The sequence below is a fragment of the Ostrinia furnacalis genome, unplaced genomic scaffold, assembly GCF_004193835.3.
Source record: "Ostrinia furnacalis isolate ACB-3 unplaced genomic scaffold, ASM419383v2 OfSCF4659, whole genome shotgun sequence".
Taxonomy (NCBI): Eukaryota; Metazoa; Arthropoda; class Insecta; order Lepidoptera; family Crambidae; genus Ostrinia; species Ostrinia furnacalis.
This window is the reverse complement of record NW_021134898.1, coordinates 7,407-79,495: the sequence shown is the minus strand read 5'-3', so window position 1 is coordinate 79,495 and position 72,089 is coordinate 7,407. Positions and strand designations below refer to the sequence as shown.

Below are 72,089 nucleotides of genomic sequence, written 5' to 3'. Positions count from 1 at the left end.
AGATAATAAAATTCTGTAATGTGCTGTAATAATATTCTTGTATCTTACAAATTAATGGCAAACTTTATTTCATTAGAAAGTTTGTAAGGTTTGCTTTTTCAGCGACATAAAAATAAGCTTCTTTATAAGTGTTCTATTTTTGCCAGTCTTACAGAAATAATTGTAGTGGGATTGTAAAAACATCAATGCGTGTGGCAGAATGCAGTATAATCGTTCATATTATCGTTCTTTCTAAATTAACTAATTTAATAAAACAAATTAAAAAAAAACGTTATCTTGGATTGAGATTTAACAAGACTTACTTACAAGAAAATTTGGTCCATCAAACAGTCATATGAAAGTCAATCAAATACAACCAGTGAGTTAACCACAAGCGAAGTACTTAACTGCTACTGTTTTATGGTCCATTTTACTTCGATTTTCTTTGATAGCACTCTCCGGCCTTGCAGCGCACGTTTGCATAGCAATTGTGCTGGTGATTTCATAGCTATCAAAGTTCCGTTGCGTACGCGCTGTTTTGCCGGCGAGGGCACTAGGGATGCCACTGCCAGATGCAAAATCATTCCAATTCATAATACTTTTAGATAACTAACATTAATATTTGAGGTACATTTTTGAATGATTTTAGCATGCAAAATATGTATTAACTGCAGAATATTCTAACCCAATTAAACCTCCGTACTTAGGCATCTACAGACGTTCAACAGTTTATTTTCTTAAAGACATCTTTTGCACCGATATGCCATGAAATATTCCAGTTTATGTAATAATAAATATTATTCATATGCACTGAGAACCCTCAATGTCCAGCTGGGCCGTGGTGTGACACCATAGGCGACCGTTACCGAGAAGCTGGCCTCACCAGCGCGGGCGCAGAGCGATTACTGAAACTTGTAAAATGCATAAAATTAATGCAACAAGTAGCCAGGGCTGCCAAAATGTATAAGAATTGTAAAATGCATATTTAACTACCATATTTCAATAAGTATTTGCTACTTTTTTGTTAGTTCTTACATGATAAGCTTAACTCTCATCTAGAAGTCTTGCAGTAACATAATATTATATTTCACGTTTCTGTATTTTTAATATCTCAGTTTAGTCCCTTTGTGGCAACCTTACGAGAGATGAATTTAATTGTTAATTTAAGCGTAATTTAACGACAATCGCATTAAATGAGCTGCAAAAGTAACGTTACCTTAACGGTCCAGCTGTTAATGTTATGACGCAGGATGTGCCGAAGAATATATTTAATGAAATTGAAAGTAACAGTACATCCACATTTTCTACCACGCACCCTGCAGCTGTTGTAGAATCTTTAACTGTACTTGTGTTTATTAATAACTAGCGGCCGCCCGCGACTTCGTACGCGTGGATCCCGTTTTACCCCCTTTTCCCGAATTTTCTTTGCTATAAACCTCACGGAGCCCGAGACCTTTCCAACGAATGCAAAACCGTGGAAATCGATTCGTGCGTTCTGGAGTTATAGCGTCAGGGAGGAAAACCCGACTTATTTTTATATAGTAGATTTTATTGTTTCATTATGGTGTATTTGCATGCCAATGTTATTATTACGCATAAAGATGGTAGCTATCATATAGAATAGTATAGAAGACTGGACTTTATTGAACACAGTGAGCACAAAATAACAATAACAACATAACACGAAAAGAAAAAAGAAAATTTGTGGGCCCTTGCGCCAATAGGCTCAGCATTTATCTTGACATGCTCGTAAGGGCATGTCAAACTGCAATCTTTATCGTCACCCTATACTTTGGCTTTACTAGCGCTACAAGACAAACAGTAGCACTTACTCCATGTTGTTACATTTTGCTTAAATATAAAATAAACATATTACGCTCTCGTAAAATTACGAGTAATCTATATTATGTGCGAAGTTAATTCGTTTTATGGCGGCGCCACTTTAATATGCAAATTGGCGGCAAATATTTGGACAATTTCTTCCCATTCACCAATGTTGACCTTGTCTGTAGTGCGGCCAAAACAGATCGGTGATATCGATGAAGATGACCTCCCATAGTGATTCAGATATCGATAACGTGATAAAGGGTATACATAGGTAAGCATGAAACATAAATATGATTTATCCGAAAATCAAGTTAATTAAAGTTTACAATGTTCTCATTAAACTTGAACCGAATTTCTGGTTGGTTGCATTTCCTTGGCGATTAGTAATGTTTTTTGAAAGAGGAAATATACTTTTCATTTTCTTCATAATGTTATTTACCACGTAATTGCCCGTATTTCTGCCCCCCTAGACAAAACGCACTTTTTGATCGAATCGAAAATCGAATCCGTCAAAACTCCATACAGAAAAGGGGCTTTTCGACCACTTTTCGACTGGTTTGCGATTATAATTTGCACTTTGTCTAGACCCACTGGTATTTACAGCTCACGACGATCATTGGCAAAAATTAAATCGATACTTTCACCACACTAGTCGGCTAAGTATTATTTATTGGACGTTCATATGTTTCGCAACGCGATGCCCGTAATTAATGCAGCAGCCCTAGCGAGGGCCAGGGCCGCAGGCCAACGGGGCCACAGGGGCGGACTCAGAATTTATTGTTAATTTAAAGTTAAAAGTAGTAGGTACCTTGTAGGTCTCACGAATACAGGAATAGAATATGAGGTGAACGAATTCATCAAAACCATCCCGCCCTTTTTGCCATAAGTGCAGTAGTAAACCAACATAATAACTATGTTTTTAACATTGTAATCTATATATATAAAAATGAAACCCGTTTCGCGTTGTCACGGCATCACGTGTGAACGGCTGAACCGATTTCGATAATTCTTTTTTTTAAATGTTTGTGGAAGTCCAAGGATGGTTCTTACGGAAAAAAATATTAAGAAAATCTCTACGCTAAGGCGGTACGAAGTTCGCCGGGTCAGCTAGTCTATTAAAAAAATTCACCAGTCTTTGAACGAAAATAGGACTGTATTTTTTTAGTAAAAACTGTAATATTAGTTTTAATGTGGCTTGAAAAACAAAAGCAGCCAAGTGTGGCTCTGGTGTCTTGGTCGTCCACATATTTTAAAACAGCAAGTCATATTTTGAAATAAACAAAGCCTTTTTAATTAACGATCCGAATCGATAACATACGGACCTTGCCCGCCAGAACCAGTCTAGATTCACTAGGCCGATAAAGAATCAGTAGTTCGGTCAGGCTGTTTCCCAATGGCTCATTCTGGTGAAAATATAATGGAAAATCCATGGAACCCTGTGACTTTGCCTGATTACAATGAGTTAGAGCGGGGCCCAGATAAATACTCGATGTAAATTTTTAACGATACATTTGAACGAAGACCAGTTGTAGTCCTAAATCAGTTTCGAGCTAAAATAATTATAGAGACTCTAATTTTTTTATTATAATAGGTAAGTTAATATATCGACATCCATGACTTCTCTCTCATACATAAGTCTTGTCTTGCTTTGTCTAGCTCGAAGACAGAAACATAGCTCCATACAGACACGGGCGTCCAATCTTCAAACCGCTCGTCATAAATGATGTCGACGCTCGCGAGCGATAAACTGTCTCCGAGCCCATGTTTTCGTATCGCTTGAATTTCGATCTGCAAGGTAATTGCTTCATTGTGCTCAAGATGGCCGCAACAAAGATACATAGGGACTATTCTGAAGACGTTCGACAATTTTTATTTAACACTAGCGGCCGCCCGCGACTTCGTACGCGTGAATCCCGTTTTTCCCGCTAATTCCCGTTCCCGTGGGAATTTCGGGAATTCCTTTCTTAGTGCACCTCTACGGTACCTAAGCTACGTCCCTTCCAAATTTCAAGTGCCTACGTTTAGCCGTTTAGGCTGTGCGTTGATCTGTCAGTCAGTCAGTCAGTTTCTCCTTTTATATATTTAGATTCGCCAGCTGCTGACTGGACTGGAGTATGGTAGGAGTATGGTACTCTGTCTGTAGTTAGTATCTTTAAGTATATGACTATATCGGTTAAACTAGGCACGGGTACGCCCCATTCTTGAACCTACTATTAAAAAGTATCTTGAACATGATAATTCGTGTGAATGGCTAGTATTGAGACACGATCGCCACTAGACAGGATGCGGGAAACTTTTTTGTTTTTTTTTTTATAAAATTGGATGCTGCCGTGTGAAGACGCCATAAGTGGCGCATATTTATATTTATTCAAAATTATAATCTTGGTGTAGGGTACACTGATGCCTCTTGGCTTGGAATCTAAATAAAAAACTATCAGTACATACTTACATGTGCTGTCCTTGAATTAATAAAAAATTAAATATAGTTACTCGCAAACGGATCTGTGTCCACTGTGGCCAGGTAGTATATGTATATCTTTATATCCTTTCGCTGAAATTGCTTTTTTTGGAGTCGAACGATTAGCGCATCGCCCCCTGAACTGGTCTGCCAGCGGTGATTTAATTTGTTCCCGGGATATTTACGAGCAGTGCCTCCACCTCGGGCTTTGATGTGCCGACAAATTGTCCTCCGATCGCGATAACATTTAGGCTAAGGGCACACCGCATGCCTAAAGGTTGAAGATGAGGTTCAAGGGCACATGTTGGCAATTTTTTTCAGTTTTCTGACCTAAAATAGACGTCATGGTTGTTTACTACACGTATGCACTACAAGAACGCGTTCAAAATTATTTTTAGTATACGTATGTAAGCACTGTCCCATTTGTTGTTCCGATAGTGATAGGCTTAAAGTAATGCTGGGACGTGTAAAAACGCTTTTTAATAGACTATTTGCTGAAAATAATTAACTTTACCCCGGAAAAAAATTGTGTCTACATGGAAACAATGCAGTATTTTTTAAAATCAATACCTACTTAAGTGTGTGTGCGGTGTAGCCAACCCCTTAGCTAACTAGTTTCTGGGAACCGATTTCAATCTTCGCGACAGCAATCGATTTACAATCGAAATAGGTATTCGATTCGAATGACATGAGAATTAATTAGTTCTCGACGGGCTCAGTTTGGTCCGGTCCTATTATTGTTGTTCGCTATCTTGATCCTGCCCTTTAGCAGGATTCAAGTTGTGAATTTCATAAGTATGCATGCAGGTTCGGTTCTCATAGGATGCCAGGTACAGAAATAACAGGGATTCTAGTACCGCTTACACTACATAATTATGATAAAACTATATTTTTTTAATACTTCCTATTTCTCCTGAATTTTCCTGATACGTTTTCCTCTGAAAATCAATATTATGCATATAGGATGCGTTGTGTCTGAACCTATTTATCGGTCACAGCACAGTTCAGTCGGTCAGCACAAAGCGCACGCGTTACGTAATTGTAAACAGTGCGATGCACCGCTCACCGCACCTCGCTAATGCGATTAAGTCGTCTAATGCGCGCGCTACTGGCTCACTGACGAGCACTGGCACGCTTACCCTACTGCGTGTTACCTGTAGCAACTTTATTATAACCTGAGAAGGTATAGTTGTCGTATGCATTGTTACCATTGTTCTAAGTTAATCGTCACGTAATTTTTCATGTTGTTAATGCGCTAAGTACTACTATCATCAAATGAAATGTAATAATTTAAAGTAATATTATTTAAGCTAGGCTATGTTTTCTGACAATAGATTTGTGTACTTCTTCTCAGCACTGGCATTTATTGTCCCGAAGCAGTGGTAGGGTTGATATTGGGACGTGTAAAAGTACTTTTTAAAAGCCTATTTGCAAAAATAAACAATTTTATGAGTTTTTATGGGTTTCATTTAAAAGGCAGGTGTATCATAACAGAACAAGCTTAAATTTTTATTTGATTGGTGTGTAACTATTTATTTATTGAACTTATTAACACCACTAGTAATGAGCCCCTATTTCACCTATATGGAGCATGCTTATTATCGATAAGTCGTGGCTGCGATCGATCAGCGGCGATAGAGGGCGGGCCAGAGGTGCCGGGTTCGATGCCGGACCCGACTCGTGAAAGTTTGGACCAAATTGCTTCAATAAATCCATGAAAGATATGAAGCGATTTATAACGTGAAAATCATATTTTGCGACGATAAGATTTTCTATTAGGTGCATAAGAAAAACTTTGTATCATTTTAAATCGAATAATTTACGTTCACGCGACGTGACGGTTGAATAATTATTATAACATCGTGATACTTTTTCACATTTATTTTAGACTCGTCTTTATTACTGCTATCGATACCATAATTTATAACATAAATAATTAATAGGATTCAAGATTCGGCAAACTTTTTAAAGATTAACTGTTTAAAATCTTACAATTATACTTGACCGCAGAATTTCTAATTTATTAATAAAACATCAAGCATCAGCAACGCACGATCAGTTTTACCAACATAATGTTTAGCGTGTTGTGGTCGATTGGCCGCCATTACTGCGGCTGTGTTACCGGCTAATTAGAAGAGGCGTGCGCGCGCGCAAAAACGCCGCGTTTGTAACGGGGCCCGTTAGGCCGAGGGGGCGCTGCACGTAACCGCAGGACCATTCCAAATGATTCAAAATCAAAATCCTACTATATGCGAAAGTTTGAATGTCTGGATGTTTGTTACTCTTTCACGCTAAAACTACTGAACGTAGACTTTGATGAAACATTGTTTATAATACAAAATATAGGCTATAATTTATGACGATCTGTGACAAACGAAAAGTCACGCGGGTGAAGCCGCGGGGAAAAGCTAGCCAAAAATATTTTTTTAAATTTAAACCACTGGTGGCACTTATGACCGTCAAAAAGCTCTTAGGGGGCACTTTACATGTATATCTATATTGATGGAAACATTGCTCCAAGTCCAATTTTTGATCTTTTTCTCCTGTTGTATGAGTTACATAACAACTGAGATGGTGTCAGACTTCATGTAACGCCATTGCTGTCTGTCAAACAACAACAACGTGCACTGGGTGGGAAACATGGAAACTTACCCCCTTACTAATAAAAAGTTATACAGTTGTTGAACACTGTTTTAAAATGTCATTTCCATACTAAACGACACTTTAAAACACTGTTCAACGAGCGTGTAAGTTTTATTACGAGTAGTAAGGGGGTTAATTTTTAGGGCAGATTTTAATTTTATTTATATGTATTGTAAACTAAGTTGCAGTACAACATTTTTAGGTATGAATCACAGGTATTTAGTAGTGATATACTAGAATAATATTAATGTAATAAACAACTTTTTATATTCATAAAGCTGTTTTAAATAAGTATCTAGATCTCTCGCCCGCCGACACGCGACTGTGTCTGCGGCTCATAAACTCGCGTTGTTATGATCTGTCGGCGTCGATGCGCTACACCGCCGCCGACAAGTTTCACAACACCAGTGTGCTTACCATGAGTTGACGTTATGTGTGCTCGCTAGCGACTGCGTAAAAAAATGACATTAATTGTATGACATATTGTGCAGCGCCCCTAGCGGCTACTTTCAAGAAACAAAATCTTCATAGAGATTTTTGACGTACTCGCTAGCGAGCACACCTGATGTAAACTCATGGTAGGTACACTGTGCTCTGGTTGGTAAACAGCCGATGATTCCCACAATACATTTATACATACTCTGTTAGGGTAGTAGTAGGTATACAAGGCTAGGCAAGGCAATGTAGGCTGGTGGGTAAATGGATTATGAGACATGTAGAGGCATGCAAAATATTTGACGATTTAGCTATCCACAGTATTAAGAGTACTTTCCCTCCAGGTGGCATTACAAAATTCCACGCTGTATAATAGTCTATCCAAATAAAGAAATTTTGACTTTGAACACTAGCTGTTGCGGAAACAGCTAGTGTTTATATTACCTACTACTAATTACATATGTTAATAATTGGCTTAATGCTGATTTCAAATACGAAATTAATTCATTAGTATTAAATTACATTCAATCAACCAGGTGGTATGCCATTTACTTTGTGACTGTAATTATTTGATTTATTATTATTATTAAAAAGGAAATAAAAAAATTGTATAAATTAAATAATCATTAATTTGTTTAATTTTAATTAATCAATAATAAGGTACATAATTAAATGACTCGCTAATTTCCGAGCGCGTTGATGTCTTTTGTTCATATTTTATTTTCTACTGAATAAATTATTCATAATTTAACAAGAGAAGACAGGAAGAACAAATAAATAATAAAAAAAATACTTTTATTTTTCACCAAATACAAAAATATCATTTTTTTAATTACAAATTAATTACAACATTTGTTGACGCTGTTTAGGTGAACTGGAGCCACTAGGATAATCCGGTACGGTATTTTAGGACTCCAGGTCTCTTACCTGCAGTACGGTTGTTGAAGTATTGAGCACGGTGTTTGGTTGTCCCCAGGGATCTCGTACCTGACCGGGGAGAACTTCCTGGACGTGCTGGACAACGGCGCGGAGCTGTGCCAGCTGGCCGCCGTGCTGCACGCGCGCGCCCGCGAAGCCTTCGACCAGGGCCTCATCGTGGGGGTGAGTACCAAATGATTCTTCTGTGCCAAAATCAAGATAACTAAGGCTGGATTGCACCATTTTACTTTAACTTTGACAAACGTCAAAAATCTGTCAAACTCCATACAAAAAACACCGGTTATCGTTATAGTTACGGTCAAAGTTAGGTGGTGCAACTCAGCCTAAGGGTTTCTAAGGATTATCTTTTTTATCAAAAACTTATTTTAGAACTTGAAAAATTCAACTGCCTCAGAAATCTTCATTCCCATTTACTGCTCCCTCTATGCAAGTTACTTATACGTAAATATTGATATACCCATCGCTTTCAAGTGTATTTTTGATTCTACGCTATGCATGAGCGAGATAAAGCCATTACGGACGATTCATCAATGCAGGGTAACGTTATGCAGTCTACCTAAACCAGTGATTTTCAACCTTTTTCATGACACGACCCCCCTAGTATGAAAAAAATTTTGGCGACCCCCCGACCGTTCGCTTTTTTTTTCATGCGTTTTATAATGTCGCAAAGATTTTTGTAGGGACCGATATTTGTATAATTAGATTTCGGATTAATCTGTCTTTATAAGATTTTTTTTACTGAAGTATTTTTTACGACCTCTCGCGACCCCCCTATAGAATAATAAAGATCAACACAGGTTGAAAAACACTGACCTAAACAGTCACTCGATACTCGCCGACCCGTCAACGTGAGACGTTAACTTTATCGGCACGTAGGCAAGTGTCGTTCAAGTTGGAAAACTTTGTCGGCGGTATAAAATTAGCAACTGTTATAATGCGCATTTTAAAATTTGATCAATTATAGCAACAGCACACTTTCAGCAATTTTCTAAATCACGAGTAAAGTCTGTAGCTTGGACGCACTCACCAGGTCAAGTGGCCATCAGTCACAGCAATTATCTACTTTTTCTTAATATCGGGCGCATAAAGCAGTCTTTTAAAAGTCTGCCACAGGGCTCGAAAGCCAGATAATTGCAAGTGAGGTCTAACCTTAACCGGAATAAAAAAGATTTTCATAATAATTCATCATTAAAAAGGATGCCTGGGGTAATGCAAGAATGCAACATGATTCTCTCTTTCTTTTTTATCAAGAAATTTTTGAAACATTGTTTTATCATTAAAATATTCATAAAAACCAAATTATCTGAGCTCAACATGTAGGTTATTTTCCAGAACAAAAGTAAAAACTTCTACTTTTGTAAAATTTGAAAATACATTTGGGCTATAAGGGTCGTGCGTGTGCTCAGTTGAAGCGGTGGATATAACCGAATTCGTTCATGATGACCATCACTTCATCAGTAAGCAATCGTGTATCGTGTCTCCAGCCGGTGCCTGCGATCCGCGGGCGCTACTGGCAGCAATACATACAATAAAACATAGGTAGCTTACATGTGATTGTAAGAGTGAGTGTTGTCAGTGAGCTCTCACTCCACCTGTACATAGTGGACAAAATTGTGATATTGTCCTCAGCCGGTGCTGTGACTATAATGAGCGACGATGGTGGAGTTAAACCAGTCATAACCGATGTCATTCGCATATTCATGATCCTTACTTTGTCAGTGAGTCCTCAATCTACCTCTACTTGACCATATGATCATCATATGTATGTCCTCAACCGGTGCCACATATCCGCGGGCGCTGCTAGCACCCACAGCATACACTTTAGGTACCTAATTTGTGTTCAACTTGTGATATTGTCCGCAGCCTGTGCCGCAATTCCGCGGGCGCTGCTGGCAGCCATAGCATGCACTATAGGCACCTAATTTGTGTTCAACATTGTGATATTGTCCGCAGCCGGTGCCGCAAATCCGCGGTCGCTGCTGGCAGCGCGCGGCGCGGCGCAGCTTCTTCTCGCGCGACAACACCGAGAACTTCCTGACCTTCTGCCGCGACCTCGGCGTGCACGAGAACTTGCTGTTCGAGAGCGACGACCTCGGTGAGTCGATGATTAAATACCATTGTTCTCAAAATGTACATTTAATTTTTTGGGAAACATAAAATGTAGACTATACTGCCGAAAAACTTATTAAAAATAGAGATAGTTAGATCGATTGATATTTTGATTTTGTAAGCATGAAACTAACTCCGCGCTAGGAGCTTCAGAGATTTAGAGCGCTTTCATATTAGGGCGTTAGTAGCGCGACTCTTAGAGAATCTAATGAGCACGACTGCAGCGCGGCAGCGGCGTTTTTATAATGTGAAGGCATGCATCCGCTGTCACATAGTATGAAATTTGCGGCAGCGCGTCTGTCACGCGTTTGTCGCGCTGCTAAATCGCCTAAATGTGAAAGCGCTCTTAATCTTAACCAGAATCAGAGACTTTAACGTCGTGCTCGTAGCATTTCTTTTCTTCAGCTATGTTCGTTCACGTGATCCATGATACTCACTCTGCCCCATCTGTCCCAGTGCTGCACAACCAGCCGCGGCAGGTGATCCTGTGCCTGCTGGAGGTGGCGCGGCTGGCGACGCGCTTCGCTGTGGAGCCGCCCGGGCTCGTCGCGCTCGAGAAGGAGATCGCGCTGGAGGAGCGCGACTCGGGGCTCGACTCCGCCGTGTCCGGCGCCGCCTGGCAGTTCCGCGACGCCTCGCCCGTGCCGGACGCGGACAAGTGAGTACCGGCACACGTGTCCTGCAGGACGCCACTCGGGGCTCGACTCCGCCGTGTCCGGCGCCGCCTGGCAGTTCCGCGACGCCTCGCCCGTGCCGGACGGAGAAAAGTAGGTTTACCTGTAATTAAAACTTGTGGTGGTTATTTGTGTAAAATGGTTCCTTTTAGGAAAGCTTTGGGTGCCTAAAATCTTATAGAAATACTGATGATATAATCCTCTGCCCCACCCTATTCACGATGCCCAACTTGCTTGCTGCAGGTAAGTAGCATAGTTCTTTACAAAGTAATGAAATTTATGAAGCGTCTATTTTACGTCGCAACAAAAATCTAAACTGCACTTCATCATTTACATCTTGATCTTACTTTATTTGCTACTGACAGACAGTAGACAGCTTACATTCCTCATAGATGTTTTTAGAAGTTATCTAAACCAAAACTTGTTCTTTTCAGATCTACAAGCGTTCCGCCGCCATCTTCGCCTGAACCTAATGACTGTAAGTATACTCTTGAACTTGAATCAATGTTCTTCAGCAACTGATTAAGTCCTCTGTAGTCTAATGCTGTCATTTGGTGTAATTCCAGCGCAACTGTCGGTGCCAGACAACGTGGATGCGGAGAGCACGAAGTCGGAGGAGACGGTGGCCAGTACGGATTCCGACGTGCCGCTGAAACCTACCAATGAGCTCGACAAGAGGGTAAGCCCTTTGCACCAGAAGACTCCTAGGTCCCTCTCACCTTGAAACTTAATTCATCTACTTAACGGATATAATATTTGTTAGATCTCTTCCATCATCCGCACTGCTGAACATAAGCCTTCCTCAATGATTTCCATAACGACCGGTTGGTAGCACCAGCAATACCAGCATCCAGTGCCTTCCTGCTACCTTTATGAGGTCGTTGGTCCACCTTGTTCAAAATACTTGGAAGCAATTAAACTCATGCCCGTATTCACCATCAATCCCTAATTTTGAAGTGATCCATATGAAAACAAAATTCCTGTTATGTGTTGCCATAGGGCTCATTTAAAAAGTAATTTTTGATAAATGATAGTGAAAACGGGCATTGTCTGTCATTGGACTCTTGTAAGCACGCCGAAACGGAGTGAAGACACCGTTTTAACTCGTACAGTACTTGCAGGTTCATCTGGTTTAATTCGCTAGAGACAAATAGACAAATAAATTCAGTTTGTCATTCAACTCTTGTGCTTGAATGAAGAAACATCAACAAAAGCTGTTCCTTCCAGGTGCAGTTGGTGACGCGTCTGATGGAGCGCGGCTGCCGCTGCGGCGACGGCAAGTGCTCCAAGCTGCTGAAGGTCAAGAAGGTCGGCGAGGGCCGCTACAACATCGCCGGCAGGAACGTCTTCATCCGGGTCAGTTGATGCAACATTCTTCACAGCATTCCTTGTGATTCGAAAACTTAGGCTGAGTTGCACCATCTAATAAGGCCGTAACTATAACGATAACCGGTGTTTTTTGTATAGAGTTTGACAGATTTTTGACGTTTGTCAAAGTTAAAGTAAGATGGTGCAACTTAGCTTAAATGTTCATCTCCCCGAGTAGGCATCGATAGTAGAGATTGACCCGCGAGTAGTGAGTCAAGTACGTGCGCATATTCTTCACCTATTGTGAAAAAAAATTTGCGATGGAAAGAAGAAAAATATGCGTGTGGTGCGTTAGATGGCGACACAGTGGCTTCTTATAGCAATAAATCCCTGTCACATCGGCACAGTACCGATTACTGACGTATGTAAACGAACCGGTGCTCGACTCTGAGACAAGCTAAAACACCATATCGTGGACGACATCATGTCGTCGATATTTTTAAATACCTTCGCGAAGAAAACTTTCTGGACTTAGTACATATTATTCTGTGACAAAACTAGCAAAAGCAAGAATTCTAGATCTGAAAGCTAAATTTATGATTTTTAAATACCTTCGCGTAGAAAACTTTCTTTACTTAGTACATATTAACTGTGATAAAACTAGCAAAAGCAAGAATTCTAGATCTGAAAGCTAAATTTATGATTTTTAAATACCTTCGCGTAGAAAACTTTCTTTACTTAGTACATATTAACTGTGACAAAACTAGCAAAAGCAAGAATTTTAGACCTGAAATTCTATGATTTTTTTACAGCTGCTGAAGGGGCGTCACATGATGGTCCGCGTGGGCGGCGGCTGGGACACGCTGGAGCACTTCCTGTCGCGGCACGAGCCCTGCCAGGTGCGCCTCGTCACGCCCGGCCGCCGCGCGCCGTCCCTGCCCGTCCCCCTGCCCTCCCCGCCGCCCTCCCCCTCCCCCGCCAGCAGCAAGGCGTCCGTCGCCGGCACCGTCTCTCCCATCGACAGCAAGGCCTCCTCCCTCAGCGGACAGTTATCCCCCATAGATTCCAAACTCGGCAGCACTCGCGGCTCAAGCAAAACCAGCAGCGGCAAAAGCTCCCCCGCGCTCGAACCCCGTCGCACGTCCACCCCCACCAAGCCTGCTCCCGTCCGCAGCCTCAAATCAACCCTGACCCTCCCCCTGAAGCCTGAAGACAAGAAATCAGCCCCGCGCACCAGGAAGCAATCAGCACCGTCCAGCTTCAGCACCCCTAACACCCCCACGGGCCGCGCGGTGCGCACGCCGCCTGCCGAATACAGGAAGTCGCTCACCACCACCAGCCTGCTCGCCACCCCTAAAAAGTCCCGCAGCATGAGCCTGGCGACGGCCCCGAAGGAGGAGAAGAAGTTCTGCGGGACGGACCGGCTGAACCAGGCCAAGAAGAAGAGCATCAGTGCTGCCAGCACGCCGACGGAATCTCCCGCGGTGACGGCGCGGAAAACCCGCAGCCAGAGCCTCGCCTCCACGCCGGTCGAGACCAAAAAGTCGTTTTCCACCGCCAACGGCTACGCCAAGAAGACCCGCAGCATGAGTCTCGCGACGCCCACGGAGCCTCTGCGGCCGACGCACAAGAGCCTGTCTCTGACGGGCAGCGGAGCCTTAACGCAGGCCGCCATCGAGGAGAGCATCCGGCTGTCTTTAGAGGCGACTATAGCTGATAACTCTTCTTCCAAAAAGCCGTTTCTGCACATCAAAGCCAAATACAGGAGTCCCCCGCCTCGGGAGGTGCCCCCCAGATAACTCCGGAATCATTCCAGTAGTGTATAGTGTGACGTGGCCGATCTCCTCACTCCGCAATCTCACGTATCGTCTCGTAGCGAGTAGACGCTTAATTTAATTCTCACATTCATGCCCCCCGGGGACTAGTCATAATGAATTGTTTTAATTGTAATGTTATAATGATAATCGGTTAGTTTTAAGCAATGATAACGATGGCAATAATGATTCAGATTATATTTTGCATACCTTAGGAATTATTTGTTTGTGAATTTTTTTCGTTATTTATGAATTAGGTTACGAATTCTCTTATGTTTCATCGCCATAAGTAATTTTAGTTTTTCACCTCATTATTTCGCAACGTTGTAAATTATTGTAAGTGTAGTTGTTTTCCGTACTTTTCTTATTTTCAGCTGAGTTAGACCGTGCACTTGTAAATTAGGAATAAAGTGGCCTCACAACACTAGCGACCTCTATGGTACAAATACGTTATATCGACACATCCTATATTTTGATACTGAACGAAAATATTTTTGCACTGACTTGATAGACGCACTAGACACGGATAGTACCTAGCCCTAGTAGAGTAAGACCCTATGGTTGTACCGTTGAAGGACCTAGAATGTCTTTATTCGCAAGATATCTCCACCTCCTCGACTTCTAAGCCTATTTACATTCTGACTTCACAACAGACTGTTCTATAGGTTTTCTCGAACTTAGAATCTTGTTTCTTTTCGCATTGAAGCGACTCGATTATCGAATTATTTATTGTATCGATCGACGAGTCCTAGAATTAATATTTTAACTATTCTCTATTTATTCTGCGAAATTGTACGAACTATAGCTGAAAGCCATATTTATTCTATTTCTGCTAATTATTTTATCAGAGCGACTTTGAATAAAGCTATCAACGAATAGAATTAAGGAAGTTGAGATTACCATAATCTAATAAATTGAAAATCTGCTATTTTCATACATACCAAATCAAATAAGATTAAATAAAAAAGAGTGCTTAGAGATAGTGGAAATGGCAGATTTAAGTAGTTATACAAAAACATTTTGAATCTAAAAGAATATCAAGAATGAGCTTAGCAGTAGCAAGTTTTACAATAACGATTACTTATGATGAGCGATGGTGATTCAACTGCCGAGTGCCGACTACCTACCTATCTGCAATATTGTGCCAACAGTTTTAATTATGTATGGTTGATAATAAAGTTTTTAATATTCGGTAATGCCTTGTAGTTTCATTCTAATTCTTAAGAGCGTTTACGCCGTTTGGCGCAAAAACAGTACTTTTTCAACTCGTTACAATCATTAACCAGTAATACTACAAATATGTTATAGGCATAAATAGTTAGGCAATTTCGTCGTCTAAATAGTTAATTGAGAAAATATTGCGATTAGTTTAGTATTTAAGAATTCTATCAAGATAAGTCCACACAGGTTTTGTAAATTTCCACTTTAGCGTCAGTTTACAAGCTGAAATTTGTATAAAAATACTGTAAAAACGATTTAACAAACATTTATATCCTATAGCATAGATCCTTGGGCAAATAGTTATCTGAGAAATTTTTTAGATTTAAGCATTTTACAATAAGAAATCACAAATTAAAAGAACGTGAAATACCCAAAAATCAAAGTGATTTTTTCACCAATATTCTTCCTTTATTAAACACAAAAATAGCTTAATATAATAGAAGAATATCTTACCTTTTTTTTTGTTTCCAGAAGCTCTTGATAGGATGGAAGCCCATAAATACTCTCTGAAGCGAGAATGAATCTCAAATTGCGATATTGCCATTTTGACAAATTACATGATGTAACTAGCGCTAACGTTTATCTTCAGGTAGACACAGTTTTAAGTTAAAAGATTGTCTACTATTTCACTCTGTTCTTCGTTTTGGAACAGTTCTTTAATTATAGGTAGTCGCTAATTTCGTTTTGTTAAACTCTTTCAGTTAAGCACATAAAGCGTAAACTAATTCCTCCTCAGAATGATCTAAAAGTGTTAGAGAGCGCCTCTTCTTCTGCAGAAGAAGAATTTTGCATAAATCTTCAAAAGATTTTTTATTTATACTAAAAGTCGATGGTTGCACATCTACTTCCGCAGTCTATGCGTTGTGTTAACTCGGTAAAAAACATTGTTTAAATCTATATTTTTACAATTCGGCCAGACAATTTCAGAGTCTAGCCAATGCAAATTCTGGTACAAAAATGTCTTTTGGGCTCTGCTGGAAGCAGACCATATCTTCTTTGATATATTTCTTGTAAAATTACGACTCAATAATTTAATTTTGATAATTACTCAAATCTTCGGAAGACAATTCAATGCCAATACGTTCGTCATTTTAGTCTGAAATGGTCTGGCCGAAATGTAAAAATATAGATTTAAACAACTGTTAGATCATTCTGAGGAGGAATTAGTTTACGCTTTATGTGCTTAACTGAAAGAGTTTAACAAAACGAAATTAGCGACTACCTATACTTAAAGAACTGTTCCAAAACGAAGAACAGAGTAAAATAGTAGACAATCTTTTAACATAAAACTGTGTCTACCTGAAGATAAACGTTAGCGCTAGTTACATCATGTGATTTGTCAAAATGGCAATATCGCAATTTGAGATTCATTCTCACTTCAGAGAGTATTTATGAGCTTCCATCCTATCAAAAGCTTCTGGAAACAAAAAAAACTTGTTATCCTTCAGAGAGAGATGATATTTGTGTGAGTTATCAATGATGGACATATTGTAAATTGGGCAACCTCTCGTATAAGCTACTTTTTGACGGCCAGCGGACCTATACATACAACTGTAGGGGCTACCCACCTTCTGGTAGGAAGAACCCCACATAACCCACTAGCTGCCCCCGCAGCTGGTGGGTATGAAATGTTATGCATTTTCCGGATAAAAAAAGAATAATAAACAGGAAAAATTTGTTTTGAATAGAACCGATTTGAAAAAAATCTCTCACCATTAAAATTCTTTTTTTTTTCTGCTGAACATAGGCTGTATAAAATATTCTCAAAATAGTAAAAAACCTTTGATAATTTACTATTTGATAAAGAATTTACGTATTTATTATTGATTAGGACTAATGTATACCATTATTTATAATTATGGAGTCGGTGCTGGAAGATTTGAAGATTTTATAGTTTCCTTGAGCTGTCACTTGACAGCCTGGTACACTTTTACGATGGTGGATCAAAGTATTTTGGTTTGACTATAGAGCGTGAGAACACGCACACAGTCATAATTATTTTAGTGTGAATAAAAATGGCATCGAAATTACCTAAACTTGACATGCCACGCTAGACGTAAACGCTCTTAATTTCAACTTAGTTATTAAGGGTTAGAATATTCTACAACAATACACGGGCAGGCTCTGCACTGCACGATTTTTCACCCTTTCTAGAGACATCAACATGAGATCCCTCATTTTACACATTGTTTTATTTAAGAAAAAATAAATTTCAGCCAACGTCCAACATATTTTGAAACGTCGTGGCAAAAATTGAAAGCAATATATGGCAATAACCAAGTCTTTATAGTGGCGCCCTCCTATAAATGTAACAACTATGTGGTTGCCTTACGTGGCAAAAATCGGAACTAATCTAGTATTGATAGTAGCGCCCTCCTGTCAATGCAAACTTGTCACGTCTTAGTTCCCATTCGATAAAAATAAATGTATTTGAATAGTCTATGGTAAGACTTTTTTGTCGTTGAAATCTCAAATCTATGCTTCGACAAAGATTTTCGATCTACCCTCAGTAATTAGTAATTTGCTTTGCAGGTAGAATAATATCGAAGCTTTGACAGTCACTTGTGCCTGCTTTTGGCTGGGCTACTCTAAACAAGATTGTGTTGCAAAACTTCTAATTTCATCGTAGTATTAAGCTATTAGTGCATCATAACTGCAATTCAAGCGACAAAGTGCACGTAACGTAAGTGCGCCTATTAACGACCCCCCAAAATTTGTATTCTATTACCGCCCTATTTTTCTTTCTTTCATAAAAGACATAATAACAGGTTCCAGAAAACACGTTACCTAAAAAATATCTAGATATGTTTATTGACTATCAAATTGATTGAAGTTTGTGTTCGTAAATAACCAGTAAACGAAATTATTTGATATTAAATGGGACGCGCCCGCAACGGATGCACTTTTCATACTGACGCGCTCCCAGCTACTTAAGGTGCACCTTGTTATTAATTAGCGATTTTAACACATTTAAAATGAGTATACCAACATGTTTTTGCACAACAATATTATTTCGTACTTTAGTTTCCTTAATAAACCCTCAATATAGCCCTCTCGCTGTATTTTTGTGGCTTAAATACAATTTTAAATAAGGGCGGTAATAGAAACACTTTCAATAATTTGGTTCCTAATAACGACCCATGGCGTTGTTAGAATTTTGATAACGTTTTTTATTTTAGTGTTTATATCTTTAATTACGTATTTAACCTCCATTTTGTTATCTTAATCGATTCATAAGAATATTTCACATAATTAAATCAATTAACGCCATACGTTAATTGTCATAGGTTTGGCATAAAACTGCAATGAACATTAAAGAATATCTCTAATAATGTATGACAATAGATTTTGTAAAAACCTGTTTAATTATAATTAGTACCTATTTGATATAAAATAAAACCTAATAAATATGATACTTCACTGATCATGTCTTCATTAACGTAGATATTTTAGCTGGTTACTAATTTTTTTTACGGTCGCTAATAGAATAAAGTAATATTCATACTTAATTCTATTACCGCCTCATAACTATAACGCCACCTGCGAAGACTTATAAGCCTGTATTTTGTATATAACTAACATTTATGACATGACACCAAACCAATCATGCGTTATCACAACTACTATGTAACTTTTTAAGATCTTTTGAATAATAAAAAAATAATTTAAAATAATTATACAGACAGTGTCCAATTGTCCATAGTTTAAATTAAAATACACAATTACACACAATTAAAATCAATCAAAAACTAATTAAAAATTATAGTCAAATAAAATATTAAATGAAAATTAAATTTTATTAAAACGCAAATACAGTTTAAATAATGACCCCCATTACTCACTAGAACACCGGGTACCGCGTAATCAAGTATAATAGAGGAATTTATTATTCTACTATTTCTGCTTGATTATTTATTTATTTTCGAAAAGCGTGCCTTTTCTCTTTTAACAAATTTAACTAAAACTAAAAGCAAAACAAATTTAACTTGAAAAAATCAAGTGGTTCCCGAGCCTCTAAGCGGGAATCGAACCCGTGCCTCTTGGAATATACCCAATTGAAGAGCAATATTCTTAGCGGTCGGTAATAGAAACAGAAAAAACGTTAATAGAAACACACCTCGTCTATAGGTCGGTAATAGAAACAACTGCTTTTTCAGATTAAATTGCTATTTATTAATTAATGTGTGATTGTATACTCATTGTTACTACTTGAATTCAAAGATTACTTCATCATTGTTATTAATAAATTAAAGTGTCTTTTCTATCACCACGTCTTATATCTAATTTTCTAACGTTTATCCGAAGTCAGCTTAAACTGGCGGTAATAGGCGCATTTACGTTATGCAAGTAAAGCCATCATCATCAGCAACTGTTCACAAGGTGCACGGGGGGCATTGTTCACAACACACAGAGCACGTAATGGAAAAAAATGTGAGTAACATTGTCACGATTTTTGTAGTCTTATTTTTCTTATTAGTCTTATTTCAACAATTCCTGGATTTTAAAATCGTTTTAACGACAGATGTTAAATTGCGTGGGTAACTTGAATATTCTAAATTTATTTTTACTTAACTATTCAAAAATTTAAACCGTGCTAAGCAACGTCGTTAACTGGTATTACTTACCTACTTATTTTACAATATTTTAACAAGGTACAAAATGAGGTAATATTCGTACATGTGCTTAAATTCTGAACAAATTCAATTGAGATAATATTTTGTGTCTTCCCGAGTGAAACTACCTACATATTTTTTAATCAGTCTAAATACTTAAAGTAAGTAAGGATTTGCAATGCAATCCCATAAATCATTCCAAGGTTATTACAATATTTTATTAATGTGTGTGTACCTAATAATTGAGACGTTTCTTAGCACGGCTTATCTACCCCCCTAAGATTATTAACATTTTGGTGGACAGTACAAAAATTACTTCCCAAATGACACTACCTACATTGCTGTCAATGTAAAACGAGTAATTAATTAGTACTATGACGTCTAATAGGCGTTCTGTCGTATCATCCTTTATTACCTGAACGCCCGAGGACGTTACTGTCCATCAATGTGTTAACTAAGTACCTTTCCTTTTACTGCATTTTTTTACGATTATCGATTGGTCTGAGTGAACCTAGTTCCTAACAAAGTTGTCGTTATCGCAGTGTCGTAAAGCGGCGGCGAGTACGTCGGGCCCGGTGGCGGTGCCGGTGCGCGCGTCGGTCACGCCGCACCGCCGCCGCTACACCTACTACAAGAAGCTGTTCAAGCCCGTCAGCTACGAGCTGCCACGCCCGCTGCGCGTGTCGCTTGTGTGATGGGAGGCTACCCGCTTATGGCCGCGTGGTTACAAGTGCTGAGGACACTAGGTACCTACACAGTTCAGTTTATTTTGTTATTACTCCAAGGTACACTTGGAGCTTTTTACTGACACTTACGCCGGTATTCACAAACATTACTATGAGGTCTCACAGTGCGCGTGGACGCACAGGGTGACACACGAACCAATCACAGAGCTCTATTCAACGCTGTGCGTTCGATTTGCTGCTTCAAGCAAGCATCGTTTGTGAATACGGACGTTAAACTTATACAGAAATATTTTTGAAAGGTTTTTTTTCTACATAATTAAAAATCTAGTTTTTTTGGAATTATTTACCTACCGAAAAAACTTTCAAAAATAGTCCCTGTAAGGTTATTTCGCCCTGGTTACTTTTGGGTGTGAAAAAATTACAATTAAGTAATAACAAAAATAGCAGCCAGCTGCCAGCAGTAGGTACTTTTGGCTGCTATGTTGTAGGTGCTGCTCATGGACAAAAACGTCAAAATAAAATGAGGACGAGGAGCAACTTTTCGAAATTTGTTTTTTCCACGTTTACATTTTTTGGTAAATTGAGAATATTTGCGTTTGACACTGTATATTTTTATTTAGGAATAGTCATGTCTTGTTCAATTTTTGAAAATTTGCTCCTCAAATCCACCCCAGCACTCACCACTCAGGTGCTATTCGGGCGGGTGCTCAAGTGGACTACCTCCAGAAAAAAAGACCTTGTAAGACGAGAAATCATATTATTTTTCTGTTTCAATTGATGCGTGCCTGGGTACTGGGAATTACAGCTACATACTACCTACCTACCTACCTACTTGCAGAGCAGGTCACATACTTACATGTGTCAATTTATTACCTATTCTATTATTCTATGATTTTTGGACTATTGGATTTAGTAGGTTATTGGACACGGATTCCGTAATGCATGTGTAATGATTCCGTCCAAAATGTAGGTACGAGTACATACCAAAGTTATCCATAAGATTAAATATAAGATTTTGGTAGTTTGTTTTAGTAAACCTGTATCCTAAATCTATTTCTCCACCGATATAAAATAATGTAAGTAATTTCATGACTTTATTATCATACCTGCTGACTTGCCTCACTCGGGCAGGTAAATTCATATTTCAAAATTAGTAGGTACATAAAGAAAAATTACCTATAAACAAGGAATAAATCGTAAGTAAACACTGTGGAAAGTTTAGTTTTGATAAAGGAAAAAAGGTGGCCTTATTCTAATGAGACAGCACACGAAGTAGGTACTTAGGTTCCTGAGGCAATGGAGTGGCGCGGTGAAAGAAAAGGTAAGAAAATACGAAATAATTTACTAGATTTTTATAGTTTACTCATGACAACAATGTTAATTTAAAGGATTATATTTATACTGTTCTTTACCCACTATTCCCGCCTACCCAAGCTGTAAGAATTCAAGACTCTGTTCAGCTTCCAAGGTTCAGAGACTGGTTCCTCGGCACTAAACAGACGGATCTGAAGTAACACAGTGCGAGCTCCGAGGCCGAGTTCCGTGACCCGAGGTTCCTGGCCAATGTTCCGAGTCCCGATGCCTGAGGGTGAGTCCTAGCGCCTGAGTTCCGAAGGCCGAGTTCCGAGTTCGAGGTGCCGACTGAATGTGCTTAGTTCCTCTACGGGGCCGAGTTCCAAGTCGATGTTCTGCGGAACAGTAGCAGTGTCTGAATTTCCAGCTTCAATGTTTCCCATTCCTATCCATTTGATACCAGTGCTAAGACTGAATGAAGTAGACTCCTTCATACGCCCAGATTATTTATATTAGACCCTAAATGAAACATTTTCAGTAATAATAGGTACCAAACCCACAATGTTATTTTTTGCTGTCTCAAATAAAGAGAAAAAATAAATAAATTTGTATTTGTTTTAATTACCTATTTTAATAAGCATTTAAATAACCTGCGGTAATAAAGCGGTGCGGAAGAGGAGTGTTTTCCATTTTCTTCGTGTCTCACTGGAATCAAGGCCACCCTTATGATCCAAGATATACTAAATAACATTAAATCCCCGTGTAAAAAGTACCAGGGCAAAATAACTATAACGTAGCTACTACTCGTATGTAATATTGTCTCGAGTTAACCAAGAACAATTGAACTAACTCCTTTATGGTTATGTTGCCCTAGTACTTTTTATACGGACACATAGCGAAATTAAGAATGTTATATCTTGGGTCATAGATACAAGTTCACTATTTAGGTTGTCTAGCAATTACCTAGGTCTACAGAAGAAAGAGTGCGTCTACTGGAAATAGGGAATTTCCCCCAGGTGTTCCTCAGTAAATTGTTGGTAGGTACCTAAGTAATTCCTAAGATTTATAGTAATATTAGCTTATAATAAGCCTGTGTTCTAAATTCTAATTCTCCACCGATAGCAATTAAACCCAACTTAACAGTTTTATAGCCATAAAAGTTGGCTCTAGCGTACTTAACTACCTATTTTTTGAAGAAGTGACTCTGGATCCTTCTAAAGACACATTTTTGGGGTAAAAACCTTTCCTTTAATGAAATGAAGGTTAGAACTAGGCTTTTAAATGGTACCAATATTGGTGGGAAGTGGGGATGCATACGTTTGAAACCTTTGCTTTAATGAAATGAAGGTTAGAACTAGGCTTTTAAATGGTACCAATATTGGTGGGAAGTGGGGATGCATACGTTTGAAAATGCTTGTTGCGGGTGGTGCGATTTATTTGACGTCGAGTGTAGGTAAAAATAAAAAAACGTAAGTAGGTAATTTCATGATTTTATTAATACCTCAGTCAGGTAAAATTCATATTTAGAAAATTAAGTATAAAATTACTTTTAAAACTAGGAATAAAGAGTAAACACTAAATGCGAGTGGAACGTTTAGTTCGATGCTCTGATAGTTCGTATTTAGCAACTGTATATAAAAACATAAACATAGATTTGATCATCTAATTCCCTTGTTGATATAATCTCTGATTTGAATTTTATGGTGTTTATGGATTATTAATATTAACAAAATTAACACTTTTTGTTGATTTTGTTGCTTAAACGCACAAATAGGTAACAGTACCTTGGCTATGCCTATGACCAATATGACCATGCTATTTCTTCTGAAAATAATTCAACATGGGAGATAGATGATACACAACTATAGAGAACATGATTAGTAACTTTTAAATATGTCACGCATATTTCCTTCGTTACTTAAAATCTTGGTATATTTATGTCTTCTAAATATAAATAAACAATACTAAAAAGTAATCAGAATGTAAAATGAATGTTGAGTCAATAATTATAGTTAACTCTAGTCATACAAAATTATTTATAGGCAATTTTATTACAAGCGATATTTGATCAGTTCACAATAAACTATTTAAACACAACTATGTTTAATTTCTCGAATATATAACTTATGGTTCTACTTTAGATACTTGAGTATGTTACATCGTTTCGATCACATAGTTGTATTTACTACATTTCATATTCCTGTAACGTCGATAGTTATTAAACTTATTAATGATGTGATAAGTGATAAGATACTTGCGATTTAAAGTATTCTGCAATAAGTATACTTCCCAGTAATGATTACTCGGATTCTAGAATTTTGTCGGGAACATCACTAGAAACAGAACGATCGACGTTACAGAAACTACAGATACACATCCAATTATAGCCTTCACGTGGCTTCTTAAACTACTTTTAGTACAATGAGTAACATTCCCAAATATCATCTTACACTACAAATAAATGTAATGGTTGTAAATAATACAATACAATATTATTAATACATTTGGTACGTGCTTTGTACCAAGCGGTACGTTTGGCCGAATCTCATTCTCTTGGTAAGCAATAAGCCGAATGCAGTGTTGATATTACCTACTATTTATTATTCAAGCTTCAGGTTTATAATATTGTAATAAAATTGTTTTTATTTATTAAAACTGTGATATGAGACTTGACAACTGCTATTAAAATTCGTTATAAAATTTGAAGCTATTGATTTCTATAGCTTTCATTTTAAAACTATTATATCACTAAAGCGTGAAATTATACATCAAGGTACCTCAACTTTGCACTAAAAGTTTCTGTATCCACCATGATTTTTAACGATAGTAAGGGATAGTTCAGACGCGCGGAATCGCGCAGAAACAGTCACTGTTTCATGGCTTGCAAGTCTAAAATATCCCTAAACGTCTACGTATTAGAATAAATATTTGATAATTTTCAGATAGTCCAAGAGATTTCCAATTTATCAGTATCTGAACCATGGGCCACGAAAAATAAATATAGGAACTAAATAAGCAAGCGAGAAAAGAAGAAAAAGAGTATTTTTATCATCTTGTTACATAGGTTTCTATACAAAACACTTCTTCGAGAAGGTAAGCGTGGCTCGTGGGACATCTACTGAGCATTCAACATGTAGGTGGAACACAACTCGGCTTTACAAATCATTCAATTCAACATACTATCAGTAATAGAGCACTTCATGGTAAAATACCCATTAAATACCCATTACCAACAGTTATACGCATTTGATTCGGTGTACATATTATATTCTCTCTTCACAAAATCTCACTAAATACTTGCGTTCATCGCTCAATATAATTTCAATCTAAACATTGCAAATTGTTACGTAAACACGGAATCGAAATGGTTTTAAAAGTGTTATTGCAGTAAATAATGAACCAATTCTGCGCCTATGTCAGCCACCGGTGCGCTTTCGACGTCACACCAGGGTAAACACTAGCATTTTATAGTTATTGTATATTGGTGTTATTTGCAACACTAATGTACAGTCTGATGTGGTGTCGACTGCATGTAGTAGGGTCGTCCGTTAATCACGTGAGAGGTTTATAGCAACGGTGGGTAAAAGGGTCAACGCGCGTTGATTGAAAAAATAAATACAAATTTGAATCGCTACATCCCCTCCCTCCTCCTCTTGTATCCTAGGCTTTCCTCTGAGACTACTCAGCTCTCGCCGAGTTTCATTAGCAACTAGACCAACCCTTAGGTAGGTGAAACAGGATTGTAGTCCTGCAAACGGGAGATGCGATTAGTTAGGAATATAAGGCTTGCCTAAAATCAATAGTATTGCTCGCCTGTCGAAGGGCCGCATATCACTTATCGATTAATCGATAATTCCCATTTATAATTGGATACTATCGACAGTGATAATACTTTCGATATTATCTCACTATCGATAGTATTACGAATTACGAATTCAAACTAGTTCCGTCTCCTTTTTGCGAGTGTTCCACTGATGATGTCAGTCATGAGCAGTCTGCCCATCATATCTTGTGGGAGTGTGATCTTTGGAAACATGAACGTGATATAATGCTTAATTCAATACAACATACATCTGTTTCCGCAATTTATTACACCGATCTTGTCGCGACAAGGAAAAATTTCCGTGCTTTTAAGCGATTTTGTGAAAAATATTATTGGCAGGTAGTTGCTAATTGCTCATAAGATAGGCCCCCTTAATTTAATTTATTGTCCGTGGTGCATAATCTTTTTCTTAAAGGTTTTAAATCTTTGTTTGTCACCTGTCATCCGCTTTGCAATGGAGGGAAGTCGAACCTTAATTTCGAACTCCTCCTATGTTCTTCTGATTAATTTCGTTGCGGGTCCAATGACAGTTTAACTTTCCCCCGGGACAAACTTGACCTTCATTGGTTGGGTTTTTGTGGCGGTCAAGCTGTAGATCCTGGCTACACAGGAGTTGCAGTGGTGGGAACGAGAGGTGGGAATAGTCCCGTTTATCGATAGTATTAGTAATTTCCAGCGGGATCTACGAAAAATCGATGATCAAAGCGTCCCGTCTCCCTCTCAGTTGATTTCCCGAACCTTTCCCCTTAACCTCACGTAATTAACAGACGATCCCTAGCAATGAAGGCTATCGTTTTTATACTTAACAGTGAGTGCAAATGCGATAGTCCTCCTACCACTTTAGCACTCACCAGTTGGTGCCACTGTCTTCGCTACTAGCAAGTGACAGGACCTTACTCTACAGTGGCGCCATCTTGATGAGTGCAAATGCGATAGTCCTCCTACCACTTTAGCACTCACCAGTTGATGCCACTGTCTTCGCTACTAGCAAGTGACAGGACTTTACTTGACCTTCATTGGTTGGGTCTTTGTGGCGGTCAAGCTGTAGATCCTGGCTACACAGGAGTTGCAGTGGTGGGAACGAGAGGTGGGAATAGTCCCGTTTGACAGGACCTTACTCTACAGTGGCGCAAACTGGTGAGCGCTAAAACGATAGCCCTCATTCTGTCGTGGTATCCATCGGCGGTTACTTCTTCTTGCTCTTGCCGAGCGTGAGCGTGTGGTGGTGCGTGGCGGCGTGCTGCTTGCGGCGGTTGAACTCGATGGTGTCGTCCTCGATTTTCTTGCGAAGCTCCTCCAAGCGTTTCTTTTCGTCCGTGTGGTCTTTCTTGAGACGGTCGAACTTGGCGTGCAGCTGGAAAGATAGGTATGATAGTGAGTATTTTGGAACTAACAGATTTGTGTAAGTAACATATGATAGACCCAGTCATCCGCTTTGTAATGGAGGGAAGTCGAACCTTAATTTCGAACTCCTATATTCCTCTGATTAATTTCGTTGCGTGTCCAATGACAGTTTAACTTTCCCCCGGGACAAACTTGACCTTCATTGGTTGGGTTTTTCATCAAGCTGTAGATCCTGGATACACAGGAGTTGCAGTGATGGGAACGAGAGGTGGGAATAGTCCCGTATATGATAGACCCAAAGTGCTGTACCTCCAATCGGTATTATTAGTCATACATTTGATTACCTTTGTTAAAGAACTAGGTTGGAAATGAAAGAAAGGGATAGGCTACCATTAGCATTATAACACTAGGAGCTGCTGACATGACAGAAACATTAAGATTAGTCACGCACTATCCTCAATTTAGATTCTAGAGGAAAACAAGAGGATTTTGCAATACGGGCTGGGAAGGTGTGGAATAAGTTATTGTTGTGAACCAATTACCTATCTATACTATTTAGCGCCATCTACTTAGATATTGCGTAAGCAACTGTCAGTAAAGCGCCATCTATGGTTCTTTCGAAATACTTTAAAACTGGACAAGCTAGTTCACACGATATACCATAGATGGCGATTAAATCCTAAATCCTATCGATATAATTGAATCGATTACAATGGACATTATTTTCGTAAAACGAATATCGATAACTTCGAGTATTATCGATTTTTAGGTTACTTATAATAGACAAGTGGCGATATCTATCCGCGCTACTACAGAGTAGTGGTAGTCTTTACCAACAGATGGCGCTGACACATACATTACAAGACACGCAACCTGCATCGCGGTGACTGAGTTCTCTGCCCAGACTAGAAGAATTATAATAATAAAAAAACCAGAGGCTGATATTAATTGGATCTCGGTTCCCGTGCACAACACCCTCTCAACTCAACTTCAACGAACTGTCTCACCCGTGACATTGACAGGGGGCGCTACCGTCAATACCGGATCGCTGGTTCCGATTTCTGCCACGTTGGAAACTATATAGTTTAACGATGGTGGCGCCCCCTTATCAATGTGTTTGGTGGAACAATTCAGTGTAGCTCATCTATAGTTTCCTTATCGTGGTCGATCCTCAAATCCCACAGATATAATAATCGATTACGTTTAGGCGCGTGGTCCAATTCGCAATTGGTCCAATCGTGAAAAATTTACAAATTCGCGATTAGTCCAATTCGCTATTGGTACAATTCACGACTGGTCTATAGATGACTCACACTGAACTGTCCCACCAAACTCAATGACAGGGGGGCGCTACCATCGTTCAACTAAATGGTTTCCAACATGGCAAAAATCGGAACCAGCGATCCGGTATTGGCGGTGGTGCCCCGCTGTCAATGTCATGGATAGGACAGTTCAGTATTTTGGAACTATAATTCGCTATTGGGCCAATTCACTATTGGTCCAAAATAAAAGGATATTCAAAATGAAAAAAATAAGGAGGTTATTCAACCGTTTAGGCCTGATTGGTCCAATTCGCAATTGATTCAATGGTGAAAAATTCACCTAAAGGATCGATTATAACGTATGTATTGTAGTACCTCCTTCTCGGCGTCCTTGAGCTCGGCCTCCTTCTCCTTGACGCGCTGCACGAACATCTGGCGCATCTCGTCCTCCTTCTGCTGCAGCTCGGCCAGGTGCGCCACGCGCTTCTGCTCGAACGTCTGCTGGAACGACACCTGCAAAGGACAACGACCATTTATTATACAGGGTGTTAGGTAAATGGGTATATGAGCCGACAATAGCCCATGTTAACATGGGCATATAAACGGTATGGTGAAGTCAGAAAATTGATATCGTCATTTTAATTATTTTAATTTTCATACAAATCGGATTTTATAAAATTAATTTTGTATGAAAATTAAAAAAAAAATGATATCAAATTTCTGACTTCACCATACCATTTATATGCCCATGTTAACATGGGCTAGTGTCGGCTCATATACCCATTTACCTAACACCCTGTATATGTTATGTCAATTTCAAAATTCAAATAAATGACGCAAATGAGATTTCCTCCATCGATTACTATAAAATGACAATGAGGGTTTTCGCGATTGAAAAATCCGCCAGATGGCAATACGTAGACGGGAGGTCCAAATGCTGCATGATTGGTTATTTTTGACATGACATTGACAGATATGTCAAAATCCACCAATCACGCAGCAGTCAGACCCCACATCCACGTCCCGCCATCTAGAGGATCTTTCATACGCGAAAACCCTAAATGAGATCAAACCAATGGCATCACTTGCTTTCGGCCTCGGTGCTCGTATACGCGTGCGTTATTAACGCCGTATGGTGTGCAGCGTACATAATCAACAACCTTTTACAGTCCACTGCTGGACTATGAGCCCCCTCCACTATAGTGGAGGGTTTTGCCATAATCCCCACGCTTGGCAGGCGGGTTGGAGATCGCAGTTTAAAAGATTTATGTTTTTCAGAAAGCGCTGCTGCCCGTTATCCGTTTGATGTGTAGTCCCTAAGTCGCCTTTTACGACACCCGCGGGAAGAGTAGGGGTTGGTGACAAATGTACTCTACTCTAACTCTACTTGCTAAAATCAAGTGGCAGTGGGCGGGGCACATAGCTCGTAGAGACGATGGCCGTTGGGGCAGGAATGTTCTCGAGTGGCGACCACGGGCTGGAAGACGTAGCGTGGGCAGGCCTACTAGGTGGACCGACGATCTGGTAAAGGTCACGGGAAGAGCCTGGATGCGGGCAGCGTAGGACCGTTCATTATGGAAAACCTTGGGAGAGGCCTTTGTCCAGCAGTGGACGTCATTTGGCTGAAACGAACGAACGTACTCTACTCTGCGCTCACCACACCGAAGTGCAGCGCACACTGATCAAGTTATTGTCGGCCTACTGTGACTGACCGGCTTGTTGTCGGCCTACTGTGACTGACCGGCTTGTTGTCGGCGGTGCGTGTCTGTACTGACCGGCTTGTTGTCGGCGTCGACGTCGCTGAAGCCCATCTGCTGCAGGCGGCGGCGGCGGTAGAGCTCGTAGTGTCGCGCGTGCGTGTCTCTACTGACCGGCTTGTTGTCGGCGGTGCGTGTCTGTACTGACCGGCTTGTTGTCGGCGTCGACGTCGCTGAAGCCCATCTGCTGCAGGCGGCGGCGGCGGTAGAGCTCGTAGTGTCGCGCGTGCGTCTTCTCGCGCATGTCCTCCATGTTGGTGCGGATCAGCATCTCGCGCAGCTTCACGAAGTCGCAGTGGGACTCGTTCTCCACTGGAATTTGAACATAAACATTTGTTACTGAAGTTTTCTTCTCACCGTAGTAGTCGTGTGAAGTTGTCACCTGCGCAGCTCATCAACGTGGCGCTAGCTCAGCGTCACCGTGACGCCAATACTGAGTGGCTGCCGAAAAGGAACGCAACAACGGAATGAGAGGATTCCGTTACTTGCCCGAACAAACGTTGCGTAGGCCTCGTGGCGACACTGAAGACAGCGTTGCGTTAACATTACGTGGGCGCTGGCAAGACAACACTAGAAAGACGCTACTGTAAGCGGGTCTCTTAACGACTACTAAGGGACCGTTCAAGTATTACGTAAGCACCAAGGGGGGGTGGGGGGGGTCTCTGTTTTGCTTATTTTGATGACATGGGGGGTAGGGGGGTCTAGATGATGATTACGTCATCGTTAGTTATTTACGTTTTTTCGGGGATTCCCGCAAATAATACATATGCGTAGGCACTCGCCTTGAGAACTGATTAGGGGAATTACCGCACATTAGGGAAATTACCGTGCGCTATTCAGTTGTCTAATAATTAATTCTCGTGCCGACATTGCCCATTGAAATTTGAGAGTCCGCATAAAATATTATACGCGAAGCCGGCCTAGCGCGCGTGTTTTGTTTGGATACTAAACGTATTGTAAGCATTGAAAGTTATCATTTGTGTTTATGTTGATGCATAATTGATGCAATTATGTTTGTTGTGTTCTTTTTTTTTTTCAGATTATATTTTTTTGTTCCTACTCTGTGTATCAGTAAAAACCTAATATTTTCATGAATTTTCCTATTTTAAAAATGACAATATAAAAAACATTTATAACAAAATGTTTACGTAAGCATAGGGGGAGGGGGTAAGTGCTTTGCTTACTTTTGATGACAAGGGGGGCGGGGGGGTAAAAAATGGTAAGAAATCTGCTTACGTAATACTTGAACGGCCCCTAAGTGCAATGTATATCCTCGCTTAACATGCGGATCTAATGACAGTTTATCTTTCCCCGGGACAAACTTGGCCTTCACTGGTTGGGTTTTTATTAGCGCTCAATCTGTAGACTCTGGCTACACAGGAGTTGCAGCGGTGGGAACGAGAGGTGGAAATAGACTATTTGACACCATTCCCCAATCATTCGAAATTACAGCTTTTTAAAAAAACTAAACAAACTTCATGCTAGTCTTTAAAACTTATTTAATTTTAAATTAAATCTGTAAATTAAGATTTTTGGTTGCATTGATAAAAGTTGTTCGAGTTGACAAAATAGTGACGTCACAGGCTTGTATTGCCATACACAATCTATGGGAGTCTCGTTTTACAGTTTCAAAAAGTACGTTAATTGATTGGTGGTGTCAAATACCCTATAGTGCCACAGTGATATTGACGTTACCTTGAATAGTGTGCCCTCAGTGGCGAAAAAACGCCAGTTCATCGCCATAAACCAAAGAAGAAGACGTTACCTTGCACGGTGCCCCAGGGGTACTGCCTCGCGCGCACGGTCTTGTTGCCGCACTTGACGAAGTCGGTGGAGCCGACGACGGCGAAGGGGACGTGCGCGTTCATGCCGCCGTTGACCTCCGACACCGACTCGTCGTCCGTCGGGAACGAATAGATCTCCACGCCGTTCGCTTGCAACTCTTGCATTATCTTCGACTGGAAGAAAAGATGGTTTTAAGTCGACACTAATTTAAAAACGAAAAAGCTACACAAATGCCTCCGCCAATGATTTCTACAACGACCGGTGCTACCTACTAAAAATTAATAATTTAAAAACTAACTAACTCTTAGTTTAGAGTTCCTATGGCCATCTCCCGACTGCATCATCAGGACCCTGAACATCATCTAACACTAAAGTGCTCGAAAAGACAAATCCAACGAACCCAAACTCGATGCGATTCCGCCGTTTCGTTTAGGAGTTCCTATAGCCACCTTCCAGTCCCATCATCAGACCAGCTATATTGTATTGTCATCTAATCTACATATACTTGCCAAGTTTCATGATGATACAAGAATTAGAAGTGCGTGTAATTCAGATTCTTAGATTCCATTACATGTTAGTTACATACACAATCTAATAAAAGCGTCTTAAAAATCGTCAATAATATCAGTAGTACAAATTAATGTAAAGACTACACATAAGACAATGCTACAGTGTATAGCTTGTCTACTACATACTTCTAGGGTATAGTATTCAAATACATTTTACAGCCATTGTCCACATCTAAAACCCTGATTAAAGAATTCTGTCTTATCATAATCACTGTTTTTGACTTTTTTCACCTCATCAAAATCGATAAAAGGTAACGAAATATATATTAGCCAAAGAGTGCTATAGTACAATTAAAAAAGTATGATATTTACGTTAAACTGATGCCATGAAAATACCAACGATCCTTGCTAGTAGCATGCAACCAATTAACATAGAAATACACATTATTCTAGGCCAACTAGTGACCAGCGTAGTATGCAATCTAGGTCAATTGAATGCTCGACTCATCAAGAGACATATCGTGATGAACCAGTCAACTGTGACACGACAATTTTACAGATATTGAACTTTACTACAAGCAGGGTTCGAAAGGATAGTTATCACAATTATCTTGATAATAACAAAAAAATGCGCGCGTAAAAGTGAACTATATTCGAAGTTTTCAAACTCGTGTGGACTGTGGTGGACGTTATTTAACATAGATAGTTCTAAAACCTATCTATTTAGCTCCATAACGATCACTCGTTAACTAGCGTCAAAATATTTATCTATTTTCCACAACGCTTTATATGGGACTAGCGATGGATAACTTGACAACAATCAGTAACCAAAAACATAAAGCAACATTCTCAATGTAACATCAGAATTTCTTATGAAACAATATGACAATTGTATCTTACACTGTTGATAATGTCGAACCCTGACTACTAATTATTATTTTATAATCGACAGCACATCACACTATAAATTTTTGTTGCAAACTAGCTTCTATTACAACTAAATAAGATGCCTTACCTTGAACTTCTGCAGTTCCGTCTTGGAGATGGTGTCGGCTTTGGCGATGATGGGAATGATGTTCACTTTGGTGTCCAGTTTCTTCATGCACACCAAGTCGATGGATTTCAGACCGTGACCTGGAAGATGGGAGTAATGGCTTTATTACTATTTTCACTTTTTTTCATCGAAAGTTACGGTTTTATAATCTATATTTTTAGAATTTGGTGCTAGCAACACTCCTTTGATTCTAAAATCTAGTATTTTTGGATAGATCGTCAAAATAGTGTTTTTTGCGAGACAACTTTTACGATTGTTTGTATAGGATGGTAATTCAATAATAACAAACTTATAACTTTACACAAGTAGGTAAGTAATCGAAATGACTCAGGACTACAGTAAAAATAATAAAAAAACAATTAAAGTATTTTAAGACCATTTTAAGCAAAACATAGTTTTAAAAATGAGTTAATGCTATTAAACAAGTCAACAAAGTTTACATTTTCTAATATTAGCATAAAATAAACATCGGAAACTATTTATCAGAAGTTCCTTGAACCATAATATCTAGATAAGACCATTCCATCTAAAAGCAATATGACTCATCCTCAGTCCTCCACATTAAGTGAAATATTATAAACTGCTCGTCTATTCCCGAAAACAATATCTACATCTACATTCCATCTCTCTCACTCAAGGTTCACTCTAACGAGAAAGACAGAGAAGGCAATAACGGCAACATTTAGCTCCGTAGACCCCTCGAGACAGCCGAGCTGGCGTCAATCACCCGTCACTCGAGTGTGAATGATAATTATGTTACTGTTGCCATTGTGGCGGGCTCATAATCGCGGCGGAATGTGTTCGTAATCACTGGCTGATTGACTAGTAACGTCTTTACTCACTTACCAATACACATTTGCAATCACAGCTGTTATACAACAATGAATACTAAACGATGTGTTTTGAAAGAATGTCAATAATAAAATAATAATTATGTAGCTTCCCTAATAATACGACAAACGGGCATAGCATAGGTAGGTTGATAGGTATTTTTGTAATTAAAATGTTATTTATCCTCTTCAAAATTAATAGATCTGGTATTTTAGATAGAGACAAATTAGCGCAGTAAAAGCGACAGTTAAGTAACCGTTATCAACAATAAACAATGACACACAAAACGTGTCAACAAACGAATTCCGATATCATCGACAAAGTAGCGCAAGATCGTTGCACTTTACAAATCGAGTGTTGTGAAAACACCGACGCGTGCCCCGTAACGATACAGCACGTAGGCGAAGCACAGTAAGGCAAAAGGGCTTGTCGTCATGAACTGTAAACTCGTAATTCGTATACTAACTAGCACTACTACTAGGTATCAATATGCATTACTAGATTCGAGGAGACAATACGTATTCAGAAAGCGACGTCTTTAAGAGTTACTAGGTAGTAGGTTACTAAGAACTAGAACATTGAATTAACTCAATTTCCTGATACGAATAATAATCAACTGCTTTAGAGTAATTTTAAATTTCACTGAGAACTGAACATGACTTCCGGAGTCAGGATATCGCAGATTGGACCGTGTGATGTCTCATAAAAATACCACCAAGGATGTAACTCACACGATACATTTCCACACGAGCTCATTGATACTCACGCGTACGTAATAAGAAATGTCCCGTTACATATGGAGATGCCCAAGAGACATGTGTCACAAACTTCGAGGGCATGTTTTTATGTCGCGCGCGCCCCGCATACATCAGCGAGCCAATGTCAAGGACGACATAGATGTGGGTCGATGATGGGGAAAGTAATAACAGTGTAGTAAAACGAGTCTATTTGGATTGGAAAGTAGAAATTAGACCAGTAAGGAACCTATTTTTGTCTCGAACTTTACAACAAAATTTAAACTGACAAAAGTTAATTGTTAAATAAATAAAAAGTTTACTAAAATAAAACTGTTTGCATATAAACAGAATTCTACTGCTACTTGTATACAAATAAGTACCATAAGAAACAACAACTTCAATCAGCAATATTCCTATCTGCAAAAGACTAATTTCTGCCTATACTGTTTTGAAAAACAAAAAAAGCCTCTATGTTATCTCAGACATATTCTCTTCATCATATTATAGCCTTCACTAGGATAATCCAACTGTCCCTAAGCCTTTGCATCAAAATTCTGAAAACTTGTCAAAAAACAGTCACATTAATTCTCATTCTGAAAATCCATAGCAGCTGTCCGAGCAATGCAGAAAATCACTCACCAGTAGGACAGATAAAGTAGAGGCAGACGTGCAGGCGGCTGTCATGGTATGTGGGCAGCGCACGCTTGATCTTCAGCTCCTCTTGTAAGTACGCCTCGAACTGAGCATCGATGTAGTCCACCACCGCCTTGAAGCTGTCCTCCTTGTTCACCTGGTCTCCGTACCCCACCGTGTCGCATATTGTTAGCTGGAAAGTAATATAAGCTAATAAAAACTGAATGAACCTGTGCAGCAAAATGACCTCATAAGAAAACATGTTTAGTACAGTCAGGGTGACACCCAAAGTGGCCCAAAAGTTGCCAAATCAACCTTCCTTATCCAATACATGTTGCGAACTTTTGGGCTACTTTGAGTGTCACAAACTATTTGATGCTGAGTGCTGACTGTACCAAGTGATGATTAAAATGAATAAACAAACCTTAAACCTAGTCATAAAGCTAGGTCAGCACCAATACTGTACCTAAGATAATGAGCTAGAGAGAAATAAGTTATTGAATTCCAATACCTTCAGCCGAACACTGCTCTCCTGCAACTCATACGTATGGGCCTTTAGCTTCACAGTGGGCAGGTTGTGTGGGCTGGGAGTGGACTCAAAGTTAGTGTTGAAAAGAGAATCCATCAGGGTCGACTTGCCCAGGCCTGTCTCACCTGGTGACAAACATATTCAACTTACTTTACAGTTGTCATGAAAATATGGTAGATGGACTTTGGATAGTGCACAAGAGAATTGTAATCAATGAACTTAATTAAAGTAATAAATGATTGCTAATAAACCAATGCAAATTCTAACATGGATAAGTTGAATCATAATCAAAAATATTTATTCAGTTTAGACCACAAGTGGCACTTATGAACGTCAAAATGTAGTAAAAATTAAAAAAGAAAAGGTAGCCCTTATGCCCTTACGTAATATTTGGATAAGTCTGTTAATTTTGGTTGTTATTAAGTTACTGCATTTTAGAACCCGAGTAAGAAATAAAACTAAATTAACTGTTTGCAGTTTAAAATAATAATAAAGGGAAAAACATTTTTAGGCAAATATTTGCCTGTTTAGTGCTTATTGAGTGATAATATTAACATTATTACAGCCGTTAAAAGCGAGGTTTTTAAACTTGGTCGCTCTTGAGTCTAAAGATACAGCATGAAAAAATCCAATTAAATTATTGAAAGTACTTTTTACTACTTTTCTATCTACTAACTAGGCAGACCAGTGGATCATTATAACCACCAATTGGGCAGCTGTGTTATTATCACTAACAATAAAATAATTAATCACTGTACCAACAGTAGCTTCGAAACATGAGCCGAGCCCACGATAAGCATAGTAACGTGGGTATGAGTAGGTACTGGTAACAAGGTAAGGTCAATGCGGGGAAGTCCGTCAGAGGGGTAACCACGTATACCCTTAGGTAAGGTTCATTTTTGAACAGATACGTTTATAACAGTTAGTTCGATAAAACAGCACGAAATTTTCGTTCAAACTATACAACACAGATGGCGCTAGGTGGTGTTTTCAAGCAATAAAAATCGTGACAACTTTTAGTTTGGTTGTCACGTTGAAGAAGAGTGAGGCGTTTTGTGTTCAAAGTGAAAAAAATAATTCAAAACCAAGTGTTTTTTGAAAGGAAAGCTGGTAAGTGTTTAGCTAATATTACTAACTGTCGATTTGTGAAGTTTAGTTTGATTTTCAACGTTAATTTAAAGAAATATTCCTAGTGATCAGATTCTAACATCCAAATTCAATATTGGGGGAAGTTCGTACAGTCTGTAAGGGAAAGTCCGGCATATGCCGGTGTTGCCCCTTGATCAGATGTCGTAAACCTTTTGGTGTACCGAACTGTAGTTGCAAAATCGATTTTTTTTAATGTAATATTAGGTACTAAACGACTTTGAAATCGTCAGAACATTTGCGTAACTAAAATTTTATTGCAATTGTGGTGTATGTCAGTTAAATATTTTATAGTGAGTATATTTTCAACAAAAGTCAACTTATAAATTTATTTCTAGGTACAAATGTAAAACGAAAATGGTGCGGTATTATAAAAGAAAGACAGATAAAGCTTATTATTCAAAAGAAAAGTTACAAGAAACGGAGAGTTAAGTGGATACCAGGCAGCCCAAATTTATAACATACCGAGAATGACGATTATGGACCATGTCAATAAGAAAAGAGTAAAATCTAAGACTCTCGGAAGATGCACAGCTCTTTCTCAAGAAACCGAACATAAACTAGCATCATATCTGCATACAATGGAACGTTACGGATTTGGATTGAGCAGACAAGAGGTGTTAGAAATGGTTGGTCATTACGTGACTTTGAATGGAATACCATAATATAAATAAAAAAAAACCAGCCCTGTCTTTTTTTAACCTAATTAATTATTATATGTGATAATAAGCTGCCAAAAAGAAAGTATTAAGAATTAATAAGCTTTCCGATCATTATGGTTATTATAATAAATTTGTTTATTTTTTGTTATAAATTCCTGTTCTCGGGGGTGATAATAAATGACTGATTATATTAATAATTAAATTAAAAGTAATTGTATAAGTACAAAGCATTAAGAATTATCTAAAGAAGAATTATCTACACTAGAATGAGAAATTAACTACTTCACATCGTTGAGTCATAATTTTCCATCTTGTTGCACCTTAAAGTGTAATACTATTGCTCAGTGGCTTCAGAAGTGGCAGTTAAAGATGATAAATAATTATTTTATTAATAAAACTATTTAAGCCTTAAGGTTTATGTGATTTTTGCATTGTCTTGTTTTTTTTTAATAAATAATTATAAGCAAGCATCATAAAATATTGTTTTACTCGGTACATTTATTTATGTCTATTTATAGGCTGACAACCCCTGACCTTAAAAGTATGACGGACTTGCCTCACTTTACAATTACAGCGATATAAAACACGATTGCAATCTTGTATCTTAGGCGTTAAGGTTCACATTTAACTGACATTTATATTCAAATCGATTTCAAATACGCATATACATTAATCTTCAGAATGAAAGATTATAAATGTAGTCGACGGACTAACCCCAAAAGCATGGGGAAGTCCGTCTATACGCCACGTTTTAAAAAAATGCTTTTCTTTATAAAAATAAGCGCAGCAAATTTCATTAAATCATATCATATTATATAATATAGTACATGTTTTCCATTTCTTTTAATCAAAATGAAATTAGGATTAATATCAAAGTATAAATATGGTTGTTTTATGAATTCTCAATAAAGTATGCCGGACTTCCCCGCATTGACCTTAAACGAATGATTCATCACTCACCTATGCACAGGATATTGAAGACAAACCCGTTCTGCACACTCTTGTTCACCAACTGATCTGGGAGGCTGTCGAAACCGACATGCCCTGACAGTTTCAGAGTACGCAGGGAAGGCTCCATCTAAAATAAACAACTCAAATGTAACCAGTATAAACGGCACAAGAGAAGTCGTTAGGATTCAGGTAGGTACAAATGGAACAACAACAAATGTTTATTGTTAGCATTCCTGCACCGGTGCGCAAGGAATGTTTTTCTTCGGACACAGTTCCAATTACAGGCATAATAAAACCACTTTCCCGACACAAATTCAGATTGTGGAGCAACGCCCTCGGTCCCATTTACCGCATCCATATTATTGATGTTGGGTATGATTTGAACACGACTAAAACATAATGTCTGGATCCAAATACACTGAACACTGCGCGCACGTCATGATATTAGCACAAAATAATAATTTACAAATTATTTTTAACTTACTTTCGGTGGCTCAACATCAATCGCCGCCATGATTACTTTTTGACTGATGAATCGAAATGAAGTTGAAGGCGTTTTGTTCAGCAATTCCGGAGTCGTCCGCTACAACTTCAGGCACTACCAACATTAAAACGATACATATTTCTCATTTCTCAGTATTTTCAATATTAATTTATTGAAATAAGACAATAAAAATCAATTAATTGCAGATAAATAATTATGCTATTTTTATTAATGTTTTTATTTTATTTTTTATATCTTTTCAGTAAAACGAGCAATAATATAAAGTTGGCAAAATTGTGATGACGCTACTATAATGTTGCCATTAAATAAACTAAACCCTCCTACATGGGAAACTACATTCAAAAGAATCTATTCCTATTCGGCTCTGTGCCATACTTTTTGATAGGTTATTTTGTGTAGTATAATTATTGTTTTTTAAGGCTGAAATGCACCATCTTAATTTAGCTTTAACAAACGTCGAAAATCTGTCAAACTCCATATAAAAAGCACCGGTTATGGTCAAAGCTACGGTTAAAGTAAGTTGGTGCAACTCAGCCTAAATATTTTCATTTTGATAAGTATTAAAAATGGAATTTGAACGTGTATATTAGTGTTGTACCTACTTTCTACAACTGTAGCCTAATTTTTGGTATCATTATAATAATGCTCTGAAGTGATGAAATGAAGAAGAGAGTCATTTTTCATAATATCTTATGTAAAAGATTTGTTAAAAGTTTGAAGTACAATAAAATTTTAGTCAGAGAATTCAATTTCAAAGTTATTTTGTCGTCCAAACTGATGTTTCGAATTTATTAGACTTTTTTTTTTACTAAATAGCAGAGTATGAACATTTTCACACAATATTTTTTTTTTCTTTAGGTAAGTACTTACTTTATAGTATCGATCGACGATAGATTAAAAGAAAGTACCTATATGATTGGTAGGTATTATGACCGGTATCGTCATCACAATATCATTAATGTCAGTCATGTCATCAGCAGGTTTCAAGACGCTATCTGGTTCAAAGCGGGATGTTTACAGCGATACTCGAATACTCGATGCACGCTCAAATTCGAAATGTTTCAATGTTTTTTTTTATTATTTATCACTTCACTGCACTTTTAAACACAATTTAACACCTAATTTGTACACTTATGTAAATTAAAATCAATAAATCATAACGACCATGCTTTCCGTTCATCAACTCAACTACCCGCTTTTTGGTTTCACCCTTCAAAAATTACCCGCGTGTGTTTTCATTGATCGGGTAAATTATTTTTATTCTCTTATGGCAACACTGACTAATTCCAAAATGGCAGAATGCGACTTTGGTGTGTTATCATGTGAGCTAAAGAAATAATGTTTTCTTGATTATTGTTATCGTGAGTGGATTTGAAAATTGTGCAACAGTGAATTGTGAAAAACTAACCATGGCGGACTTAAAATCGCCGCCGTTTAGTGATATTAAAAGACCTGAGGAGGTGGTGAGGATGACGACGAACGATAGCCTGAAATTTGCAGTTCTTATCGGGCTGATTGAAGTCGGACAGGTGACCAACCGGGAGGTGGTGAATACAGTCCTGCATCTGGTGAGTTCAGTCTACTTCCCACGCGTATTGCACAATAATTATCCAAAAACATCTACGCAAAAATCTAATTGGAATCATCTTGGAGAGGAATTTCTTTGATCGTTCATGTTTTTTAATAATTTTATACGATTTCTAATTTTTAAAACTGACTAGGCATAGCGATTATTAGAAAAGCTATTGTTAAACGTGCCAAAGCATGTTGTTGCGGAGTAGCGCGTCTATTTTCATTGTTTTTATCGATCGCGTTTGGTCATGAATCGCGGATCGCTATGCTGACCGCGCGACCGGCCAGGCACTATGTTTGTTTTGATGTTTTGCTGCCGGCGGCACCGTGGCGATCACCACCGCACCACACCGCACCGTCCGCTGCAGCACTGCATTCCATTCCTCGCGATACGCGATCACGAATGCATACAAACAAATAATTTAGGCGCTAATTGTTAAACGGAAAAATGACGCAGTTTTGCCTTGAATGTATCCGCTCATTTGTATTGATTTGTCAGGTACCTACCTTAAACCTACATTTCAGTTAGGTCCTACCTACTAGGTATTATCGATGTCTATTTTAAGTAGGTGGGTAGGTAGAAGACAAATAATAATATATTCAATCTAATATTAAATAAATAAGTACCAAAGTAGGTAGGACCTCCTACGTTTTTATCTAATTATTCAAGCCTGTAAAGCTATTTACCTACTTGTAAAGAAGGTAGGTAGGTAGTTCGGTCGGCGCGAAAGTTATAGACAGGCAAGATTAAATCTTTGGTATTGGTAGGCACTAAATGACACGGTATTAAAGCTGGATAGAATAACCAATCATCATCATCATCATCATCATCATCTCAGCCATAGGACGTCCACTGCTGAACATAGGCATAGGCCTCCTCCCCCAATGCTTTCCATGTTGCCCGGTTGTTAGCGGCCTATAATAATAATAAATAATAACCAATATCGACACTTATTAAAGGTAGTTAGAGTTAGGCGCCTTTTTCTACTTACCTAGTTTGTGTCCTAAACTATTAAAACTACCTACATAACTTGTTTTAATCATCTAATTAACCAGGATTCTGCCAAAATACCGATGTTTTTTCGTTTTATCTGCCTAGGTAGGTTACCTAAATAACGTAAAAGTCGTAGGTAAATCCCGACCAAATCTCATCATAATTACTGAAAGTATTTTTTATATTTTAAACACTAACAACGAACAATTTAGTAAGACAGTAGGTAGTTAAATATTCCAAAATAATTATGACAAACATAAACTTGTCCCATTAGATAACATATCGCACTAATCTTAATGGCAAACCTAATTTCTATGTTGATATAGGTACCTACCTAGTAGTTTATTTCGACGCCGCAGTTAGTTTCAAAAACTTCAACCTACCTACCTATTTCGCCGAGATTTGCATTAGTTGTTGCGTACAGGTCAGCACTTACGTCAGCCCATCTGGACTTAAACATCTTCTCATGTGTCATTTTGACCGATCTACGAAATTATTTTCCAACCGCAACCGCTAGTTCGCAACATTGCGAATTTATCAAATCAAAGGTTTACCATTTTTTTTGTCCTCTTTTTGGCAACTTTTTGTAAATTTTATTTGATCTTACTGCACATCGAAATGTCAGTGTGCTCTTCTTCTACTCGGATGGAGTAAATACATGCTTAAAATAGCCTGCTTATTACAATAACATGTAAAATACCTACATTAACAAGATTTACGAACCGTATTAGGAACGGCCATTATAAGAAAATGGTAATGGCGAGAGCATGCTGTTGTTTGAACTATTATTTTAATAACAGCGCTGCGCTGACGAATGCTGTAGTCGTAATGCTCATTATTTAAAATAATGTAAATCTGCGCATGATTCATCGTAGATAAGGATTTTTTAAAGTTTTCTTGGGTAAAGGTTATTACTCCACACTTTTTCTAGATCAGATGAATGATATCTTTCGCCGAATGATTTCCAGAATACAAAACAATGAGTCTTAGTTTTTAAGTGGCAAAGTATCTCTTAGATCCTTTTAATCCCAAAATGGTAAATCGATGAACTCAATAAAATAAACCCAAAGAAATAATTAGAAAATTAGGACGTCAAAACAATTACGTCGTTCGCGATAAGTTCTTAAAATTAGCTTGGTTGAAGTCTGCACAATGACCGGTAACGTTCTTGTTAGTCACTCACCTTGATGCGTACACGCTTTAACAAGAAAAACCCGCCAAATTGCATGGTGCCCATTAAGCCTTATTTTGTAGTTACAATATACGTTGCATTGATCAGTCTTTTTCAACGTTTAACAGAAATAGTGTAGATTTCTATTGGTTTTCTGACATTTGCTGGACAAATAGACATCCTACTCAAAGGGTGATGATATTTTCAGGCATAATTTAATATCGATAAAAGCCTGAAACTAGAACAAGAAAGTGGACACCTGTACAAACATAAAAATCCTAAATTATCAACTTTAGTACCGCTCTAAGCAACCGCGCCGAGTTGCCAGCGCTTTCGAGCGTTCTTGACCGCGAGTCGCGACCTTGCACTGCGGTACGGCCGGTATTTTCCCAACCTGTCCTTCCATTGATGGCGCCTAAAGCATACACACGTCTAACCATAATCTATGATGACTGTTAATTGAGCTATAAACTGTTATTGTATGTTTTTTTACCTTGTTAGTGTGTAATTTAGTTGAAATGTATCCATGACCTTGCCAATTCCTCGTAGCGTCACCACCGGACTTCAGAGAACGTAGCCACTCAAGAGCACTAGTTGATAGTTTTTATAACGGAAAAAAAGTGGTTCTTATCAACCGAGTTTCGTTTTCTAGACCAGTAATGTTGCTGGTCTAGGTAAGATGGATTTGTATCATAAAAAGCATTAACAGCAAACACAACTAGAGCGTGAAGATTGCTATTAAAAGGATCGCAATACCCACTGACGGGTCATTATACTGATACCGAAATCATGACTATGGGTTATCATTGAATGCACATTGCTAATGCTTTGGTGAGCTATTAATTTTGCCGACAATGGTGAATAGGTAATGGAATAAAACCCTCCGGGAGAGCTGTGATTAATGACGAGCAAGATACAAGACGTAAAATTAGGCAATGAAAAATAATTCAGTTGCATGGATACAAGCAAACTGCAGACCCTATGTATGTGCCTTTTAAGCCAGAAACAAGTCAACCAGCTACGAACTAAAAAGATAAAAAAAATATCTAATGCAACAAGCAAGAAGCCTTATATTTTGAAACCAAACTGATGGACTTCCCGATATTTGAGCGTTTTGTTACTTCAATTAAATGTAGCCAGTAATGAAATATCGTATATTTGTTACAAATAGCAGTACATTCGTATGTCACTTATAATCCCGCGATCGATCCCGCATCCCTCTAATTAATCGTCGTTTAAACAAGCCCGCCAACGCCGGATACAATTCCGGGATGGCATCGACGGCAATTAATTGTGGACCGATATAATCCGGACGACGGATGCCTGCGGTTGCGACCGCCGCTGCCATCTAAATGGCGAAATATAGCACAAGTACTAAGCAACCATGTATTGTCTAGTATCCCACTTGGAAAGACGACAGGCGGAAATAATATTTTGCCTCGACCATGAAAAGTTCCATCACCTGATGGTAAGTGATTACCGTCGCCCATAGACAACCGTAGTCCAGGGGCGTTATAGGTGCTTTGCCGGCCTTTAAGGTGAAGATACGCTCTCTTTTTGAAAGCTTCAGGTCGTATCGGTCTGGAAACACCGCAGACGACAGTCCATTCCACAGTTTGGTTGTACGGGGCAGGAAGTTTCTAGAGAACCGTACTGTTGTGGACTGCCAACCATCTAAGTGATGGGGATGGAAGTGCTGTCGGGTTGATCGATGGCGAAAAGTGGCGGCAGGAATAAGTCCGGACAGTTCTTAAGTTTAATAGTAAATGTGTCCATATTCTTTTAGAATTTGTTCAAGCGAAGCATTTGAAAATGTTTGCGCAGAGTCGCGAATTAAAGACCGCACACTTTGTTTGCTGTTAGAATAAATATTAAATAGCTATATTTAACATGAATCATAGGTGTTGTGCATACATAGTAGGCTCTTAAGACATTGTAGTCTAGGTAAAATGTTCTTCCACTATTCATGCGAACAAAACTTGCGCACAACTTTGTTGGTGGAACCAGCTGCTCCACAGCACAGAGCACGCTAAACTTTAAAACAATATTGATGCTTTCAAACTTCAGTTATTCCAAATTTCGCAAAAAAAAATTACCATTTTCTTCGAAAGCTTGCATCATGGGCATGTGAGTGAAGTGATAATCTTACAGCATATAATTAAAGGACAATGGGCAAAATGGTACCCGGCTCCAATAGATATGAGTCTAGTATCGTTTGAAAGGTCTTACCAAGATGAACAACTTTTACTATGACCACCAGCCTCAGATCTGGTTGTGTTGACACTACAAACATAACTTTATGTTTGTAGTGTCATTTGAAAGGTCTTACCAAGACGAACAACATTTACTATGGCCACCAGCCTCAGATCTGGTTGCGTTCGAAGATAAAGATACTTTTTGTGTAACCTAAGTATCATACAGTATGAAGGGGGACGCGCTCGGGGCAGGGCACCGACGCACAGTGGTCCCGATTTAATAAAACATGGACATTGATGCTAGAGGCACGAAAATTTTTTTGATGGTTACTGCTATGATAACTAATAAGGCAAAAAAATATTACAATCCTACGACGTCTATTTCGTAGTAAAAAAAAATATGTACACATATTTTTTGTATGGAAGAAATTACGTTTCTGTCAATTTTTCGAAATTCTTTAACGATGTCAAGATGCCGATCACACATGTTATAAAACAAGTGATTCTGAGTATTTCATGCGAAGATACTTGTCACTTATCTCTGCGTACTTTTGAGTTATCGAGGGATGAAAAATCGATTTTTTTGTATTAAATATTTCCACGAAAAATTGCCAGAATTACAATATGGTGTATAAGGGACACCTTTGATCACACATAACAACGACTCGCACTCGCGCGCGCTCGTATGCATCAACTTTTACTAAAATAAAATAAAAATTAAGGGAAATACTTAATACAACGTTGTATGTATAGGTCCGCTGGCCGTCAAAAAGTAGCTTATACGAGAGGTTGCCCAATTTACAATATGTCCATCATTGATAACTCACACAAATATCGTCTCTCTCTGAAGGATAACAAGTTTTTTTTGTTTCCAGAAGCTCTTGATAGGATGGAAGCCCATAAATACTCTCTGAAGCGAGAATGAATCTCAAATTGCGATATTGCCATTTTGACAAATTACATGATGTAACTAGCGCTAACGTTTATCTTCAGGTAGACACAGTTTTAAGTTAAAAGATTGTCTACTATTTCACACTGTTCTTCGTTTTGGAACAGTTCTTTGATTATAGGTAGTCGCTAATTTCGTTTTGTTAGACTCTTTCAGTTTAGCACATAAAGCGTAAACTAATTCCTCCTCAGAATGATCTAAAAGTGTTAGAGAGCGCCTCTTCTTCTGCAGAAGAAGAATTTTGCATAAATCTTCAAAAGGTTTTTTATTTATACCAGAAGTCGATGGTTGCACATCTACTTCCGCAGTCTCATCAACTGGAGCGTCTTCCTCGGTGTTAACGTTGTCTATGCGTTGTGTTAACTCGGTAAAAAACATTGTTTAAATCTATATTTTTACAATTCGGCCAGACAATTTCAGAGTCTAGCCAATGCGAATTCTGGTGCAAAAATGTCTTTTGGGCTCTGCTGGAAGCAGACCATATCTTCTTTGATATATTTCTTGTAAAATTACGACTTAATGATTTGATAATTACTCAAATCTTCGGAAGACAATTCAATGCCAATACGTTCGTCATTTTAGTCTGAAATGGTCTGGCCGAAATGTAAAAATATAGATTTAAAAAATGTTTTTTACCGAGTTAACACAACGCATAGACAACGTTAACACCGAGGAAGACGCTCCAGTTGATGAGACTGCGGAAGTAGATGTGCAACCATCGACTTCTGGTATAAATAAAAAACCTTTTGAAGATTTATGCAAAATTCTTCTTCTGCAGAAGAAGAGGCGCTCTCTAACACTTTTAGATCATTCTGAGGAGGAATTAGTTTACGCTTTATGTGCTAAACTGAAAGAGTCTAACAAAACGAAATTAGCGACTACCTATAATCAAAGAACTGTTCCAAAACGAAGAACAGTGTGAAATAGTAGACAATCTTTTAACTTAAAACTGTGTCTACCTGAAGATAAACGTTAGCGCTAGTTACATCATGTAATTTGTCAAAATGGCAATATCGCAATTTGAGATTCATTCTCGCTTCAGAGAGTATTTATGGGCTTCCATCCTATCAAGAGCTTCTGGAAACAAAAAAAACTTGTTATCCTTCAGAGAGAGACGATATTTGTGTGAGTTATCAATGATGGACATATTGTAAATTGGGCAACCTCTCGTATAAGCTACTTTTTGACGGCCAGCGGACCTATACATACAACGTTGTATTAAGTATTTCCCTTAATTTTTTATTTTATTTTATTAAAAGCTGATGCATACGAGCGCGCGCGAGTGCGAGTTGTTGTTATGTGTCATTAAAGGTGTCCCTTATACACCATATTGTAATTTTGGCAGTTTTTTGTGGAAATATTTAATATAAAAAAATTGATTTTTTAACCCTCTATAACTCAAAAGTACGCAGAGATAAGTGACAAGTATCTTCGCATGAAATACTCAGAATCACTTGTTTTATAACATGTGTGATCGGCATCTTGACATCGTTAAATAATTTCGAAAAATTGACAGAAACGTAATTTCTTCCATACAAAAAATATGTACATATTTTTTTTTACTACGAAATAGACGTCGTAGGATTGTAATATTTTTTTGCCTTATTAGTTATCATAGCAGTAACCATCAAAAAAAATTTCGTGCTTCTAGCATCAATGTCCATGTTTTATTAAATCGGGACCACCGTGCGACGAGATGGTCGGACGCGGTGAGGAAGACGGTGGGCGGGACTTTGCATCGTGCGGTCCACACAGCTTATGACCGCAGTCTGTGGAGGAACATTATCTGTGGTCGCGATCCTCATCAGTGAGGGACCGAGGAAGAAGAAGAAAAAGTATCATACGTGTCCATCGTATGGTACTTAGGTTATGCGAGGCAGGAAGGGTTTACTGCTCCAGTATCCTTCCTTAACTCTATAAGTATTGATGGGGATANCGGATCAGGTTCGGGGGGGTCGGGGAGGGGGGGTTGGTTTTTATATACGTAGGGGTTTAAATGTCAGCCGACTGGAATGTCCTACGTCTATACCATCTGTCGAACAAATGTGGCTGAAAGTTCGCTCACACCAGCAGAATATAGTCGTGGGAACTGCATATAGACCACCCTGGCTAGACGTAAATATATTCCTAGACGCTATCACTGAATCGGTCACCTCCTTCTCGCACTCTGACGGCTTGATATTGGTGGGAGACTTCAACATCAATCTCCTTGATGTCAGCGGCCGTGGGTATAGAGCCTTCGCACAATTCATTGAGAGTCTGAATTTAAGTCAAATTGTCAAAGAACCCACCCACTTCACAGACCATAGTGCCACTTTAATAGATGTTGTGTGCACGGATGTTAGGGTTCCAAATCTGACAGTTAGGCACTCACCAGATCGAGGTGGGCATGCCATGATACTGGCAGAAGTCAAGATTAAAGTGAACATACCAAGTCCTAGATGGGTGACATATAGACCGTTTAAGAACATTCTGCTTGAACGGCTGAATTCGGACCTCAGTGCCATTCAGTGGAACAATTTTAGGAAAATTAATGAGGTTAATCAGCTGGGCTGGTACGGGCATTCACATCATGCACTGTCGGATTGATGGATTTACATGCCCCAATAACTACCAAAAAGTTTAAACATCCTCCCCACCCGTGGATAACAGACACTGTCAAAACAATGATGCGTATTAGGGATAAGTATCACAATAAATATAAAAAACTCAAAACATCAAATTTGAAAGAATGTTACGGAAGAATGAGACGGGTAGTACTTGAGGCGATGGAAAGGGAGAAAAAATGTTACTTTGAAAAATATATAAATACTAACATAGGTAATTCAAAGAAACTGTGGAAGAATTTAAAAAATACGGTGCTTCCAAATAATGAAAGGACCAATGAGCTGCCACCAGAGTTCAATGAACCTAATGTTATAAATCAGCACTTTCTACACATACCAGGCTCAAACGAAGTATCGATTTCTACATTATCTTTTTATGAGCATAAAAGGTATAATGCCAAGGCTGTTTTTTCACTCCAAACTGTAACTAGCAGGGAGGTGATGGAGGTTGTTGGGGGGCTGAGGTCGAACGCACAGGGAAACGATGGCCTGGCACTGGATGCTTTGCTGCTCACCTTGCCGCACTCACTCGAGACCTTGACAGCTATTATTAATTGCTCATTACAGCAAGGAACGTTTCCCGAGGACTGGAAAGTGGCAGCGGTGACACCATTACCTAAGACCAACCAGCCGGCATCAGTGCAGGATCTTCGACCTGTTAGTATCCTTCCATGCCTTTCCAAGGTCTTGGAGAAAATAGTATGCAAGCAGCTAACCACATACTTGGAGAAGTACAACATATTACCTGGTTCACAATCAGGTTTCCGCAAGGGACACAGCACGGCGACCGCTTTAGCGGACGTTGTGGATAGCCTTCTTGGGGGTCGAGATCAGGGGAGGGTGTCAGCATTGGTGCTTCTTGATTTTTCTCGGGCTTTCGACTCAATCAACACATCGTTGTTGCTGTCGAAACTCGGCTACTACGGTCTTGATCGCCTCGCTGTAAAATGGTTCCATAGTTATCTGAGTGGACGGAGTCAATATGTCGAACTGAGGCTGAGCAATGGAAAAAAAGTTCGTTCACGCTCTCTGCCGGTAAGTCGCGGGGTCCCACAAGGTTCGATCTTGGGCCCAATTCTTTACATCTTGTACAGTGCTGATATTGTAAAACATATTGCGCACTGTCGCTATCACTTATATGCAGATGACTTGCAGCTATACCTTACATTCGCTCCTTCTGACCAGTGCGAAGCTATGGCTACGCTAAACAAGGATTTACTTAGCATTTCGGCCTGGTGTTCTGACAACTGCCTCACCTTAAATCCCAAAAAGTCCAAGCTTATGCTAATAGGGACTCCAAAAAACACTGCTAAGATTGACAGCTTCACTGTCAAACTAAATGGGGAGGCCATAATGTTGGTTGAGGAAGCCAGGAACTTGGGACTGGTGTTTGACAGCCATCTCAGGTTTGAAAAACATGTGACTGAATGTGCAAGAAATTGTTTTTATAGGTTGAAGCTCCTGTACAGAATAAGACCTTATTTGAGTGAAAAGCTTAGGATAACTCTTTGTGAGGCTCTTGTATTGTCTAAGCTAAACTATTGTGACACAGTTTATGGGCCCTGTCTGTTAGCAAGTTCAGCAAAGTTGTTGCAGCGGGTTCAAAATGCATGTGCTCGCTTCTGCTTCCATATCCCGCCACGGTCTCATGTTACGCCATTCCTCAATGCAGCTTTTTTTTTTCTCTTCTGTCTCTGCCTCGACTTTTATGGCCATGCAGTAGAAATGGTTTTTGTTTTGACATGTCTATGTATGAATTTTATTAATATTGTTATGTTTTTAATTTAATTAATTATGTATGTTGTTATTATTTAATTTAAAATTTGTATAATTGATTAATTTATTGAATTATTAATTTGTGGTTTTTATTATTATTTTTTACTCTTCTTTCTGTTTTTGTTAAATAGCGCTGCAAAAAGGCACCCACTGAAAATCAGTGTCTTGGCAGTCATACTGTCAAGATATTACTGAGTGGGTGACCTTTTTTGGCAACAAAGTAATTTTTTTTTCTTTTTTATGTATGTCTTTGTTCCCTGAATCTGTTGTTGTCAAAATAAAATTATTTTCTTTCTTCTTTCTTTCTTTCTTTTAGGCAAAGGTTTATTTCGTATGATATGGTTAAAGAACTCATGAGTCTCTGAATCTATTTTAATTCAAAAAAATAAAAAAATCAAAATTATCTTTATTTGTTTAGACTAATTAAATTAGTTCTTGCAAATCGTCAAATGCTCTTAAGGAGCCTATACATGTCTCATTCTTTTTTTGCCCTACCAGCGCTTCAAGACAAACATTTGGCAAGTGCTGAGAAGAAGCGCTGCAACAAACTCAATTGGAAGACACATTTCAGTTTTGAAAATAAGCAACGAGAATTCGCATTAAAAGAAATTGAATTCTCTACCCAATGAAGGGAAATCATTGGACTGCACTGCCGGAAAAAAAGAAATTCGTTTTAGTTGTAAAATTCGTGTTGTGTAGACCAGAGTTTTCGCAAAATATGATATTTCGCTGTTGTCATAATGGTGCAGACTGCACGTTGCGTATCTACGAGTACCTAAAACAATATTCGGCTTATGCCTACACTGTGTTTTTTTTATACCTAAAAATACGTCCTGCATTTTGAATTTTTTACTGATAATATACCAACTACAAAATTTTCCTTAAATACTGAATCAATAAAGTTCGAATCGAACTTGTTTTGTGGACTGATAACTTGATAAGTAAAAGTAAACGTTGAAATAATGATCGAAGAAAAATGCTCTTTAATTGTTCGAAGCCAACGAACTCCGGTTCCGCAGATTTTGAAATGTGTGTTCTTCTGAACAACTGCATACGATTTATTTTGATTCACATTGAATGTCATTTTAGCTTAGCCAAACCTCAAGTGTGTTTCAGTTAACAATTGACGAACCAAATAAATACGAACGAACATAGAACCTCTCTTTTTAAAGAGAAACATCACGATATATTTAGCATGAAAACAATATTTCCGCAAACGCCGCGAATCTGCCGCTCAGACTGCGACGCCGTGCAACAATGACATCACTCGAGCCAACTCCGCCATTGTGGGCCGCCCTGCATACAAATGGGGGAAGTTAAAACAAATGCATATTTAACACAAACTGTCGGTTTCATAGTTAATAAATGACTTAAGTTTGTGACTTAAATATCCGTTTGGTAATTAAGTGTCAAAAATCGTTTCACATTACCACCAACTTTTTGACCTTCAACTACTGGAACGCACTCTATTCCGAATTTGAGCTATTTGACTTGTATGCCAATAGTATGCGCTAAGCTGGCCAGACCAGGTGTGTTGGTCTCCATATAAAGCTTTCCTTTTCTCGATCCGTCACTAGCACTACTCGAGCTCTAAGTTCTTCTTCTCTTTCACCCTTATGGCGTTATGTATTTCCATGTTTTCCTAGGCCACGTGAGCCTAGCCATTAGTCATTACACGGTAACCGGCAAAGCATTACTGAAACCCTTACATATTTTTCAACCCGACGTTCGGCGGTTGATCTCCGAATTAAACCTCACCTCTCGGCACGTGCTCTCCACTCCAGCGCTTTAGCCCGCACTAAAAGGTAAAGCTAATGAATATAATTAGTGCAGCCGTGCCGCTAATGAGCCTGGACGGCATGGCGGCTGTGCCACTACGCCTATGTTAATTTATCGACTTAGTTTTAAGAGCACGTGGAGCTCACGAATTACATTTTGTGGAAAGGTTTTACCTCTCATAATATGATATGATGAGTCTTCCATCAAATAATATTTGAATACTAGCAAGCGTCACACCGCAATGTCAGAGCAGAGACGTAACTGCTCATTGGTACATACTCTGTTGGTCTCTAGAGCATCCATTGTTCAACTAACGTGTCTAGAATATTACAGTAACTAAAATCACGTACCTAGACCAACAGATGATCCTTCAATCTGGTAATTTAAAAGAAAAAATGAAGTTTAGTTCGTAACCAACGATTACTAAATAGAAAGTTGCGAAATAAAAAAATAATTGAATTCTGTGCTAAAAAGCGCAATATCTCTTTGATCCTTAACCGTTATCACTTTTACAACATTCCTTACTGGCTATAATACCTCTAATTCCGGTTATTCCGCTCATTATTTCAGTTGCGTAATCAATTAATGCTTAGGGTTGAGCATTGGCCGGGCTCGCGAGGGTTGCTTCCCTAACGCGCGCCGAAACACCTCATAATCAAGCCAGGTCGTCGACCCAGCGCGTCTTATGCATTTTAATCACTCATTTACAAGTCCTGCAACTGATAACACGCTTGCGATATTGTTGGAATGCTCATTTCAGACTTTATTTAACTAAGGGAATTTGTAAAGGGCCGTGCCGTGGTCGTATTCTTCAGATTAGGGTGCTGAATTTGCATGTAGAGGTAAACAAATGGCGTTCATATTTCAGTTAATTGTGGTTCTGGTTTAAAACACCCTTGCTTCAATTGTAATTTCATCGTCGTAATTTTAAGAGATCTTGTGCTTGAAACAGGCATTTGGAATTTGAATGATATTATTGCGTATGTTTTGCTTGAGGCTTAACACGTTGGATTGGAGACACCGTAATGCGTAATTGTATTTAATATTCACTGTCTTATTATTTGCGATTCAGCTTAAACTATAATTAGAAAGCAGTATTAATTACCGATAAAGTTATACACGATACCCGAGACATTTTCACTCCCGACACCGTTCATTGCGCGCGCGCATCGCCACACGGCGCCATCTCCCGGAGAAATCGATCCGCGTCGGGTTTCGCGTATCGGCGACCGGCGCACACGCCATTACCCGCGTTAACGACTACAATCCTCGATCGTAAATGATTCGACATTCAAGACGGTTAGCATAAATTCAAATTCAAATTCAAAGATTTATTGCATAGAATAGGTATTTTACATATCGTCACCGTCGTGGCAGAATTAAATAACTGACACTTTTGGCAAAAACCACTTTTTCCACTTTTTGTATAGAAGAAAGTGTTACCTATATTTTGGTCTTACTCTCGTGGCAATACCTATGATATTTCCAAAGATATCTTCAGTTTAGTGAAACTATTGACCATAAATTACAACTCTGTTTGTTGTAGAATTTACGTGGCAAAACTGAATAAGTGACTTTATTTAATTCTGCCACAACTCACTGCGAAACATTGCTTCAAACTACTTGTACTAAGAAGTCAATAAGTGACTTTATTTAGTTCTGCCACAACTCTATCCGAAACATTGCTTCAAAATATTCGTACAATTGTGTTTTTGATTTATTTAATTTTTGTAACATTACTTTAAATGTTACTTTTAATTTCAATGTTCATTACTCAGATGTTGAATCTGGATAGTTACCTTCATCATCATCATCATTTCAGCTATATAGGACGTCCACTGCCGAACATAGGCCTCCTCCAATGATTTCCAATATGACCGGCTGGTAGCGGTCTGCATCGTGCTTTCCTGCTAACTTTATAAGGTCCACTTTGTGCTTTTCGGTACCTGTCCTCCACTCCAGAACCTTGTTGCCCCATCGTCCGTCAGTTCTGCGTACTATGGGCTATGCTCGGTTTTTCTGTACAAGAGACAGACTCTTGTACAGAAAAACCGAGCATAGCCCTCTTCAAAGCACGCTGTGCAACTTTGAGCTTATTTATAAAGCCTATAGTAAGAGGCCGCGTTCCCGAGCCATATATCATCAGTGGTAACACATACAGATTGTAGATTTTCGTCTTTATAGGCACTGAGATATTTAGTTTCCCGAATGCTGCCCAGCCGAGTTGAATTCGACCTCTTTCTCTACCTAGCTGAAACGTTTGTCCGAGGTAGATATACTTGTCAACAATCTCCAGATTTGAGCTCCTAACCGAAACTAGGTTGGGCGCAACATAGACATTCGACAAAAGCTTCGTTTTTCCATGTTGTTCACCCGAAGGCCTACCTTTTGGAAGATTAAGGTCTTCGAGCATTGTGCCGAGGTCTTCCAGTGATTTTGCCATGACCACACAATATCGTCGGCAAACCGAAGGTGAGTGATGTACTCGTAGTTGATGTTTATGCCGAATCCTTTCTATTCAAGGAGTTTGAAAACGTCTTCCAATGCAGCGGTGAATAGTTTCGGAGATCCGGAGATATAACATCTCCCTCATGTCTCGCTGCAGAGGAATCGCCCTCGTACTCCACTCCTATACTCGGACCAACATGGTGGCGTTTCTGTACAAGCACTTCAGCACCTCGATATGTGCCGATACTTTTCAGAAACCGGCTTGTTCGGGAGGCTGGAAGTCATCGAACCTACGCGCGAGATAATTCGTGATAACTTTCGAAAACAGCTTATAGACATGACTCAGAAGCGAGATGGGTCAAGTAATTCTTCAGCAAGGTTTTATCCCCTTTCTTGAAGAAGAGTACCACCACGCTTCTGTTCCATGCCTCTGGCGTTGTTCCCTGGAGTAAGACGAAGTCTCTGAAGGACTTCAGTATCGGTGTTCCACCCGCGTTCAGAAGCTCCGAGGCTATTCCGTCATCACCCGGTGCCTTGTTGTTCTTTAGGTGTTTGAGAGCCATCCTAATCTCGTATAGGCTGATAATGCTGATATCCACAATATCTTCGTCGAGGTATATAGCTGTCCATAAAACTTTTCAATCTCACCCAGAATCTCGGCTTTTGTTGACGTTACACTACCTTCCGCAGTCTTCAGCTTCGTCAGCTAGCTTCGCCCAATACCTAGAGTTGTCTCTTGCGAACACTTCCGAGCCTTGGTTCCTCTCTATCGCCTCTTTAATACTATTTGTATTAAAGTTGCGAACATCATGTCGCAAGGACTTCCATATCTGTCTATTGTCAAAGTCAAAGTCAAAGTCAAAATTTCTTTATTTGTTTGGACTAATAAATATTGAGCTGCCGATGTGCCTTAGCGTCAACCGAGATCTGCAGTGACATTGAACGTCGTTCTTCCATAATGTTGAGGGTAAGGGATCCCTATGGATCCCTAGGGAGAGATCCCTATTACAGTTTTATTGTTTTTGGATTATTTTAATTTTGATATTCATTTGGATGTTGGTTACCATATCAATTTGTTAAACTTTTATAAGTATTAAATAAGTAGGTATATTCTAGTATTATTTAACAATTTTACAGATTTTGACTAAAATCGCATTAACAAAATAAATAAAATAAAATGAATAAATCAACATTTAGGTCAACGAAAGTGTGGCAAAATTAAACAAGTGTACTTATTCAATGGAAATATTCGTTTTTGTAATACCTTGGTTGTGGAAAAACTAAATAAGTGACATAGAAAAACTAAATAACTGCAACTTAGTTGTAAAATACGGTTGTGGCAAAACTAAATAATTACATTTTTATTTTTTTTATTTAAAATAATACAAAGTAACATCATAGAATAATATTGAATGAATAAAGGTAAATTTGCTGTATAAAATATCAAAAGACCGACAATAAAATATTTTTACCCTTAAAAGTTATCGCCATTTTTAACGAAAAAAAACACAAAAACGTGAATATCTCGCAACTTTGGTTTTGTCAGTTATTTAATTCTGCCACGACGGTGACGATATGAGGTCTTATAATATAATTTACACAGTGCTTACTATTCTGCTAACATTTTTAGCATGCAAAATGGTCATTAAAAAAGTCATTAATGTTGTAGATACAGCAGTCTATCAGCCAATTTTTGAGATTTCGTATCATTGCATTAGTTGACCCTGTCTTAAATATCTCTGGGATTTTATTATAAATTTTTATGCACATACTGTAGCAGCTTTTTTTGTATAGCGAGGTTTTTACACATGGTTAGTTTTTAATTGATTAAATACAAATTATAGACATGAAATTAATACAACGTTAGACTCATTGAAACAAAAACACCCAATGAGCTAAATATGGCTTACACGCAACCCGTTGAGGTTAGGTACTTTAGAATGCCTTTGAGTACAGCTTAAGACCTATTTGAGTCGACTTAATGCCGATTCAACTTCAAATGCAATATAGCTCTGGAAATCCTATTCATTAATAAGTATTTGAACTTACAATCTTAGCTTAGACCTAGATCCTTTTCACGCTATCCTATTACGAGGGGCGGCTGAAAAGTTTTGAGCCTAAGGTATTAAAAATGCCGATAGAAAAGTATAAAAAATATATTATTCTATTTAATCTCCCTCTACTACAACGGACTTCTTACATTTGTGTAAAAGAGCTTTCAACCCACTGACAAAAAATTCGCAATCTTTGCCTTCGAAATGAGCCTTTAACGCCGCCTCCATTTCTTTGTCGCTCAAAAATCTTCGTTCCTGGAGGTATTTTTTCCAATTTGAGAATTAGACAAAATAGCTAGGGATTCGAACTAAACTGTGTGGTGGGTGATTAATTTTTTGAAATCCAGTTTTACCCGGGGCAAGCCATGTAACATGCGCGGTGTGCGCGGGCGAATTGTCTTGCAATAACAGATTTCCTTTCGCCAGTTTGCCTCTTAATATTTCAACAACCACTTGACGCACTCTTATCATTAGTACAGCATAATAATCCCCGTTTATTGTAGTTTTTTTTAAAGTAGGTAGTCAATGAATAAAATTCCTCCACAATCCCAAAAATAGTGGCTATGAGCTTGGGGTCGATCGCTCCACTTTGAATTTCCGCGGCGGCGTTTTCCCTTTTGAATCCATTGCATTGACTCTTATTTTAACTCTAGATCATACTGCCGGATCTATTATTTATCAATAGTGACAATGTGAGAAAAAAAATTGTTAGGATTATGGCCAAAGATGTCCTAAAACTCCTGCGAAGTTGTGACTCGACACTGTTTGTCGAGCGGCGTGGGCATTTTTGGCACCCATCGCGCGGACCCCTATTTCATGTGCAAATGAGTATGAAAAATATCGCCGATACGTTCCTTGCCAATGCCTATGGCTTCAGCTATCTGTCACAGCTTAATTAACTGATCTCTAAAGCAAGATTCTTTAAATTTTCATTATTTTATTCGTTAATGGCGAAATCTGGCCGCCCTGACTTGCGGTCATATTTTAGCGACTCCCTGCCATGCTTGAACTATCGGATCCAATCTTTCATGATGGCAAATGAAGGCCCAGACTCCCCATAAACTGTAGACATCTCTTCAAATGTTATCGTCAGCGTTTTGTTCTTCTTTTTGAGGAATTTTATGACAACTGTGTACTTCAATTTCGTACATTGCGCGGATGACTGAGACATGATGATGTTTACGGATTAATTTCTAAAAGCGTGATGACGCTAATGAAATGAAACTTTGTACATATACTAAAGAGGTTATTGACAAATTAATTAAATTTAGCGCGAGTCAATAATAACACATGAAGATACTTAGGCTCAAAACTTTTCAGCCGCCCCTCGTATATTGCGCAGCTCGCTTTGTAAAATGTATCGGAGATGTTAACCTTCGTATACCCGCGCCAAAAAGCATTACACATATACCCGCGCACGGTCTCTCAGACCGAAAGTTGAGCTCGTGTTTTATAGTATAATTGTGTACTGTATTGTACTATAATTTGCTTTTAATTATACGTTAAGGTTATAATTGCATAAAAAAAATAAAACAAATTTTATATTTATAGATATTTTGATTTAATCAGCCTTTAAATCAGACTTAAAATTTAAACAAAATTTTACGTCAGCCTAAATATAATAACAAAAATAAACGTTTTTTCTTTTGAAGCCTAAAAAATTACTATAAAATATAATAAATGGAAGTATCCTTAGTAATTTAAAAGAAAAAAACAGTATTTATCACTAGTAGTTTTAGTGGAATAATAACCGGAACATACCATAAGTGCATGCTCGTATAATGACAAAAATACTTTTTGCATCTGACAAATCACCCTTCTGCTCAGAATCGGTGTTGTTCTCCTGCACTTCTAAATCATCCACCACCTAATCACTGTCACTCTGGTCATCATAGTTGGAGTCCGAATCTTCACATTCTAACAGCGCCCTTATCCTTTCTTCGTTCATTATGACGACAAAAATGGCTAAAACAAATTAATAATAATAAAATACAGTAATACTTGATTGATATGAAACGCCACTAAAATATCGAGCCTTTACCGCCATTTTAGCGCAACCGACAAAAACCAAATTTTACAGGAGAAGGTTTTTTTTAATTATCTTTAATCAGAAGTGTGCTAATAACAAGAAAAATGACATACGTTAATGATTTTTAGAGATTTAAATACATGACTGAAAATAAAACAAAAATAATGAGTATTTATACCATTTATGGCGCATACAATATTTTTGCTGTCACAGTCTTTAGATATTCGGGCGTTTACGATAACATTACCTATCAAAGTTACTATGTCCAAGAAATTATAATAGTTAAAAAAATAGGCATTTTAAAAGGTTTTTAAATGAAATATCCACATAATAATCAAAAATTATTTATTCATAGTAATCGTTAGGAATAATGAGATCAAATTATACCTACTAAGATTATAAAATGAAATGAGAAATTTCTTCTTGTACAAATCAATTAACACCACTCTTATTGCATCTAGAGATTGCAAATATTCGATAGTTTTCTATTTCGAATATTCGAATACTTTAAAAATAAAAAGCACAAAATATCAATGTTTTTATTGCTTTAGGAACTATGTTTTAACTATTTAACAATAAAGTTTTTAATACAGTTATAAAATTCTCATCATCATCATAATTTCAGCCATAGGACTTCCACTGCTGAACATAGGCCTCCCCCAATCACTTTCACAATGACCGGTTGGCACAGGCCTGTATCCAGCGCTTTACCTTTTTCTCGAAATTTGATCTTCCTAGCCGAATCGTTTGTCAGAGGTAGACATACTTGTCAACAGTCAATAGTCTCGAGAATCGAGTTCTAACCGAAACATGGACGTTGGACATAATCTTCCTTTTTTCCATTATCATCCGAAGGCCTACCTGTTGGGAGACTCGATTAAAGTCTTCGAGCATTGTGCCAAGGTCTTCAAGCGATTCTGCCATGACCACAATATCGTCAGCAAACCGCAGCTGAGTGATGTATTTGCCATTAATAGGTATTTATGCCGAATCCTTTCCATTCAAGGAGCTTGAAAGCGTCTTCCAATTCAGCAGTCAACGGTTTCGGAGATATAACATCTCCCTACCTCACGCCTCGTTGCAGAAGAATCACCTTGTGCTTTGCTCCTGTACTCGGACCGACATGGTAGCGTTTCTGTACTGGCACTTCAGCACTTCGATATACCAATAGTCGGAGAGACTGCAGCACTGCTTAAGTCTCGATCGAATCAAAGGCCTTCTCATAGTCCAAGAAGAGCACCACCACGCTTCTATTCCATGCCTCTGGCGTTGTTCCCTGAAGTAAGACGGAGTTAAAGAGTCTCTGAACGAGTTTCGGTGTTCCACCTGCGTTCAAAAGCTCCGAAGTTATGCCGTCATCACCTTGTTGGAGCCTTGTTGTTCTTTAGCTGTTTGAGAGCCTTCCTAATCTCGTATAGGCTGATATACGGGATGTCTTTGGTATAGTGTCGCGTTAACCTAGCTCTTGCGTCTGTTGCTGAGCTATTAACAGGTTGGGAGGTATATAGCTGTCCATAGATCTTTTCGATCTCACCCAGAACCTCGGCTTTTGTTGACGTTACCGTCCGCCGTCTTCAGCATCAGTCAGCTGACTTTGCTCAATAGAGTTCTCTTTCAAGTTATTTGGAACCTTGGTTTCGCTCTATCGCCTCTTTTATACTATCTATGTGTATCAAAGTAGCGAAAGAAACACAACTACTTAAAAATGAACAGAAAAGGTAGAAACAAGACAACTTAGTGTTCACAAATGCAGTCGGACGGAAGCATCAATGACTAGTTTTTTTTTATGCTTCCGACTGCATTTGCAAACACTAAGTTGTCTTTTTTCTTTCTTTTCTGTTTATTTTTGTAATATTCGAATATTCGAATACATGTTAATTTACTATTCGAATACTAATTTGAAATTAAAAATTCGAATATTCGATTGCAATCTCTAATTGCATCAATAAACACCCACAGTGAAGCGCTAATGTCGCTTGCGATAACAAGTGCGGTCGCTTGCGACAAAATGCGTGTGTCGCTTACGTTAAGTTTTAGAAAAAATGTGTATTCACGATAATTTTAGCACTTGCTATAACTTTGTAACGGTTTTTTTTTGGCGGGAAACACCAACAGGGATGGGTCCGTTACGGTTTGAAATACTAGTTTCGATAAAAAACGGTTTTTTGACAAAAGTGTCGCTTACGATAATTTGGCGGTAAAGGCTCGATATGACAATACATTTTATTGAGTAATATTGTAAAATAAAACAATAATAACATACCTGAAGTAGAAACACGTATACCCGCGTCGGTCTCACAGACCGAATAACAGCAAAAAGTGACACACGTACACTTGGCAGCAGTGATCGCCCAACACTAAACAATAGCAGGCCACAAATCATGAAGGTACTAAAAACCGCAAAGTCATAGAGTTAATACTTTTTGAAAAAACTCCGAATTATTAGTTCGTCGGTCTGAGAGACCAACGCGCGGGTATAGGAAGGTTAAAGATTAGAACTTATTGCACGGATGTGCTATTCGAACACCAGTGCGTGCGAACGACGAAGCGACTTGTTAGCCCCCATCCGTTCTCAGTAATTGCCCAGACGTACCCTCTAATAAATGGACTAACGGTGATACAGTTCAACGTAAAAAACGGTTGATCGCTCATTGGATTCGGATCAGAACACACTGGTTTTTGTACTGTGATCACTGACGCGAAAGTACAGTATATTATCTGGTTTTATTGGTAATTATTTTCACAACATCACACAATATTAATTTAATTACTTATATCATCTTCTTTTTTATGATTAGCGGATAGTCGCACTAACAAAACAACACAATCAAGAGCAAAAATTACTTGCTAAATCTTACTTGTACATGAATATTACTGGTGCCGATTAGTAAGTGAAATAGTGTATGTGTATAATAAGTTTGTCGAAACCAAAATCAGTGAAGTTGTTAAAGTTACAGCACAGAATACATAATAGTAGCAACAGAAATTGCACTCCTTTGTGTAGGATCAGATGCCGGCATTTTAACGGTAATAATAATAATGCAAAATATCCAACGCACATGGTGCATTCGAAATCGCACCTTTGTACTACGCTCACAAGAGCGCTATTTTTTTGTGTTCAGAATTGATCTACCTCACAGCTCAAGCGTCAGGGTTGTATAAGCAAAGTAAAATAAATAAAAACTTAATTTTAAGAAGCATTTATTGTATTTACGATTGGTAAACTTTAATCTAGTGGTGTTTGTATAATCGTACCATCTCTAAAGTACCTATTAATAAACTTCAGTGTTACGATAATTCGAAATTGGACAAACAGTGTGCCTACCATGAGTTTACGTTAGGTGAGTTCGCTAGCGAATACGTCAAAAAATTCTATGAAGGTCTTATTTCTTGAAAGTAGCCACTAGGGGCGCTGCACAATATGTCATACATTTAAATGTCATTTTTTTACGCAGTCGCTAGCGAGCACACCTAACGTAAACTCATGGTAGGCACACAGTTTTAAAAGGTGTAGTGTCGGAAAATAGACACGGTAAAGTAAAAGTTAATGTTTTTATTAGGTAAAATATTTTTTTTGCTACAGTTTTTTGTCATAAGTATTTCAAAATTATTCAAAAAGTGTAGTTTTTTAAATTATTTAAATCACTACAGTTAATTATTATTTCTAAATATTACGATTTTCCATTAAAGAAGAATAATAGTGCTGTTGGAACAATAAACCTTGATTTTAACGATGATCGACCGAGCGTGTATAGAAATACGCGTGTGCTCACAGGCGCGTCACGACGCGTGGCGGTCCTGACTGATTTGCAACTTGAAGTTGTCGCGCGCTGTAGGTAATTATCTCGGCCGGCATAGGCGAGTGACGGAGGCCTGGTTACAGTCACATATTATAAAAGAATCAGAGACAAATGTGTAATGAGAAACTACCCTCCATTAAAAAAGTAAGTAGATTTCTACCGACTACGGTCTAAGATGTAATACGTCTATAAAAATGGAAATAAACGTTATGGCCTGTCGGATTGTAAGTAGAATTTATGATGAAGCCGTTAAAATGGAATCCTCTGAAACTTTTTATGAAACTGAATCCTCCGGAACATAAAATATGATTTTTAAACTTTAAGCTCTGAATTGATGCCTTGTCATTAATAGGGTGTTGGTGTAACAATCAATAAGCTAGATAAAGACAATGGATCAATTTAGTTGATCAAGAATCAAGATGCATCAGTAATATTCAGCAGCACAAGTTAAAATTGAGATTGTGCACATATTTAAAAACTTATTTAAAAAGGTTTTAGTAGTAGAATGTGTTTCTTTAATTGGCTTATGTTCAAGTTGTATCTTCCTGCACATTTATGTAACATTAAATGCTGTTGAAACATTGTTAAACAAATAAAATAAAATCTTAGGTTAGAAGCAAACGCAATTGCAGCGTGCAACCGAGTGAAATGCCCAATTTGCGTGCGTCTCGTGTTCCCTTTGCCTATCCAGTTCGCAAAGGCCATTGATTGAGTGGGGGGAGTGGCCAGTCCAGCACTATCCGCCAGTAATTGATTTGTTTTATAGTGACCGCCTCGCCTAGTTCAAGCTTGATTACGCAGGTTCATCCCGGAGTAATTGCTGTCGTATTTTTGGCAGGATTGGATTTCTAGTGCGTTTGGGGCGGTTCGGTGTCGAAGTGTGAATGTGGCGTGTGATGTGAATTTGGGGGACTAGTTAAACATGAAGGATAATTAATTCGCCTTGTTAGAATTGGATGCTATGAGTGATTTAATCTGTAAAAAGAAAATTAATGCAATTATGGCTCATCTGAACAATATTTATGTCCAGCTGAAATATGAATGACATATTTAGTAAACTGATGTCATTATAGACAAAAGATGTTTCGAAATTATAATCATTTAACAAAATTTCAAAACATGGAAAATACTAGAAAACTCTACTTATTCGTGTTTTAAATTGTGTTTACCAAAGATAAAATCGACCATTAAAACTGGGTTTTAAAAGACAAACAACATTCAACAGACGATTGGCTGAAACTAACACACTTTACCTGCACGCAATGACAAACATACGCCGCGGGCAACGTAATGTGCAGTAGAAGCGGAAGCGGATCGGCCACGTGTCGGCGCGATCGATACCGCCGTGTGGCTTCCAGCCGCCTGTCTGACCACTGCTTCTACATAATTTGCGATGCTCCACAACTTGAACGAGATTTTAAACTTTCTTATCAAAGTTTCGCGCTGAATTTCCAATGATGGATCATTGGACTGGAGTCCAGCCGGGCTAGGAAGCGCGCCATGATAAAATCTTAGCCATGATTTTAGACGACTATATATTTTTTTTTTCCCCTTTTTATATCTGCAATCGACTTAGGTCATAATCAGATGTTTTGTCTTGCTTTTTTGTTTGTGTTCATGAGGAGGGGTATTCCAGTAAATTCTCTCCCTCGGTTTTTACTAATTCACGTAGCAATCTAGTCCAGCCTTCCAATATTCAGTCCAAGCCACTAGCATCTTTGGTCCAACTGTAATATTTGCCATCTTTTCAGTCTTGTGGTGGTCTTGTGGGTTTGTTCCACAATTTCTCTAGCAAGTTGGTTTGTGTGATGTTTTAGCCTTTCCTTATATTTGGTACAGTATTTGCTCACCTCCTCCCTGACTGTCGGCATCTCCAAGTACTCGTGTATCTCTACATTTCTAGCGAACCATGGTGAATTTGAGATTGCCCTCAGTGTTTTATTCTGAAACCTTTGGAGGATTTCAAGGTTGGAATTACTGGCAGATCCCCAGAGTTGAATCCCATAAGTCCATTTAGGCTTTATTACTAAATATATGGGCATTATCGTGTGAAATCGATAACATTGTCTCGATAAACGTTAATCATGGCGCGCATTCCACTAAAGGAGACGTAGGTATTAGAAACATTAACTTAGTTAGTTATAACCTTAACAAAGCCTGAACTCATAGCAGCCTTCTTCTGTCGATCTCAAGATCGACAGATTTTTTGTAGTTTACAGTTAACTAATGCCATTGAAATTACCTCCGGTTCGCTACATTATGTCACAACATTTGCTCACTAAATGTAGGTTCAGGACGTAAAATTACAGGATAATAATATACATTCAATCAAGCACAGTCTAGATTCCAAAAAAAACTTCGAAAGTTTTCGAACTCTTTTCCGAATCTGACTTAATTGACTTTTGGATTTTTTTATAATACAAAGTTACACAGTTGTTAACTTTGAAGATGATAATTCTTTGTTTTTCCTTTCCATGAAATTTATCTACCAATTAAATTCTTTGCATAAGCTTATTAGCTCCATAGTGAACTGGCCAGATCGATACTGTGTTGTGTCGTGCGACGTGCGGCTTTCACGGACGTGTGTAGCTGACCACAGTGATTATACTGCAGGCGGACAATGCGACTGCTGTTGGCCATATTGTGCAGCGGGAGCAAGAAAAAGGTTTAATTAAGCTGAATTCTAGCTCGCTTTGATCTCTTTGTACACTAAACGATGTAAGCGGCTTTGCTTGCGTGAGTTTTCGGTTTTCTAACGATTCACGTATAGTGCGTCATCAGCAAATATTGAGTGCTTCATCTCGACAAAAACTTTTTGACTCGAATCGAATTACGGAAAAAGCCACTACGTCTTATTTCTCACATTGAAGCGTAAGGGAGAATCCCAACCGCTCAAGAAAAGAAATATCTCAAAAAGGTGTCGCTAACTTTTTATATTTCGCGGTAACGTGCCAACCAATAGCTGTAGGCAATTTGTGTCAGCCAACCTTAAGCAGTCTCCACACATTTGACTTTACGTGGATTACGTGAAAATACTTAAAATAATACCTTCGCACAGTTTCGTAGGACTACTTATTTTGCGCACTTAGCCGTAACAAACAGATACTACCTACTATTTCGGTGGATGTATAAGCTATGTGTAAGAAATTACGCTGTAGGTACGCGGTACTGCGATACTGCGAAATTACCACTACCCCGAGTCTGACTGAATGCGTTAGCTTCGCGAAACCTTTGTTCCAGAAACATCCATACGCGTTGCGGGTGTGGATCCGGCTTAAAGATAGTTACAGCAACATGGCTCTCCCGCCGTTATGCCTGCGGCGCAAGTTTCCCGCAGGCTCTGTACAATTGTTATTTTTTCTTTCAACTCTCCCCGACGCGTTTGAAATGGAAATTGTAATAACAAGAGGGATAAAGAAGAACGGTCATCTGTGACCCAGGCCCGACAGAAACGAGACATTACCTCAGTTTTTTTGTCATGTCTTAATTAGTTAAATTGTATATTTTTTATATTCGAAATCTATGTATAACACCAAAATATTACCCTTTGTTTTTGTTTAGGCGTTATACAAAAACTAATACAAAATGCCTATTTATCACCAAAATTGGTAAATGTATGTACCTAAATGTCTATTACAGCTGTTATGGAATGTATCTAGGTGACCTGGAGATACAGCCGGATTATACAGGATGGAAAAAATAATAAGTTACAAAATCCAAAAATTCAATGTTACCAGCTTCCATAATCTGTACCCTATTAATGATACCATTTGAAAGAGCTTGTGAAGCACTTTCAGAATCAGTAACTAGTTTTTCGATATCTTGTATAGTTTAGAAATAATCGAGTGAGATCACTTATCGTTCCATATGTATAACCACCCTGTATAATCCGGTTAGAGGATTCTTGGATGGATCAAACTTGGAGTGCAAGTGTGGTTTTGTTCCCCAGTCGACGAAGCACATGATGTCGTGCCCAAACAACTGCAAGCAGGAAGATTTAATGAAGGCTACTGACAACGCCACTATTGTGGCGGAGTTTTGTGCTGACGCTGTGTAGGTTTGTTGTCGACACGACAAGAAGAAGAATAAAAAAAATATTTTATAGGTACAAGCAAGTTTGCATTCTGAAATGCAGTTGTACTAAAACGAAAAAAATAATGCAAAGTTCAAATAATTTCGAAAGCTTGTAGCGCAAACCGAAAAAAAGAGGAATAAATTCCATGCGCGATAATAAAATAAAACGCTTTTTTTCAAATACTTACATCTTTTTGAAAAAAACTACGTTTTATTTAAATTAAATTGATGGTTTAAAAAAATTACCCAATATTCGAAAAATCCGGATAATCCGGATTTGTACGTAACACAAATCCGGAAAACCGGATTTAAGAAAAATCCGGATTTTGCAATCTCTAAATCCGGTTGTATCTCCAGGTCATCTAGATACATTCCAAAGCAGCTGTAATAGACATTTAGGTACATACATTTACCAATTTTGGTGATAAATAAGCATTTTGTATTAGTTTTTGTCGCCTAAACAAAAACAAAGGGTAATATTTTGGTGTTATACATAGATTTCGAATATAAAAAATATATAATTTAACTAATTAAGACATGACAAAAAAACTGAGGTATGTCTCGTTTCTGTCGGGTCTGGGTTTTTTTTGTATGGGGCGTGACCGTTCTTCTTTCGTGGGCACTCGCGATTCGCGACGCCACACCAAGTGCTCTTTTTTTGTTAAAGGTCAGAAATTGCTTCGTTCCAGACGTTCAATAAAGTTTGGCTTAAGGATTTCTTTACAATGAATTACCTAAGCTTCGTCTCATTTAGTTATTATTGTTGAATAGCCTTAAGTCGGCGGACTCTTCATTTGGGGCGAAGATAACATTCTGGCCTTTGGAAGGCTTACGAGTGGACGGAATATTAAGCCGGTCGCAATTAGCACGTACGGTGCCGTTTGCATTAAGTATTTACTTAATTTGTGGTTATGGCTTGTTTCCTCTGTCGAACGGTCGGTTTAGATGAATATTTTATGGGGACGAAGTGTCGTAAATAAAGCGGTTGGTTGTTTCGCCCGCGGTCGAACGTTTATTGCTAATCTATTTCTCCCGAGGAATAGAATCGGGATAGCTCCGCTTCGAGCCGACTGTTTATTTAGATCTTTATTCGTTGCACGTGGCATAGTATTTGGTTTTGTGAGATATGATCAATTATTTTTGAAGTAATCAAAATCTCTTGGTGGTCTCTTTTAAAGGTCGGTGTTCTGTATCTCTCAGACTATGAATGATTTTATAATGAGTTAACGAGTTACTGTCTTTTTTGTTATTAAACCTTTACAAAATAAATAATCCCGTTCGTAAGGAAATCAATTGAAATATTTATGTTGTTTAGATTGTACGTTTTTTCAATGGTCAGTTAATTTTAGACATGAAATTGTTTTGTTATTTTTCCAAGTTCATTCATTTGTAAGGGACAAAGGAATGTTTTTAATTTGTGTAACAATCTCAAAGGACTTTGCGGGCTTGGCAGGTAGCCTAATTCTCTTTTATTATAATTTATATAAATTTTAGGTCAGTAGCAGCCTCCTTTCGGCGCGGGTGTTTATCGCGTCCCTTCCAGGTGGATGTTATTAGGTAATTCTTGCTCTGCGACGGCTCTAGGGGAACTTGTGATCATTAAAGGACACCATTCCTTCCTGTAATTCTATTGTTCTATTGTGGGTAGTAGTTTTTTCATTTGTATTTGCAGGAATAAAGTTTAAATGGATGTTTACTTTCCATGATCTAGTGGCTCTTTGTAGCCTTTTCTTTATTCAAATTAGACTTTTTACTTGAATTGATTGTCTTTGGTGGACTTATGGCCGTTTTCACCATCAATCCCTAATTTTAAAGCGACCTTTATGTAATATTAGGTAATACCTAACAGGAATTTCTTTTTTACCAACACATAAGGGACACCTTAGGCCTTATGGGATCACTTTAAAACAGGGGCCCGATTTTTGGCCGCTTAAGTGTTAGGTGACAGTTATATTGTCAATCACGCCTATTCGGCGAAATGGAAACTGAATTTTTTTGGAGCTTTTTATGCAATTGAGACAGTGGAAACACTTTTTCACTCAAGTTTATTAAATGGGCACCTAATAATATTATAGTGAGACAGGATTACATACGGTATAGATAGTAGGTATTGGTCACTCATAACTTATCAAATAACCAAACTATATTTCTGGCTTCGGTTGTAGTCCCTAGAGCCCTAACAATCCCAACTTCCCAACTAATATTATAAATGCGAAAGTAACTCTGTCTGTCTGTCTGTCTGTCTGTCTGTCTGTCTGTCTGTCTGTTACGCTTTCCCGCTTAAACCTCGCAACCGATTTTGATGAAATTTGGCATAGAGATAGTTTGAGTCCCGGGAAAGAACATAGGATAGTTTTTATCCCGGTTTTTGAAACAGGGACGCACGCGATAAAGTTTTTCTGTGACAGACAAAATTCCACGCGGGCGAAGCCGCGGGCGGAAAGCTAGTACCTTATAATTAGATAATATAATAAAGATTTGATAGGAAGGAGGGCTTTCTTGGCCTCAGTGGGGGTAAATGAAACACAACGCGGACGGTTGATATCTGGTTTATTACTGTTATGCGTCTTATGTGAGGGAAAAATTTGCTTCATTTCTTTTTTCCATTGTCGTTTTTATCGTTAAATCGCAACTACACACAGAACTCAACAAAATATCTATCAAAATCAATATGTACATTTTTATTTTCATTTATTGTGGTGCAGCAGTCATCTTGACATTTACTTTTTTTAAGGCAAAGGAATTACATTATGCACCCAAACTTTTATCGTTAAAAATCGCACAAAACTACACACAGAACTCAACAAAATATCTATCAAAATCAATAAGTACATTTTTATTTTCATTTATTGTGGTGCAGCAGTCATCTTGACATTTACTTTTTTTAAGGCAAAGGAATTACATTATGCACCCAAACCACAGATTACATAATAGCCCAAATATCTTTTTTGTCTTTAATCGTTCGTTTCAGCCAAATGACGTCCACTGCTGGACAAAGGCCTCCCCCAAGGTTTTCCACAATGAACGGTCCTGCGCTGCCCGCATCCAGGCTCTTCCCGCGACCTTTACCAGATCGTCGGTCCACCTAGTAGGAGGCCTGCCCACGCTACGTTTTCCAGCCCGTGGTCGCCACTCGAGAACTTTCCTGCCCCAACGGCCATCGTCTCTACGAGCTATGTGCCCCGCCCACTGCCACTTGATTTTAGCAATTCTGCGAGCTATGTCGGTTACTTTGTCTTTAATAATAACTCAAAAATACATAAAAAACATCAGTTTTGGTCAACTATTTCTTAGTTTTACTTTTATTTTATTTGTTTCTGTGAAATACGTAAGATATTCCCAATAAAATATTTTATCGGAAAGTACCGGTTTTTCAAACGTCACTAGGCGCACGAAGAAACGCCACCTTACAAAAGAGTCCCTACTTAGGTTTACTATAGCATGGTGAAAACGAACTTAGGTTAGTGGGCAGTTTAGGCGATCGTTTAACCAAAGTGATATTTAGTTAGCAAACGTTTAAGGGATCGGTGGTGAAAACGGGCATTAAACTAACAAAACAACGGTTGAGGTACTCAATTCCACTTATTAGCTTTTGATCACAGAACATGTCATAATTAATTAAAGTTTTCAGTATAATGAACTTAGTTCCTAACAGCTAACAGCGTATGGCATACGTAATTATCATCAATATTAATAACAATGCCACGAGTAAACTAAACGCGATGGTAAATAATAATGAATTTCCATTTGGAGTCCATCAACAAGTCGACAAGAGTCGTGTAATTGCCCCTAGTTATACTGGCCGAGGATATGGTCCTTCAATTAACTGGATATCGGCCGCCACTCCAAGTCAGCCGCCACACTAGTGGCCGAGTGTTGACTTAATACGCCCTGAGTTGACAAGTCAATAACGTGGACCAGCTTGATATAGCACTGCTGATGCTATTCGTAATTTCGTACACAACATAGCGGAATTTTTTTATCGCAATTCGCAAACTTCTAATGATAACATAATTTTTCGAATTAATAACCGGTTAAAATGTCGCATTTCAACCATAATTCTAGAAGATAAGTATTGGCTAAATATACCCAGGCATCCTTTTGGTTAAAGTAACTTTGATACACGATAACACCACGTTGGGCGCCAAATATTGTCATTGTTTATAACCTGTCAACATTACAATAAATTGAACTCAATTTCTTTCTTTCAATAATCTTGATTTCTTTTACTGTTTGTATCGAAAATATCATCAATCATCAAAAAAATATCAATCATAACATTAATTTCTAATAAATAAGCGTATAAAAATGATAGCCACCCACACATAAGAACTCATCATTGTTGTAAAGTTTTATTTGTTCGTTTACGAATGGCAAACGATCGATCAGTCTCAGTGAACCGAGCGTAACCTTACATAACCATACGTAACGATAACATATTCTGTTTAAATGGTACCTAAAGTGAATAAATAGGTATTTTTGATTTTGATGAAAAATGGCCCAGACTTAATTCATGGTGATAATCTCCGTCCTTCAATAAAAGTAAACTTTGTTCTGCTTTCTCATTGGATTAATTGGGCTTTCTTTCCGTAAATCATTAGGGAGCCGCCGGGCTAATTAGCGTACCATTAATTTAGCAAAAAAAGGAATAATTATATCTTGTCTGCGATATGTTGGTATGCTTCAGTTATTAGGTTATTTTTCAGTAGTTTTGCTGGTGTTAGTTACATTATTTATTGTTTTACACTGATCCCGGATTCAACGACTTTCTCATCTAATCGATTGCCAAAAGTTAATTTAGTAAGTTAACAACCCTATGGAAATTATAAATTATGGTTGTACGTGATTTACAACATTTTTACGTGAAGTCAAGTTTTGGAGTGGACAAACGAAAATGTTAAAAAAGTTTTAACAGATTTTTTTCCGCAACGTTATCACAATACGCTCTTGATTATTTCTCTGACGACTTTAACATTGAATTTTATTCATTTTCATAATCACCCTCTTTGTAAATCACATGCTGACAGTATAATGTATCCACCGAAGTTATGTTCAAGCGACATCTTACAATTTCTCATAAAGCCGAAGCATCAGGTGCGTCGACGAAAATGGCGT

General features: G+C 38.3%; 2 protein-coding genes and 1 long non-coding RNA gene across 7 annotated transcripts in view; 2 read left to right on the top strand and 1 right to left on the bottom strand.

The window, feature by feature from the left end:
- gas2 (growth arrest-specific protein 2) overlaps positions 1-15,382 on the top strand; it is a 452,494-nt gene extending 437,112 nt beyond the window's left edge. For all 5 annotated transcript variants that reach the window (XM_028314320.1, XM_028314317.1, XM_028314319.1 and 2 more), the window contains 7 exons: positions 8,319-8,443; positions 10,235-10,376; positions 10,847-11,048; positions 11,499-11,542; positions 11,631-11,743; positions 12,292-12,420; positions 13,185-15,382. In XM_028314320.1, the coding sequence (XP_028170121.1) occupies positions 8,319-8,443; positions 10,235-10,376; positions 10,847-11,048; positions 11,499-11,542; positions 11,631-11,743; positions 12,292-12,420; positions 13,185-14,171 (1,742 nt within the window). In that variant the 3' untranslated portion in view covers positions 14,172-15,382. The remainder of the gene's footprint in view (positions 1-8,318; positions 8,444-10,234; positions 10,377-10,846; positions 11,049-11,498; positions 11,543-11,630; positions 11,744-12,291; positions 12,421-13,184) is intronic.
- Positions 15,383-26,584: 11,202 nt separating this feature from the next.
- Positions 26,585-39,611, bottom strand: Septin2 (septin 2). The gene is made up of 10 exons (XM_028314310.1): positions 39,507-39,611; positions 39,032-39,149; positions 36,246-36,388; positions 35,741-35,927; positions 33,495-33,613; positions 31,951-32,143; positions 30,334-30,497; positions 28,804-28,941; positions 26,984-27,176; positions 26,585-26,602 (listed from the first exon to the last, which is right to left on the bottom strand). Exons 1-9 carry the CDS (start codon positions 39,534-39,536, stop codon positions 27,009-27,011), a joined length of 1,260 nt encoding a protein of 419 aa, XP_028170111.1. The 5' UTR covers positions 39,537-39,611; the 3' UTR covers positions 26,585-26,602; positions 26,984-27,008.
- On the top strand, positions 37,102-38,452 carry LOC114359805 (uncharacterized). Its single transcript, XR_003656452.1, has 2 exons — positions 37,102-37,373; positions 37,748-38,452. It is a non-coding gene; the product is annotated as an uncharacterized LOC114359805 (long non-coding RNA).
- Positions 39,612-72,089: the final 32,478 nt, after the last annotated feature.

Excerpts from the sequence above, each read along its gene's own strand:
- Septin2 (XM_028314310.1), bottom strand. The coding sequence starts at position 39,536 with ATGGCGGCGATTGATGTTGAGCCACCGAAA. Across the intron at positions 33,614-35,740 it reads CTACTTTATCTGTCCTACTG|GTCACGGTCTGAAATCCATC; the intron begins GTGAGTGATTTT and ends CCCATCTTCCAG. Across the intron at positions 30,498-31,950 it reads CCCCTGGGGCACCGTGCAAG|TGGAGAACGAGTCCCACTGC; the intron begins GTAACGTCTTCT and ends TTCAAATTCCAG.